The sequence below is a fragment of the Lactuca saligna genome, chromosome 3 (assembly GCF_052625555.1).
Source record: "Lactuca saligna cultivar CGN05327 chromosome 3, ASM5262555v1, whole genome shotgun sequence".
NCBI lineage: Eukaryota > Viridiplantae > Streptophyta > Magnoliopsida > Asterales > Asteraceae > Lactuca > Lactuca saligna.
In genome coordinates this window covers 189919873-189991961 of record NC_136419.1, presented here as the reverse complement: position 1 = coordinate 189991961, position 72089 = coordinate 189919873, and the positions used below count along the sequence as shown (strand labels likewise).

Here is a 72089-nt window from a genome sequence, read left to right as displayed (position 1 = left end):
CCATATCGACATTATTATGAATAGAAAAGATTCTATTAATTATGAGTTGTCATATGGAAATTATGGAAATGTTTCCATATTGGATGGACCATATCGACATCATTACGAATAGATAAGATTCTATTAAGAATGAGTTATCATATGGAAAATATGGAAGCGTGTCCATATTGGGAATTGAATATTGAAAATCTATGTCTAGATTAGAAACTTTTATGCAAAAGCATGTTCAAAGGAATGTACTTTGAGTGAGAGACATCATATCTAAGGAATTGTCTTGTAACAATCTCCGATAGAAGATTTTGTAATATCATTGGCAATAGTCTTTGTGACTTTGGTGCAGTGACATTACGAAAGAATCATTGCATAGAATGTTAGAATCTAGCATATTCTATAAGTAGCAAGAATTTGATATTCTTTCACTTATGAAAAAGGATTTGGAGTTGTGAAATGAGAATGATTGGAAATGTGTTCAATTTGATCTATTTCACAAAGTAAGAACCACATGTAAACATTGTGTGCATGCTAGGAGCATGGGACAAGTGTAATAATTCAAGTAAGAAGTTGATTACCCGAAACGACAAATAATGAGTAATCGATATGGTGATAAATAAAAGGAGTTTTATTTATACTCAAAGGTTTGAGGCCATATGGGATTAGTATTATTCTTGTGTTTCACTTTGCATGTTTTGACTTCCTGAATAATTTAATTGGTTAAGAACAGTCAAATTATTCGAACGGGCCACAGTCGTTCATATGTTGGAAGTAGGTATGAATGAAGACTGTCGTGAATTGGTGTGTGGATTGTCTAAAAGAGTATTAGACATAAGAAAATGTTTGCTGCAACGTTCATGAGTGCTTATGAATATGAATTTGAGCATTGGATTAAACCCACGCTCACTTGGATCACTCCAAGAATTGTATCACGAGTGATTGGTGAGATGATAACATCTTATATTCTTGAAACCGAGATGTGTGAGTTGTATCTTGCTAATCGGTTGCACATTGATAATATGTAAATGCACTAGTAACTTGGTGTTATAAAACATATTGTTGTGTGTGATTCGATGAGTGAGTGCAAGCAAGCATTGTATCAAAGTTTATCCGTTCCTTTTATCCAAACAAGGATAAAAGCGATATCTTTGGGCCCCTCAATGGTTTAGTGACGACAAACGTAAATGCTCGGCCGGGCTAGGGCTAATTTGATTTGTTCAATTAGTCAGTCGTCATAAATCGGAGATCGAGAAATAGTACAAAGAGAATGATTAGAAATCATGTCTTACGATATCTAGAATGGCGGAATATATGATCCCTTATCTAAAGGACACGCGTATCTGATAGGATCAGAGTTGACAGCGGCTTTGGAAAGCTACAATTGCAGATCAGGATCTGAAGTCATACACAGAATAGTTATTAGACTTATCCAAGTTGGAGACTGTTGGATTAGTGTCTAAGTCCATAACTATTTTGGTATGTACTTGACCCGATGGTGCATGGTCCTTTTGGGTTGCCTTCACCAAAACAACTTGATAGGATAAATTATGGAGAGAAAGGATTAAATATGATTTATTAATATATTGTGAGAATAATATATTAAAGGAGAAATCATATTGTTTAATTAATATTAGTCAAGAATTAATTAGTAAGTAGTTTTGTGACTAAAAGAGATTAATTAAACTTAAGGGAATGGAATTGTAATTATAAGATAATTGCAATTTGGGCTATGGATTGTCTTAAATTAAGGAGTGGACGAATTCTATGGGGAAGCCATAAGGAAATCATCCAAGGCCTTAATTAAAGGAGTCTATGGGTTTCTTAGGGCTTAAGCATCCAAATTAGGGTTTCCTTGTTAGATAACCCCAATAGCCTCACTATATATAGAACCCTTAAGGCTCAAAAACATTGGGGAACTTCTCTTCTAGGGTTAGAACACGTTTTGGGAAGACTCCATCCTCTCTCCTCTTCATCCTCTTGCTTATGGTGTTTGTGAACCATTAGAGGAGTGACATTTGTGACTCTAAGCTTTCTAAAATCAATACAAGGAGGAATTGGATTGTTATTGCTACATAACAATCAAGATAATGTCTTAAACCTATTCTCATGTTAATATGATTACTTGAATTCTAGAATTAGGTTTTATATTCTTGGATAAGTTGCATGTACAATAGAGAAACCTAGATCCAAGCATTAGGGTTTGTATGAGCACATAGGATGTTCTTATGACCAAAACCCATCACCGCTGAGATGCAGGAATTATCCGGTCAACTTAACGAACTACTCAGCAAGGGCTTTATTAGAACAATTTTATCACCTTGGGGAGCACCGGTCTTGTTCGTAAAGAAGAAAGACGGATCGTTCCGAATGTGCATCGATTACAGAGAACTGAACAAGCTTACTGTCAAGAATCACTACCCTCTACCTCGCATAGACGACTTGTTCGATCAACTCCAAGGAGCGAGCTACTTTTCAAAAATTGATTTAAGATTCGGGTATCACTAGTTGCGAGTGCTAGATGAAGATGTTCCCAAAACAGTCTTCCGAACTCGCTATGGTCACTACGAGTTCGTAGTAATGACATTCTAATTGAGAAACGCGCCCGCAGTGTTCATGGATTTAATGAATTGAGCATGCCGCCCTTACTTAGATAAATTTCTGATCTTATTCATCGATGACATACTTGTCTATTCACGCAGTAAAGAGGAACATAGTCAACATCTACGACAAGTCTTGAAAACACTACGAACAGAGAAAATTTACATGAAGTTCTCTAAATGTGAATTTTTAATCCGAAGAGTTGAATTCTTAGGTAATGTGGTTAGTGAGGAAGGAATTCACGTGGACCATTCCAAAATTAAAAACATTTAGAACTGGTTAGCAACAAAGACACCTACAGAAATTCGTCAATTTCTAGGCCTCGTTGGCTACTATCGCAGGTTCATTCAGAACTTTTCTAGGATCGTGAAACCCCTTACTACATTGACCCAAAAAGTTGTGCCCTTTGACTGGGAAGATAAATAATAAAAAGCATTCCAAACGCTGAAGCGAGCCTTCTGCAGCACACCGACAATATCCCTCCCAGAAGGGATAGAAGACTCTGTGGTTTATTGCGATGCATCCAACCAAGGTCTTGGTTGTGTTCTTATGCAACAAGGAAAGGTCATTGCCTATGCCTTAAGACAACTAAATACACATGAAGTCAATTACACCACGCATGATCTAGAGTTAGGAGTACTGGTAATTGCTCTGAAGATCTGGAGACACTACATGTATGGTACAAAAAGCACTATCTTTAGAGATCACAAGAGCCTTCAACATATATTCGACCAAAAGGAGCTTAATATGAGACAACGAAGATGGGTAGAGCTACTCAATGACTATGAATGCGAAATTCGTTATCATCTCGGTAAAGCCAACGTAGTAGCTGATGTTCTAAGTTGGAAGGAATACTCTGGTCGTAGAGTCAAATCATTCACTATGACGATCCATTCACATCTGTCCACACAAATTAAAGAGGCTCAACTGAAAGCTTTGAAGCCTGAATATGTGGCGGGCGAATCCCTAAGAGGGATAGATAAAAACATGGAAGTCAAGGGTGGCGGAGCCTTATATGTCATGGACCGGATCTGGACACCGATGCACGGTGGTTTCATAGACTTAGTCATGACTGAAGCACACAATACTCGATATTCCATCAACCCAGGTTCAGCTAAGATGTATCTAGATCTTACAAAGCTATACTGGTGGTCTAACATGAAAGCAGAGATTGCTACCTTCATGAGTAAGTGTCTTACTTGCACCAAAGTTAAGTTCAAATACTAGAAACCCTCAGGTTAACAATCGGAGATACCAGAATGGAAGTTGGAGAAAATCATGATGGACTTCATAACCAAGTTTTCCAAGACAACGGGTGGTCTCGATACCATTTGGGTGATCGTAGATAGGTTAACAAAGTCCGCACACTTCCTGCCTATCAAAGAAACTGACAAGACGGAGAAACTAACGGGAACCTACATTAGGGAGATCGTACGACTGCATGGTGTTCCCATATCCATTATCCCCGATAGAGATAGTAGATTCACTTCAAGGTGCTGGCAGTCGCTACAAAGTTCCCTAGGAACTAGGCTAGGCATGAGTACAGCCTACCATCCACAAACCGACGGACAGAGTAAGAGGACTTTTCAAACTTTGGAAGATATGTTCCGACCCTGTGTGATAGACTTAGGACTATTCAAACTTTGGAAGATATGCGGCAGTAGCGGCCTCTGTGACAGAAGCATATCGCTCATCAAAAGTCTCGATCAGTGTGGTCTTAATAGACCCGGACATCTCTAGTATGGCTTCCCTGATATCTGAGACCACCTCCTCATCAATGATCATGCGGATCTCCTCGTCACTAGTAGCACTGCCCCCGGGGTTGTTGCGGGTAATCACCATAGTCCCTCTAAAACACAAACACAAAAATCATCAAGGACTGGCTCAAACGCACACTCAATTACCCACCCCTACATGCTCCTTAGCATTCTAAGGTTCTTACTTCGGTCGCATACATATCCGATGCTTTCAGTAGTACAGGCCCAATACTACCTTCCATACCAACCCATAGTCGACCCAAGTCCTCTTCCTAGGATCATAATTCACAAGTACTCTACCCCTCACAGATATCAAACTACTCTCTTGGTAGACTCCTCAATGAACTTCTAAGTATCTCTCCTAGATCACTCCTCGACTCAAAAATCTCTATCCAAGGATTCCTGCTATGTAACCCTACTCAACACACACAACGCAATTAGCATATAATATCAATCAGGAAAATCCCCCTAAGATAAGGCATCTTGAATCAGTAAACTCTAGCTCTAATTTCCTGAAATACCTAGCCTATCACCTAGCATGCAGCTCTAATATCTCATAAGTATCTCATAATATAAACAAGTAATGGCATTTTGGAAAATCATTGTTCGGGCTCTAGCTGATAGTACACACTACTCCATCTCATTTTCTCTTAAAGGCTCTTACTTGTTATAGAAAAATCATTTCTTTTTAGAAATTTTTTTCTAATCCTCGATTTGAGTCCAGACATACCTGAGGGTACATCCGAATCCCTCAAACCAAGGCTCTGACACCAACTTGTAACACTCTAAATTTTCTGTTCGAATAATATTCCTTAATGATCAATAGATTCAAGTAGAAAAACAATAAATGAAACAATAAAGAACACAAGAATGGTTTGAAAGATGTCGAATGATTAAACTTGAACACCCCAGAAGAGCTCGATGAAGAACTTAGACAGTAGAGGTGCTTAGGGTTACAATGCAAAAGATAATAAATGACTAGCATACTAAGGCATACATGCACGCACTATATATAATACGTAAGCCTAATCTATAATCACGGTTGGATAGACCCAATACTGAATATACAAAAGAATAGCCCATGACGCAACACATAATACCCAACAATCTCCCCCTTTGCGTTAATGGAGCCGAGAGCTCACTTCAGTTGATCTGCAGCAGACTTCTTGATAGTCTTGAACACGCCTGGTATGGTGGCCAAAAGAGTTTTTCGAAAAGTGATGTACCACCGGAGCATGTCTGTGAAGTTCTTCTTATCAGACTCGGAATTTGCCTTGCACCGATGAATGATATTGATGATGTGTTCTAGAACGTCAGTAGAGAACAAATGTTTGTCCACCAGAGCAAACAAGAACCTTTCACCTTTGGCTCTTGTAAACATCACTGTGAGGTGAGCATAATCAATTTGACCGAGAGTCATTTTGTTGACATCTCCTGGCTTTGTAGTTGGCTTCACCGTTGGTTTCTTCCTCATGACATTCGCCACCTCTTGATCCATCTTTTCAACTTCGTGGATATAAGAGACCAACATCCTTTTCAGATGTCCTAAGATTGGTTCATACTCTGTTGCATTAGTGAGCAAAATATTGAAGAGCAGAATCCAATCATGAGGATTCAAGTTAGGATGATCTTCCAAGGAGATAATAAAAACTGAGTTACTTGATCCTCGGTTTATCCTGAAAGAGACATTAACAAACTTCCCTACAGATGATGGTTTCAGCACCTTGACCGTAGTAATTTTCTGAGCACTCCAGGTCAGGTACTGATGCTGACTGAACTCAAGATAAAAATCAATAAGTTCACGGTCGACCTGAGGATGGGGTGAAGGAACTTCAACGGTTGGCTCAAAGCAATGAAAAACGAATGCCTTTCGAGTAATAGGCATGTTGAACTGTGAATCCCTTGTATTCTCACAGTCAAAGGAGGTTACAGGCTCCAGCCAGTAGGTGCTTGGAAAGTCTATTGCCTCCCTGATGAGTGTTTCTCTTGTCCAGGAAGGGAATAACATCTTCTTGCAACTTAATGCATCATCGTCTTCTTTCTTCTTCTTTCCTCTTACCTCAGCTTCCTTAGAAGTTCGAAGAGTTTCATCTATCTCCTCATCCCTTTTCTTTCGGTTCAGGATCTTAGAAATAGCTTCTTGATCTTCGGTATCTTCATCATCTTCTCCAATAACACGCTTTTTCTTTTCTTTGACACCAGAACCCGAAGATAAATTATCCTTCGGTTTGGTTTTGACCTTCCGTATAATTGGAATAGGTTGTGGCTTCTCTTCTCCTCCTTGTTGCGGAGGAACAATTCTCTCCGAAACACCCTTCATTTCTCGTAAGAGTTCAAGTGAGGGAAGGAGTTTGGAGGTCAAATGATTGCGAATGGTTAGAGTGAGAATGGGATCATGAGCCTGAAGCACATTACGTAACTGAGACAGAACATCCTCAGAACAACTGCGAAAAACCGCTCGTTTAGTTTTTAACAAAGAAATCTCGTGTTCGGACTTGGCAAGTGCTGCTTGCTGCATTGCATTTATTTCAGTCTGTTGAGCAAGATCATCTTTGAGTTGCCTTTACATGAGAAGATCTGTAGTGAGCTTTTCAAAACGAGAGTCAATAGAAGACAAAAAGGTGTTGTTGTCAGTAGAGATGTCAGAACGAACAGTCTCAAACTTGGTCTGCTCAGCTTGAAGGGATTGAGAAAGCGAATCGATTGACTATGTGATCTTGGCAGCATTTGAATCAGCATGACCCTTGAAAGAGTCAAGAAAAACCTTGGAGTCATGGATGAGATCTTTAACATCAGATGTGGCTCGTTTACATAGAGAAGTAGAATCATCCATAGCAGCAGTACATTTGTCGATGGATTTTGTATATTGGTTCAGGGCTGTATCCATGAAGGCTTTGAGAACAACATCATTATACTTTGTTGTCGAATCGAGCAGTGAATTAAGCTTTTCGTGAATACTGTCGATCTGCTGCTTGGTTTCCGGAGCAGATTCATCTTCCTCACTGGGGATTTGGTAGGGACTGTAGTAAGTAGAATCAAATTCAAATTTAGCTTCTCCAAGAACTGGATTAGATCACTAGAAGGAGTTGGGGAAATGGGCTCTGTTGTGACTTTTGGAGGTTCTTCAGTCTTCGCCCCCACATCAGATGTGTTGACGTTTACAGAAGAATCTATGGTTCAAGTGATGATAGGTGTAGTGGTGAAGGTTGGTTTGGAGAAAATAGGAAGTGGTAATGGGGCAGTGTGATGGGAGTAGAACTGACAAGCGGTGGTGGAGGAATAGTAGAAACAGGTGGTGATGAAGATGGGCGTGGAGGAGCAATGGTAACCTGAGATGTTGTCTTGGGTGGAGATGGAGGGGGTGTTGGAACAGAATCATCAACAATTTCCACCGGAGTTGGAGACCAAGGAGGTGTATTACCCCCAGGTGAACCTTCATGTTGCTCTTCCTCAGCGTCACCTGCAGACTTCTCATCCTTCGGTTCTAAAGGTGAAGGTGAAGGAGTGAGTTTTCTGAGAGCCATTTTCTTGACTTCTTTTGAGCAGAGGAATCACCCTTGTCAGTTATCCTTTTCTTTGACTTAGTTGATTTGGAAGAGGGCTCTTCGGTTGCTTCTTTCTTATCAACAACTTTCTTCCCTCGTTTAGCAGGTTTTTCAACCTCGTCTAATGCAGCTTGCATCTCTAGAGTTAATTGTCGTGGAGTATTTGGAGGAAGAAATTTGTAATCAGAGATGAGTTTACTTTCCAGAGAGACAGACTGGTACATAGTTTCCAAAATAAAGCCCTTGTGCAAAAACTTGGTTGGATCAGTCACAATGATCTTTTTGGTATGAAAGGAGGAAATAAAGGAGAGCAGAGAGTCCTTCATGACCGGAACATTGAGGGAGGTTATTTCCCTTTGAGCAACAATGGTCCAAAAACGACCACAGGAAATTTTAGAATGCTTGGTCGAGGAGGACAGACTTTGTACCAGTTGGGACCAGATCAATGACGTGTAGTCCAGGTTGGTTCCATTGTAGATACCGTACAGGATCGTCATGAAGCCTTTGTTTGATCCATCAGATCCACCAACACACTCAGCCAGCCCTTTGTGAAGAAGGGTGAGCAAGCTTTCTTGAACGTAGTGAAGGTGGTAAGGACCTCAGTGTACCCCATCTCATAGAACATCGAGAACAATTGAGTTGTGGTGGTGAAGTCTGGGGAGATGACGGAGGCATCTACTGCAAGCCCTAGAAGAGCAAAATCATCCATTGGAAATCAAAGCTTTGTGAGAATGAATCTGAAAGTAGATGCGCTCTTTGATTTTGTCGTAATGTGTTGTGTACTATACTTGAGACAGGAGTGACATGGGAACGGATTCCACTTTAGTTAGAGCGATTATTAGAGGGGAATACTTGAGACATTCTACTACTTGAAGCATGTAATGATCATACAAGAATGGAGTCATCTGAATGATCATATTTTGGTTGGGCTTGATCGAAAGCAGGGATGACGATGCAGTTTGATCCTAAATAGATGAGGAATCTGCCATTATCGAGCTTTGTGAAGATGAACAGTTGTTAAAACAAAACGCCGGTGTGTTTTAGAGAAGTGGAGTGTGGTAAAAGTTACAGGAATGTGAGAACTCCTTTATGTACGATTTCCATGAGAGAGAAAGAATTTGCCACAATGATGAAATGATCTCTGAAAAGGCGCCTATAAAAGCGGGATTTGATTGCATGGTTTTCGCCAGATACACGTCATACAGCGAAGGTTTAGGAGCCATTTCAACTTCACGCGCCCATTTTTGAGCTTATCCAAAGACACGTTGTAACATCGTATCCATTCGACCTCTTTGATCTAGTACTCATTCAGGATACAAAATACCGTATACTTCCAAGTGTTTATTTAATTTTCGAATCCGAAAATGAAAACCACCCACAATTGTCACGAACCAGAGTTTTTAGAAAATCAAAAATATTTCCGTGCATAAGTGTGCTAACAGATAAGAAATAAAGCAAATAAATGTATCGGATATGAGTGATGTCAAATATGACATAAAGCTGAGGATCTCGGGCATGTATCTCTTCCTTCAAAGTCAAGAGAGACTTGAAGTGCTTGTGTGGTTTCTCATGAGAATACGACCAAATGTTTGTTAAGAAACATTGAAAGGCTTCTTTTTAATCATAGGCTTTAGAGTGTGGCTCAGCTTCAATCGAACCTCGATGCTTAACAGAAGACCAAACGTTGGAAGAAGTACTTGTGAGACCGATGTGGTCTGTTGAACAAGTTGGTAGGATAGGTGGGAAGTAACAGAATTTAGAATAGAAATCTCAAAAACTAAAACTAACCTGGATTTTTTGGGAAGAAATGTCTTGGTGTTAGACAATTTCATAAAGATCATGCAAGAAAATAAAATGAGACTTATTTAGGTAACAAGTTAAAGCTTGAATATTAAAATTCACCGTCAATTCTATAGAGGTGTTGGATTTTGGGTTTCACTTAGCACGTGGTGTACGCATCCAAGATCATAAACATAGAGTTTGTGTAACCATAAACGCCAATGGTTATGTCTGAGAGTCTCAAGGGTTACTTTTATGAAATGATATATGATGGAGAAATTTTAAGAGGAGGGGGGTTGAAATAACCGAAAGTACCTCTGCTATATAACAGTCACAAAGTAGAACTGTGCTTACTCATTTGAGAGGAGAAAGGTAGCTCAGGAGTAAAGTGAATTCAGCAGCCTGTTTGGGAAGAACCGATAGGTAGAATCAGTTCATTAAGGCTACACTCATAGTCATTGAGGCTTCAGTCTACATGCAGTAGCATGCTTCTAGGGATGCTTAACTAGTTCAAGAAAAGAAAATCATACCTTCCTCACCCCAAATTTTGTAGCTATGAAATGCACGAATCCTAGAGAATGGACAGAAAGAAGCAAACCATACACACAAACAAAATAAACAAAATAAACAAAAAAACATTAATAAAATAAAAGAAATATTTTTGGATTTTTGATTGTTCTAAAAAGAAATTAAGACAAAAAAGAAAAAATAATAAGAAAGTCTTAAAAATAAAGCATAGAAAATAAATAAGAAAAAGATTATGAAATATACAGCCGAAAACAAACCTTAAAGAAATGAAGTGAAATAAGTCGAGAGTTCGGTTCATTTCTGTTCCTTAAAATTCTATAGCCGAAATAGACCGAGCGATCAGTTCATTTCTGTTTCCAAAAAATTTGGAGCAGAAATAAACCGAGCGTTCGATTCATTTCGGTTCCTGGAAATTCGGAACTGAAATAGACCGAGCGTTCGCTCCATTTCGTTTATCTTAATTTTTAGAAAGAGGTTTGAGGATTCGGTACTGATTCTGCTTCCATCATTCGCAAGCCTTGTAAAAAAATTTGAAGCTTGCTTCAGGTAAGGCTTTAGTGAATATGTCAGCAAGTTCATCTGAGGATCGAACAAAATGAACTTCTTCGTTTCCCTCTTCAACATGGTCCTTGATGAAATGATATCGTAGTGCAATGTGCTTGGTCTTTGAGTGTTGCACTGGATTGTGAAATATTCTTATTGCACTTTCTGAGTCACAATAAAGAGGTATCTTCTTCATACTTAGTCCATAGTCTCTTTATTGGCTTTGTATCCAGATCACTTGTGAGGTGCATGAAGCAGCAACAATATACTCAACTTCGGCTGTTGAAAGAGACACACAAGTTTGCTTTCTGGACTATAGCTAACAAGTTTTCCATCAAGAAATTGGCATCCACCAGTTGTGCTCTTTCGGTCCATACCACATCCACCTAGAGCAGCGTCAGAAAAGGCTTGAACAAAGAAACCTGATTTTACTGGATACCAGAGACCGAGCGATGAGGTTCGCTTCAAATAGCAAAAAATATTCTTCACTGCCACCATGTGAGGTTCTCTTAGATTAGCTTGAAACCTGGCACAATAACAGACAGAGAACATAATATCTGGTCTACAAGCAGTTAGATACATGAGCAATCCAATCATCTGTCGATAGAGAGTTATGTCGACTGCAGGCTTTTCCAGAGACGATGTTAACTTAGTGCCAAACGCCATACGAACCTTCACCTTCAAGTCACCCTTCATTCCAAAATTTTCTAATATATTCTTCGTGTAAGCCTTTTGGTTAATAAAAGTGCCTTCCAGTCCCTGTCATATATTTAATCCAAGAAAAAAGATAATAGGACCCATTGCGCTCATTTCAAATTTAGTCTCCATCAGCTTCCGGAATTCAGCTTTTAAGCTTGGATTCGTGGAGCCGAAGATGATATCATCGACATAAATTTGAACAATCATAAGAAGCCCGCCTTCTTTCTTGAGAAAGAAGGTTGGGTCAACAGAACCTTGCTTAAACTTAGACATTTTTAGAAAGCGAGTTAGTGTTTCATACCAGGCCCTTGGTGCTTGCTTCAGTCCATACACAACTTTATCTAATACATAGCAATGATCAGGGTATTTCTCATTCATGAACCCGGGTGGTTGCTCAACAAATACTATTTCTTCTACTTCTCCATTGAGGAATGCACATTTCACATCCATTTGAAAAACTTCGAAGTTTTTATGAGCAGCATATGCTAGAAAGATTCAAACCGATTCTAATCTAGCTATAGGAGCGAAGGTCTCCTCATAGTCTATTCCTTCTTCTTGGCAATATCCTTTTACCACTAGCCTAGCGTTATTCCTAATAATATTGCCTTCTTTATCCATCTTGTTCCTAAAGACCCACTTCAATCCTACCACAGACGCACCCTTAGGAGTGGGTATTAGTCTCCAGACTCGATTGCGTTCAAACTCATGGAGTTCATCTTGCATTTCCTGTACCCAATCAGCATGATAAAGTGTAGTATGTACCGTATTTGGTTTGATTTTAGAGACAAACGAATCAAACATGTAGAATTCAACGTGAGAGAATAACACAATTTGTTTCGCTTTTTGTTGAGAATGTGTGAGAACGCGCTCAGATGATTCTCCTATTATTTGTGTTTTGGGTTGATCTTTAATCCACTTTGTTAGAGGAGGGTAGTTCGGGTCATAGATAGGATCCAACTCTTCATTTACATCTTCTTCAAATTTTGATCGAGCATCTTCATCATTTGAATTTTCATTCTCCCCCTCAAATGGCGAAGTGTGTTCCTTGTCAAGTTCAAGATCCTCCCCCTCGGTTGGAGTTGGATTCTCTTGCTCGGTTGGAGTTGGAATCTCTTGCTCGGTTGGATGAGACAAAGATGAGCTCTCCCCCTCGAATATTGCGCTGTTATTTGAAGGTTCATTTGAGGGTTGATCATTAGCTTGGTTTGAAGGATCCTTTTCCATGTCTTTCGCAGTATCTTCGATAATCTTTTTTAGATGGTCGATTTTTTTGTCTGCTGCATTCGCCTCTGAGTGTATAGCTTTTTCTAGTTCATCAAATAATCTCATATATTCTTCAAACAAAATTGAAATATGAACCGAGACTTCTCTTGATTCAGGAAATTTTTTACCCATGACACTTTCTTTTGCTTGAGCTTTCTTTATGTAGAAGTCATCAAAGGTTATGAAATAGGTTTCTTCAATATGTTTGGAATGTTTATTCAAAACCCTATAATCCTTTTAAGTGAGTGAATAGACCAGAAAGATTCCCTAATCTACTTTAACATCGAACTTGTTGCGGTTCTCTTTAGAGTTAAAAATGAAACACCTAGAACCGAACACGTGAAAGAACAGGACGTTAGGCTTTCAGTTGTTCATAATCTCATACGGAGTGACTGAGAATCGCTTGTTAAGTAAGGATATGTTTTGAGTATAACAAGCAATAGCAACAGCATCAACACAGAAGTATAATGGGAGAGAAGCGAAGCTCATCATGGTTTTGGTTGCTTCACACAAGGAACGGTTCCGTCTTTCAACGATTCCATCATGTTGTGGAGTATACGGAGCAGAGAAGTTATGAGATACTCCCTTGTCGGCCAGAAAGTCTTCAAACTCTTTATTCTTGAATTCAAGCCCATTTTCGCTTCTGATGTTCCTTACCATTTTTCGTAGTTATAGTTCCACTTGTTTGATAAACATCTTTAACTTGGGATTTGCATCTGATTTTTTTTTAAGAAAGTAACCCCAGGTGAAACGAGAAAAATCATCGACACTGAAAAGTATGAACTTACTACCACCAATGCTTTCCATGCCGAAGGTCCACATAAATCAATATGCAGAAGTTCAAGAGATCCAATGATCTTGTTGTTGATACGTGTAGGATGGCTCTTTTGGCTTTGTTTGCCATTCTCACAAGCTGCACATAGGTGTTCTGAAAACCCCAGCTTTCGTATTTCTGAAAGACCCAAACTTTCATACTTCACAATATTATTACTCTAAAACATGCTACTTGCATATTCATAAAAACAATATTTTACATTGATAAATAGGTTACAAACAATTGGATACAAACCAACTATTACAAAGTGTCATATATTACATAAGTACCCAGGATATTGTAATTTATACAAACATAAGTTAAAGTACAAAAGTATTAATACAAAATATTCTAAATCTTCGAACAATATATGATCATACTGATTACTTTTCTCCGGCAATTGTTAAACATTGATAGGGTAAGCGGTGACGCTTAGTGAGTTCAATAATAGATACAATATAACGTTATGCCACATATATATATATATATATATATATATATATATATATATACACACACACACATCAATATGGCAGAAGCAAAGAGGAACAACAAAAATGTATGTGAATCATGTGATAGGCGTTCATATCAATCCAAGACATTGAATAGGCATTCTTATCAATCAAAGACTTTATTCAAAGATATACATTCAAGAGACTTAACAATTTTAATATTTGATAAACATCAATAACGCTTCGGCCCAAATGGCATAGAACACATACAATTTCTGATAATTATTTGGTTACAGATTTCAGGTATTCACCCCCTGATTAACCATCAGTCAATGCAATAGAATAGAAATCATTCTCTTATGAAGACCTGTTCTACATGGCCAGAGGCTCGTACCAGTACTAATGTGAATCTAAGTGCTTTCACTGATCATATGGTCAAAGGTATTACAATTTCTAGCAAAATAGCGAATAAAATTTAACACGGGAAAATAACCCGGAATAATAATACTGAAAAGCACATACCACATATAACACATAACATACAGTTTTTCCTACGTATTGAACTCACCTTGGAATAACCGGGGGTGAAAATAGTAATTTGAGCAGCACTTCGGCTCTAATTACGACTTTCTAGAGCGAAACCGGGGTTTTTAGTTGAAAACCGGACTTTACTCGGGCAGAGTTTCAACTTGAAAATAAGATTTTCTCTGGAACTTCGGGGCGTCGGGAATGATAACGGGACTTCTGGGGGTTAAAAGTGGCTAAAAATGGGAGTAGAGGGTGAAAGATTGGAAAATTTTCCAAACAAAACCGGGCAGCCTCGCACCCTATTTATAGGAGTCTGAAGCTGTTGACTACGTTGGGCGTAGTCTTCATGTACACAGGGCGTACGAGTCATGGAAGCAGCTCGGATCTCGGGCTTCTACGTGGCGATCATGCGAAGACAGGTAGACGTGGCTGACTCCGGATCATCTGTGTGCGAAGTACGTTGGGCGTAACTCTTGCGTACGCGGGGCATACAGCTCCGGATAATACTTCGATATTTCATTTATTTTTATTTAATAACTTCAAAAATTCATAGCTTTCACATATGAACTCCGTTTTTGATGTTCTTTATATGCAGGCGTATGTGAGAATATACTCTACAACTTTCGTTAAGATTTAATCGGCTAATTTTGATTTCATTTTTATTATTATATTTTTAACAGACCGGGACAGAAAAAGTCCGTTAAAAAATTCATAACTTCTTCATCTGATGTCTGTTTTCGTCAATCTTTTTACCGTTGTACTACTATTTACGAGACATCCGATTCTCGTTTAGGTTGTTTCGGCTAAATATCGTTTGATCTTTATTTCAAGTTTTTAGTTGTCTATCGGTATTCCGAAACTTAGAAAAATCATAACTTCCTCATACGAAGTCAGATTTAAAAGTTCTTTATGTGAAACTTTATTATTTTTACGAGTTATAAAACTTTCATTTCGATCACTAAGGCTAAAAAGTAGTTTATCGAAAACCCACTTTTTACGCAAAATAGCGTTTGCCGGATTTCTTACGGATATTCAATTGGTCATAACTTCTTCGTTATAACTCGGATTTCGACGAGGTTTTCGCCTAAATGTTTCTAACGAGATTTTCTACAACATCAAATAATAAAATTTTACTTATTTGAAAATTTATATTTTAGCTAAATTTCACTATTTAGCTATTAACTGGAATCTCATAAGACTTCAAATATTTTATGAGTGATTCTAAACATAGTTTTACTTCATTTCTAGTAAAACACATTTGTTAGAATTCAATACTCACATTCACATAGTATTTCACAATTTTGTTCATTACAAAACACGATTTCAAAACGTGTATGTTACAAATACGTCCTCCTTTTGAGGATTTCATCCCCGAAATTACATCGATTAAAATAAATCAGGATATTTTGCTTTTATCTCATTCTTATTCTCCCAAGTATAGTTTGGACGTCGATGGTGTTTCCACTTGACAAGCACCAATTCTACTTCTTTATTACGTAGCATAGTTGTTCTTTCATTCACGATCTCTTCAGGCTCTTCGACATATCTTAACTTATTATCCAATTTCATCTCGGATAATGGAACTATCTCATCGTAGATGCTCAAGCATTTGCGCATATAACTCACATGAAACACATCATGAATACCTGCCAAATCTTCAGGCAATTCAAAGCGGTATGCTTGCTTTCTCATTCTCTGGATGATTTTGAAAGGTGCAACAAATTTGGGACTCAACTTTCCTTTCTTCCTAAATCTCATAAGGCCTTTCCATGGGGATACCTTTGTTGGATTAGTGTCTAAGTCCATAACTATTTTGGTATATACTTGACCCGATAGTGCATGGTCCTTTTGGGTTGCCTTCACTAAAGCAACTTGATTGGAGAAATAAATAAAGAGAGAGAGGATATTATGATTTATTAATATGTTATAAGAATAATATATTAAAGGAGAAATCATATTTGTTTAATTAATATTGGTCAATAATTAATTAGGAATTAATTTTGTGATCAAGTGTAATTAATTAAACTAGAGGGGCTGATTTGTAATTATGTGATAGTTACAAAATAAGGTAAGGATTATCTTATTATTAGGTTGGACGAATTTAAGGTGATAAGGCCTTAGAATTCAACTATGATAAGAATTCAAGGATTATCTTATGGGTTGCTTTGTGGATAAGCAACTAGATAAGGATAATGACTGAAACACTATCTCTACACCTATATAAAGACCATAAGGCTCATGAATTCGTGTATCCCTTCCCAAGAAGTCCTAAGGACGAATTCTAACCTCTCTCCTCTCTCTTTATACCTTCTCCATTTGCTCTTGGTGTTTGTAAGCCATTAGAGGAGTGACACTTGTGACTCTAAGCATTCCAAAGTCAATTCAAGGAGGAATTGGGATTGTTATTACTACATAACAATCAAGGTAATATCTTAAACCTAATTATATGTTAATATTGATTTCCATATGCTGCAATTAGGGTTTATAGTCTTGGATTCAAAACATGTACAATAGAGAAACCTAGATCCAAGCATTAGGGTTTGTATGAGCACATAGGATGTCTTATGACCAAAACCCATCAGTGGTATCAGAGACTAGGATGGTTTCAATTGTATTGATGCATTGTATATCTTAAAAATTTGATTTTTTGGTGTTTTAGAGGCTGGAATCGCCGAGTCCATAGTTGAACTCGCCGAGTCCAGGGTGACTCGACGAGTCCAAGCCTGACTCGACGAGTCAACTCGTCAGATAGTGCTTATCTCGGGACTTCTTGCTATTTTTGCATATGGATAGTTACCTTATCATGTTAGATCAATATTAATCTGATTATATGATATATTTGACTGTATTTTTGATCTAAATGAAGATATTTATCAATTAATAAGATAATTGTTTCCTTATAAGATAATTGATTAATTATTTTGAGTAAATTGATAAATTGTTTTGCAAGAAATTATTAAATAAATCAAATATGGATAATTATGTGATTAAATGTTAATTTAAAATTATTTGTTATTTGATCCTTGTTGTTATGAAAAGTTTCATATTTTAGCCTTTAGGTTTTATAGTTTAAATTTGAACCCAAAAGTTTTGTTGTTTTGAAATTTAAATAGTTAAAACCCTAATGTTTTGAAAAAGGTTTCAAAACTTGCCCTCAAGTTTTGGAATTTTAATTTTGATTAAAAGGTTTAATTTTGATGTATATTTAAATTCTAACCCTAATGTTTTGAAATGTTTCAAAACATGCCCTCAAGTTTTGGAATTTAAAAGTTGATTAAAAGTTAATTAGGAATGTTAAATTCTAAAACCCTATAAATGTTTTGAAAAGTTCAAATACACCCTTATGGTTTTATTAATTAATTAAGGAGTATAATTAAAAGAGATTTAATAAATCCATAAAAGTTTAGGTTAACCATTTAATTGAATTAAAAGTGTAATTGTTAAAGTTAACCACATAGTATTTTAAAAGTATAAAATGCACCCTATACTATATATATATAACATTAAAAGTCTAAGATTATGTATATGTATGAGTAAAAGTCAGTCTTACCGTTAGTAGGCCTCATTCACGAAGCTGGTCTATAAGGGGTGTTTAAGGAAATTGCCTATAAAATGGCGATTGAATGGGTATCCACTCTTACCCACCGTACTCTTGACTGGTGGAGGGTCGTTAGCCGAATGCGTAGGATAGGATGAAACCTTCCATTATAAGTATGATGAAGTACAAAAGTAAATAAATGTTTTTCAAATTCCCAATCTTAGTTACTTAGGCAAAGTGAATTGATGAAATTCCATGAAATTACACTTTGTTCCCTTGAGAAGACGTTAGTGGAGCGCGTGTCGTTAACCGGCACACTAAATGGTTCTAAGCAAAGGTAGCAAAGGGTGAATCAATGTTTGTCATGGTTCGGTGGAGCGTGTGTGGTTTACCGGCATATCAAATAGATGACTGTAACATGTGAGGGCACCATGTAAATTTGCATGGTTATTCACACCCGCTTTGTGATCCTCGGCATCCCAGTCACAAACAAGAGGGGCATATCGAGATTTAAACATGCCATTGAAAGTTCAATGAATCTCAAAGGATCTAGGAGTTTTCATAGATCTAAAACTTAAATTTCTTTTTCGTTTTTCATGGTGGAAATTAGTGAATCGTCATTCACTTACCTTCAAATATTCTGCAACTAGATTACGACATCCCTCTTCTAGGTTGTAGCGTATTGTGTTGGGTCCTAGCCTTAGTGTAACGCCCGTGTTTCTAGGCTTGCCATTTTTAGAAATGTAATAGTCTAGGTTAACCTTTGTAACTAAATTTGAAATAATAAAAATGTATTATTTGTGAATTATGTGAATTATGTGATTTATGTGTTTATTTTCTTGATTTTTATAATTTAATGAATTAAGAATAAAATAAGTGTCAAAATTAAAGTGTGAGATACGCCTGATATCTTTGCATAAAGTTGTAGTGGTCGAAACAAGGATTCCGGAGATATAAGGAATGCCAAAATCCGAGTTATAACGAAGAAGCTATGACCTGTCGAAGTTTCGAGACAGAACCGACATGACGCCGAGTGACGTAAAATATGAATTTAAGATAGAGCGATATTTAGCCTTAGCGATCTAAACGAAAGTCGTATATTTCGTTAAACCAAGAGTGTGCATAAAAGGAACGCCCAAATCTGACTTCGTATGAGGAAGTTATGATTTTTCTAAGTTTCGACTTAGCAGTATGCAGCCCGAATACTCGATTTGAGATCGAACAGTTTTAGCCAAAACAATCTAAATGAGAAACGAAGATCTCGTTGTTAGTAGTGAAACGATGACAAGTTAGGCGAGAACGGACGTCAGACGAAGAAGTTATGAATTTATAACGAAGTTTTTCTGTCCCGGCCTTCTAAAAATAAATAATAAAAATAAAAGTCAAAATTAGCCGACGGAGTCTAAATGAAAGTTGTAGAGTATGGTCTGACCTTCGCGTGGATATAAAGAACGTCGAAAACGGAGCTCGTATGCGAAAGTTACGCAATTTAGAAGTTTGACAAGTCAATTACGCCCCGCGTAATTTGAGTACGCCCCACGTACTCAGTCGGATGCAACTTGTCTGACCAATACTCGAGTGCCACCAGTCGACGCACGCAGTGACGTCAAAGTACGTCCCGCGTACTGATTACGCCCTGCGTAAGTTGAGATTACGCCCCGCGTAATCCCAGACCCAACAGCCTATAAATAGAACTCGAATTCAGCCATTTTCTCTTGTTCAAACTCTTCCCTCTCTCTAAGTTTTGCCTCGTTTTGCATGTCGTTTATGCCCCAAAGCCCTAGTATCATTCCCGAGCCCCGAAGCAAGATCCGAAGCTCCGAGGATCCCGAAGAGCGTTATTCTCGAGCCGAAACGCTGCCCGCGAGGAGCCCGGTTTTGTGAAGATCTTCCAGATCTACGGAGAAACACCTCTTTTGCAAGCGGTAGTGCTGCCCGATCATCTTCTGATCTAGTGAGTGTGTAGTTATTTTCATTCCAACGCAATATTATGAAGTATTTCTTATAAAATACGTGTTATGTGTATATATTTGGTTGTTATACGTGTGAGTGTATATTCACTCTCTTCTATCTTATAGATCTGATGTATTCTCTATGAAATATGTGTTATGTGTGTATGCCTCATCTGTTATGTGGAATATGTATTGCTTAAAGCATGTTATACAGGTTTTTAAACAATGTATAAAAATGTATATTTTTATCTACTAATATGTTGGGTAGAACATGGGTAGGTAATTGGTGTGTAATAAACAGATGAGAAGCCTCGGTGTTATTGGTGTTATTCTAGTCATTCAGCAGAGTATGGATGACGACCACGGACTATTCTAGACTGTCCTGTGGAACACTAGCAAGCTCATTACCTGTAGGTGTTGTGAACGACGTGTTCACCGGTGTACTCTATCCCCCACATGGTTGCCTATAGGATACTTATTGTTGAGGAAGCCCCTCTGCAGTAATGTCCATCCCGATGAAAAATCCTGAAATAGGTTCCTTATAATAGACGTTATTTTTAGGAACGTAAGGTGAGGATAATGGGAATGGGTAATCGGGTTTATTGTTGATTGTTGAAATTAAATATAATTATTGTGGGTTGAAAACCCTATATGCTCACCAGGCTCCCAAGCCTGACCCACTCAGTTGATTTATTTTACAGGAAGTGGCGCAAGAGCTTAAGATGGGCGAACATCAAGTTGTTTTGTTTACAAGTCTGTATATGTATATATTTGTTGAATGACTTGTAATGCTATCGTTTATGCTTTATGATCTGTATCGGAACATGACATCCCGACTTTTGATTATGAAATGAAATTATATTTCTTTATGAAATGTTTTGATAAATATCTATTTTACCATGTTTTGTTTTTGGGAACAAATTCCGCATCTCTTTTAAAATTAAAAGGATTTACTCTGAAAATTATTTTAAAAAGCATAAATGAAATTGGTCTTGTCTGGCCGAGATTTTGGGGATGTCACACTTAGTATCTCATTTGGGTGATTTACTAAGGACTCAATCGATCAACTAACTTGAATTTGTTTTCTCCCGTTTTGTAGATGTCAAAGTTTGACAACTATGGTCTTCCCAAATCCCATGGAACAAGCATTCCACATGAAGATGATATTCCACGATTCAATCGAGGAACAAGAGATCATGCTTCACTTCCTCCTCCTCCTCCAATTATTCTCCCTAACCCACAAGTTCAAAGGCTTGAAAAGTTCAAGATCACTCAAGCCCTTTTGGCAAGTGAACATAAAGAAGGAAAGTCGGTGTGTACACACGTCCTAGGGATGAAGTCACACATTGATAGGTTAACAATGTTGGGATCCATTGTCTGTGAGGAAATGGCTGTTGATTGGGTTCTTCAGTCACTTCCTAACTCATATAGTGAGTTCGTAAGAGAGTACTATATGATAAATCGCGACGTGACCCTTATAGATCTCACCTATATGCTTATTGCTGCTGAATCAACAATGGTTTGGCGCAATAGAAAAGCAAAGTTGATTGGTGAATCTGCCTTCGAGACCTCTACGGATATAGACAATGGCAACGAAAGACATGCTATGATTGAAAAGATTGATCATAAGAGAAAGGCGATGTCTGAAGTAGTTCCATGTGTTGTTCCAAAAGAGTCAATTTGCTTTTATTGCCAAGAGAAGGGGCATTGGAGACGAAGTTACCCTATTTACCTAAGAGATCTAAGAAATGGGAGAGTCAAAAGTATGACTACACTTCAGGTAAAATCCACTATCTAACTCCGTTAAGTTCCTATTCATTGATTCTTAATACATGATGTGATAAGATTGCATTTGAATGTTTTGAAGGATCGGTGAAAAGAAAGGAAGCTTGATAAGAGAGCAAGATGAATCTAATCACAAGAGATGGATCTTGATCGCATGGACTTGAAGATTGGATTTTGAGCTTAGATAGTTATGATAGAGTTGTTAGAAATTTTCCTTTTACATAGTTTTCAATAGATTTTGCATTGTAAGGACAAATGTTTTTCCGCTGCTTTTATAAATAAAATAAATTTTGTTTGACTTATTTATTTATTTGTTTACTTCCTTGCAATGAAATCGTTATGAAAATTGATGTTTGCATATTTCTACAACGAATGGATATGATTCTTAGTTATGTTATTTATGGGAATGTCGAGAATTTACCAAATAGGGAGAGTTTCTCATCGCCCAAAGTTTCAATTGGACTGAAATTTGGAATCACGCAACTTGGTTGCATGATGAATGAGAAATTTCATATTTGGAAATTAGACAAATTCGTTGACAAAGTGTCAAGTGAAGGACTAGGAGATCGAGTACACAAAGTTGTGTGTTGATCAAGTTCGCCATAAGAGTAACAAAGATATTCGTCATTATTTACTAAAGGCTTAGTAAATATGATTACACTTACAAGATTAAGTGTAATTCTGAATTGATTGAAAATGTTTAAATCAATAGCAGAACGAATAAGAAGAGTCAAGAAGGCAGAAAGATAAAAGTTTCTCCATTCTAAGAAAAAGGGAGAGTACCTTTTATGCTTTATGATAGGTCTTAATGATTAAGAACCATATCTCAATTGATCCTCTAAGTGAGTCTTAGTACAATTGTATGTTTAAGAAGAGGAATCAAGGATTGAAGAAATGGTTAAATCAAGAAGTCTATCATACTTCGTTCCAATAACAAGTCTTAAAGTTAAGATTGTGACAATGAGTGAAAAGTATTAAAGGTTTATAACATTCATCAAATGTGGAAAGTTGTGATGTCTTGAATAAGACAAAGATCTACTAGGACCAATTTATGAAGTGTTTTGATAAAAACTACACTAACTCTTGAATATTTGTTTGTCAAGAAATGTTTATTGACAAAAGAGTCTTATATGTCAAGGAGTGAGTGGGAGTCTTAATGGTCTGGAAAGGTTTCAAGAACAAATCAAATAAACCTTATCGATCATCACTAGCACACGAGTTGAGGTTTACAACCAATCGTGTTGACAATATTTTGATTCTGTGCTGTTCCAATTGAGTTAATTATGCATGTGAGTCCTATGAATTCTCATCTTGAACGCATAAAAGGCAAGGCACCTTAATCAATGAAAGGTACATTGATAGGAAAAGGTGAGCTGCTTAACTACTTGGAAGACGTGGTGGGCAGCTGTGCTACCATAAGGCAAGAAATCAAGATTAAGAAAGTTCGATCCATATGAGTTTGAATTTGTCGTAAACTCTGTTTTTAACAAATTCACATGGATAGGAACGAATACACCGCTTTAAATCTAAGTGTCATAAGATTTCCTCCTTCATGAAAATGATTGTGAGGAAATGCTTCCACTAAGAAAGATTTTAAGAAGATAGTGATTGGTTGCATTCTCGAATTCAATTATGGTTACGGTATCCCTTTCCATGATTTGAATTGTGAGGTTTGGCAATTAGTCTTAATAGTTTAAACACACATATGAACTATCTAAAGCAAAGGTGTATAAGCTTAAGAGGCCTTCATAAAGATTATCAAAGCATTAAGTATTAGAAACATGGACTTAAGAAATTCAATAGGTATTGTTTTCTGAAAGTTAAGATGTTTATGAATACATGTCGAAGCTAGTGGGAGCATAAGTGTTATGTTTTATAGTAATCATCATGATAGTGGGAGCATAAAAGTTATGATTGTATGATTATTAAGGCACGTATTGCAAAGTTGGCAATATTAATTATAGAAAACAAGAGTTAAACCTTGCAAAGTAGTAAGGGTTATAAAGTTGTTTTGCTATAATTAAGGGAGAGAATATTATGCTTCCTTTCAAATCTAAAGGATTAGGTTGTGGAATGTTAATAAATTTAGTCAAACGTACATTGTGTGTTCTTAAAATTTCGATTATGATTACGGCATTCCTCTTCACAATTTGAATTTTGAGAAAATAGCAAATAAAACATTATGCGTCGTGTCCCATATGCTTCGGGTATAGGATCGATTGCAAATGCTTTAATGTTTGACCATTCTTAAATTTTCCAAATGTCTAGCGCATTTAGAGGGAAAAGGGACTAGAATCGGTTTTGACTAAAATAATTAAACAACTATCAAAGAACAATCCAAAGTTCGATGAGGATTGGTTGCTTGTGAGTAGTTGGAAGCATGGTATTGGATGGACCATATTGACATTATTCTGATTAGATAAGATTCTATTAAGAATAAGTTGGCATATGGAAAATATGGAAGCGTGTCCATACTGGGAAGTAAATATTGAAACTTTATGACTAGATTAGAAACTTTTATGCAAAAGGATGAATGTACTTTGAGTGAGAGACATAATATCTAAGGAATTGTCTTGTAACAATCTACGATAGAAGATTTTGTAACATCATTAGCAATAGTCTTTGTGACTTTGGTGCAGTGACATTACGAAAGGATCGTTGCATAAAGTGTTAGAATCTAGTATATTCTATAAGTAGCAAGAATTTGATATTCTTACACTTATGAAAAACGATTTGGAGTTGTAAAATGAGAATGATTGGAAATGTGTTCAATTTGTCTATTTCACAAAAGTAAGAACCATAGGTAAACATTGTGTGCATGCTAGGAGCATGGGACAAGTGTTGGAATTCAAGTAAGAAGTTGATTACCCGAAACGACAAATAATGAGTAATCAATATGGTGATAAATAAAAGGCGTTTTACTTATACTCAAAGGTTTGAGGCCATATGGGATTAGTATTATTCTTGTGTTTCACATTTGCATGTTTTGACTTCCAGAATAATTGAGTTTATTAAGAATAATCGAATTATTCGAACGGGCCACAGTCATTCATATGTTGGAAGTAGATATGAATGAAGACTGTCGTGAATTGGTGTGTGGATTGTCTAAAAGAGTATTAGACATAAGCAAATGTTTGCTGCAACGTTCATGAGTGCTTATGAATATGAATTTGAGCATTGGATTAAACCCACGCTCACTTGGATCACTCCATGAATTATATCACGAGTGATTGGTGACACGATAACATCTTATATTCTTGAAACCGAGATGTGTGAGTTGTATCTTGCAAATCGGTTGCACATTGATAATATGTAAACGCACTAGTAACTTGGTGTTATAAAACATATTGTTGTGTGTGATTTGGTTAGTGAGTGTAAGAAAGCATTGTATCAAAGTTTATCCATTCCTTTTATTCAAGTAGGATGAAAGCGATATCTTTTGGGCCCCTCGATGGTTTAGTGATGACAAACGTAAATGCTCGGCTGGGCTAGGGCTAATTTGATTTGTTCAATCAGTCTGGCGTCATAAATCAGAAATCGAGATATAGTACAAAGAGAATGATTTGAAATCATATCTCATACGATATCTAGAATGGAAGAATATATGATCCCTTATCTAAGGACACGCATATCTGATATGATCAGAGTTGACAGCGGCTTTGGAAAGCTACGATTGCAGATCAGGATCTGAAGTCATACGCAGAATAGTTATTAGACTTATCTAAGTGGGAGACTGTTGGATTAGTGTCTAAGTCCATAACTATTTTGGTATGTACTTGACCCGATGGTGCATGGTCCTTTTGGGTTGCCTTCTCCAAAGCAACTTGATTGGAGAAATAAATAAAGAGAGAGAGGATATTATGATTTATTAATATGTTATAAGAATAATATATTATAGGAGAAATCATATTTGTTTAATTAATATTGGTCAATAATTAATTAGGAATTAATTTTGTGATCAAGTGTAATTAATTAAACTAGAGGGGCTGATTTGTAATTATGTGATAGTTACAAAATAAGGTAAGGATTATCTTATTATTAGGTTGGACGAATTTAAGGTGATAAGGCCTTAGAATTCAACTATGATAAGGATTCAAGGATTATCTTAAGGGTTGCTTTGTGGATAAGCAACTAGATAAGGATAATGACTGAAACCCTATCTCTACACCTATATAAAGACCCTAAGGCTCATGAATTCGTGTATCCCTTCCCAAGAAGTCCTAAGGTTGAATTATAACCTCCCTCCTCTCTCTTTATACCTTCTCCATTTGCTCTTGGTGTTTGTAAACCATTAGAGGAATGACACTTGTGACTCTAAGCATTCCAAAGTCAATTCAAGGAGGAATTGGGATTGTTATTACTACATAACAATCAAGGTAATATCTTAAACCTAATTATATGTTAATATTGATTTCCATATGCTGCAATTAGGGTTTATAGTCTTGGATTCAAAGAATGTACAATAGAGAAACCTAGATCCAAGCATTAGGGTTTGTATGAGCACATAGGATGTTTTATGACCAAAACCCATCAACCTTTAGCATTACGAAATCACCCACTTGGAACTCTATGGGTCGTCTTCTCATTTACGTATAGGACTTCTGTCGATCTTGGCCTGCTTTCATTCTTTCTCGTACGATTTGAATCTTGTCGGTGGTGTCTTGAATCATTTCAAGGCCTCCAATGATCTTTTGTCCTACATCACACCAACATAATAGTGTATGACATTTGCGACCATATAATGCTTCATATGGTGGCATTTTGATTAAAGTGTGGTAACTTTTATTATATGAAAATTCAACAAGAGGCAAGTATTTGTCCCATTTACCACCGAACGCCAAGACATATGCATGAAGCATATCTTCTACTATTTGAATTGTTCTCTCTGTCTGACCGTCTGTCTGGGGATGATAAGTTGTACTGGGGGCAACTCGAGATCCCAATTCACGTTGCATAGTTGCCCAAAAATGAGAAGGGAAGCGAGTATCATGATCGGAAATGATCTTTAGCGGTACACCATGTCTTGTAACAATTTCATCCAAGTATACTTGTGTGTATTTCTCCATTGGAGCCGTTTCACGCATAGCAAGAAAATGTGTGCTTTTAGTTAGCCGATCCATAATTACCCAAATTGTAACGCCCGGGTTTTCAGGGCTAAGCATTTTTGTCAATGTAATAGTCTAGGTCAACTATTGTAACTCTTTTTGAAGTAATAAATATAAAATATTTGAGTATTATGTGAATTATGTGTGTTTATGTGTTTATTATTTAATTATAAATGTATAATTAATAAAGAATAAAAATGAGCGTCAAAATTAAAGTATGAGATAATCCCGATATCTCTACATAAAGTTTTAGAATACGTCTCAAGGTTTCCGTACATATAAAGAATGCCGAAATCCGAGCTATAACGAAGAAGTTATGGCCCGCCGAAGTTTTACGGCAAAACCGGCACGGCACCGGGAGACGTAAATAGTGAATTTACGATAGAAGACTTTTTAGCCTTATCAATCTAAACAAAAGTCGTAGAATATGTTAAACTAAGAACATCGATAAAAAGAACGCCCAAATCTGACTTCGTATGAAGAAGTTATGATTTTTCTAAGATTCGGCTTAGCAGTGCACGGCCTGAAACTCGAATTTTAGTTCGAGCGGTTTTTGGCTTACGCAACGTAAATGAGAGTTGAAGATCTCATTAATAGGAAATCAACGGTAAAAAGACAGACAAAAACAGAGTCCGTATGTAGAAGTTATTAATTTTACGCAGACGTTTAACAGTATAATCTCCTTGTACTGTTAAATTTAAGATCGGTCGAGAATTAGCTGACGGTGTCAAAATGAAAGTTGTAGATCTTATTATTACCTACGCGTGGATATAAAGAACGTCAAAAACGGAGGTCGTATGTGAAAGTTACGGATTTTAGAAGTCGGAAGTGTGCTGTGCGAAAATGGGTGATGTGGCACAATCTTGGCCATTGCTTTCTCCCCAAGGCTTGCCACCAGATGGTGACATGTGGCACCAAGTTCAGCCACATTTCACCCTATAAATACCACCTCTCCCACCCTCATTTTCTTCACACCTTTCCCATTCTTTCTTCTCTTTACTCTCTCTCTCTCTCTAGAACCTCTCTCTAGCCCCGAAATCCCCCGAAAAGCCTAGGGAACCTCCCTAGCACAAGGCGGAAGCCCCGGAGTGCTCGAAGGCTCCGAGAAGAAGAGATTTTCGGCTCGGGAACGCTGCTCCAAGCAAAGCCCAGTTTTCTATAAAACCCGCTGTAAGTGAGCTACGCCTACGCTATTTTTAATATAGCTTTTATTTAATTATAGTAACGTTATTAGGAACTTATAATAAATACTTGGGCTATTATTATGGGTTATATAAGTATTTTTTTTGACGCTTATATAATAATAATAATAATAGCTAGACTATTAATTAGTCTCGACGAATAATAAACTAAACTCTAGTGGTAATAATACTAGGTTTCGTCGAAGAAAATTCTTTTTAAGAAGCGAAGCGCTGTCTGAGTTCGGAATCACCACCTTTTCAGGTGAGTGCATATTTACTTTCAACTTACACATAGATATGAAGTATTTAATATAAATTACGTGCTATTTGTGCATATTATCTGAATACTTGCTATCTATGCTGGATGAACGTTTTATACATGTTTTCAAAGATTTAAACTTTATATGTATTTTATATCTACAAAATGTGTTGGGTAAAACATGGGTAGATGTAATAGTTGCTGTGTGACAAAATAAAATAATGAGAGGCCTCGTTATAGATGTTATTGATGATCCAGTCATCTAGCGGAGTATAGATGACGACCACGGACTATTCTAGACAGTCCAGTGGAACACTAGCAGGCTCGCAACCTATAGGTGTTTATTTGAACTGTGTGTTTATTTGAACTGTGTGCTCACCAGATGTACTCCATCCCCCACATGGTTGCCTATTAGGACATTTATTGCTGAGGAATCCCCTTAGTAGCAGTGTCCATCCCGATGATGATCCTTAGGCTAGGTCCCTTATGATAGGTGTTTAGGGACGTAAAGTGAGGATAACGGGAACGGGTAATCGGGTTATTGTTGATTGATGAAATTAATAAACTATTTATTGTGGGTTGAAAACCCTATGTGCTCACCAGGCTCCCAAGCCTGGCCCACTCAGTTTTATGTATTACAGGTAGTGGCGCTTGAGCATATATATGATGTTTGGATGAGGGATTATGGATATAGGCCTGTAGATATGAAATAATGTAGTAAGGCTTATATTGTACTGTTTATGCTTTTGATCTGTACGAACATGACATCCCGAGGCTTTTAATGAAATACATTTCTATGGAAATGCTTTTGATAAATCTTTATCATATTATTGTTTTGGGACAAATTCCGCAACACTTTTATTTAAAATGTTACTCTGATTTTTAAACGAAGCATAAACAAACCGGTCTTTTATGGCCGTGATTTTGGGGATGTCACACAAATGCTTTCATGTTGTCTAGTCGTCTTTGGAAATTTGGTAATAAAATCCATGGACAACTCTTCCCATTTCCACACGGGAACACTAACACTTTCTGGAATTCCGTAAGGCTTTTGATGTTCTGCTTTGACTTGTAGGCATACCAAACATTCCTGTACATATCTTTCAATGTCTTTCTTTAATCCTGGCCACCAATAGTCAGCCTGTACATCATAGTACATTTTACTTGTACCGGGATGTATTGACATCTTTGATTTATGAGCTTCGTCTAAGATCTTATGTCTTAATTTACCAATCTTTGGAATAGATTAGAATATTGTCAGACCGAATAGCATGACAAGGAATTCAAAATTCCCATAACGTGTACGGAAAGCAGTCTTCGGTACATTCTTCTCTTGTACTTTCAACTGATGATAGCCAGACCTCAAATCAATATTTGAGAAATAGCTAACACCCTGAAGTTGATCGAACAAATCATCGATGCGAGGTAGTGGGTACTTGTTCTTGATAGTCACCTTGTTCAGCTCACGATAATCAATGCACATCCGCATTGATCCATCCTTCTTCTTGACAAACAATATCGGAGCACCCCAGGGAGAGGTACTCGGTCAGATAAAGCCTTTGTCAAGTAATTTCTGTAGTTGGATCATCATTTCTTTCATCTCGGCTGATGCAAGATGATTAGGGGTCTTTCCAATTGGAGCAGCACCAGGCACAAGGTCAATTTGGAATTCTACTTGCCTGCCTGGAGGAAGTCCAGGCAGATCATCGGGGAAAACATCAGGATATTCATTAACAATGGGAACATCATTTACAGTTTTATTCTCGTTTCTTGAGATGTTAACTGTATAGGCCAGATAGATAGCGCAACCCGTCAATATAAATTTACAAGTTTTGAGGAAAGAGATTATTTTTAAGATCCTTTGCTCACCGTAGACATGAATAGGATCTTCCCCTTCAATATGAATGTGTACCATCTTTTCATAACACAAGAGTTGTGCATGGTTCTTTGACAACCAATCCATGCCGAGAATAATATCGAATTTGGGCAAGGAGATAGGGATTAGGTTTGCAATAAAATTATAGCCTTCAATTTCTATGACACAATCCCTATAGATTTTATCAGCAAGTAATGATATACTTCCTGCAGTATCTATGTGAAATGGTTGCGCGAGTGCATAGAAAGTAGTTTGAAAAGAATGCGCAAATTCATAAGATACAAAAGAATTTGAGGCATCAGAATCAAATAAGATGTGAGCAGGTCAAGAATTGACAAGAAATGTACCTGTCACAACATTTGGGTCCTCGCGTGCTTCCTCTAAGGTAATCTAGAATGTATGACCCTTAGCTTTTGGCACCTCCTCCTTTTTAGTTGGAGTACCCTTTGATTGTCGAACGGGGACTTGACTTCTTGTCGGTAGTTGAACAGAAGCTTGACTTCCCGTCACTTGGCTGGTAAGAGTAGGAAAAAAAATGCTTCTTGTGGCTAGTAATACCACATTCATAGCAAGTCACATCCTTCCTTGGGCAAGCTGGCTTTATATGACAGTTTCTCCACATCCACAACAGACAACGGATTCCTTGTCTATTTTGCATTGACCCGGATGATTCCTTCCACAAACGCGACATGAAGGCGATTGAATAGAAAAAGATTGTGACCTGCCACGGCCACGAAAAGCACTCTGAGATTGTGCTTGCTTGCTAGGATCAGTTCGAACAGATTGAGCTGGTGGAGTAGTGGAAACAAGAGTAGTTCTTTCAGTACGTGGATGCTTTGGAATAGTAAGAATGGCTCCACGTATCTCTAATTCATGCTCACACCTTCGAGCATACTCAGCAGCTTTATCAAATGACAGAACATCTCGATTGGCTACAAAATCATGGATTAATTTCATGTCGTAGTCCCTCCATGAATAACTGAATTTTCTCGTCTTCAGTTGGAATATACTTTGTAGAAAACCTTGATCTTTGATTAAACTGAGTTTCATACTCATTCACAGTCATTCCTCCTTGTGTAAGCTCGAGGAATTCCTTCACCAATCTTCTCCTCATATCTAGAGGATAATACTTTTCTAGCACACGAGTTTTAAACAACTTCCAGGATAAATTCTCCTGGTCATACCCATTGAGAGCTTCATATGTTGCTTCCCACCAGACCAAGGCTTATCCGATGAGCATTGCAGAAGCATAGATAGCCATGTCTTCATCATCCACATGAGAGACACGAAATACCTTCTTGGTGTTCTGAATCCAAGTTAGAACAACTATGGGATTAAGGACACCAGAAAACTCCGTAGCACCACTACTCTTGAAAGTCTTGAATGAGGGATGTCCTGCCTTCACTCCTGAAGATTCTCCAGTGACTTTCTCTTTTCCTTTATCACCATTCTTTTTGTGTTCTTCAAGATTCTATTGAATAACACCGGTAAGTTTACCCAAGATTCGCTCCTCACGAGGAGATACTAGAGTATTTACTTCCTCGGGTTGAGGGCCTCCACCAACCTCAGGGGTATGACTACTTACTTGTTCAGCTATCGCTCTGTAATATGGAGTAACATTGTATTTTAGAATATTAGGATTTATTATAACCTAATACTTTACTTAAGTCTTTCTTATGGTTTGTATCCATATACTTATAATGATTCAGTTCATATATTGAACTTCCAATTGTTTAAGTCTAAATACCAATTTGTGGCATTTATTTCGCTTAAACTACTGCCCTGATACAATGATTGAAAGACCCCAACTTTCGTATTTCTAAAAGACCCAAACCTTCATATTTCACAATACTATTACTCCAAAACATGCTACTTGCATAAAGAGGTTACAAACTACTGGATACAAACCGACTATTACAAAGTGCTATATATTACATAACTACCCACGATATTGTAATTTATACAAACATAACCTGAAGTACAAAAGTATTAATACAAACTATTCTAAATCATCGAACAGTATACGATCATACTGATTACTTATCTCCTGCAATTGTTAAACATTGATAGGGTAAGCGGTGATGCTTAGTGAGTTCAATAATAGATACAATATAACGTTATGCCATATATATATATATATATATATATATATATATATATATATATATATATATATATATATATAGACACACACACACATCAATATGGTAGAAGCAAAGAGGAACAACAAAGATGTATGTGAATCATGTAATAGGCGTTCATATCAATCCAAGACTTTGAATAGGCATGCTTATCAATCAAAGACTTTATTCAAATGGCACAGATGACATACAATTTCTGATAAATATTTGGTTATAGATTTCAGGTATTCACGCCCTGATTAACCATCAGCCAATGCCATAGAATAGAAATCATTATCTTATGGAGACCTGTTCTACATGGACAGAGGCTTATACAAGTACCAATGTGTATGTAAGTCCTTTCACTGATCACATGTTCAAAGGTATTACAATTGCTAGCAAAATAGCGAATAAAATTTAACACGGGAAAATAACCCGGAATAATAATAGTGAAAAGCACATAGCACACATAACACATAACATACAATTGTTCCTATGTATTGAACTCACCTTGGAATAACCGGAGGTTAAAATAGTAATTTGAGCAGCACTTCGGCTCTAAATACAACTTTCTGGGGGCGAAACCGGGGTTTATAGTTGAAAACCGGACATTACTCGGCCAGAGTTTCGACTTGAAAATAAGATTTACTCGGGAACATCGGGGCGTCGGGGCTTGCTTCAGATGTCGGGAGTGATAACGGGACTTCTGGGGGTTAAAGGTGGCTAAAAATGGGAGTAGAGGGTGAAAGATTGTAAAATTTTCCAAACAAAACCAGGCAGCCTCGCATCATATTTATAGGAGTCCGAAGCTGCTGACTACGTTGGGCGTAATCTTCATGTACGCGGGGCGTACGAGTCGTGGCAGCAGCACGGATCTAGGGCTTCTACGTGGCGAGCATGCGAAGGCAGGTAGACATGGCTGACTCTGGATCATCTATGTGCGAAGTACGTTGGGCGTAACTCTCGCGTATGCGGGGTGTACGGCTCCTGATAATACTTCGATTTTTCATTTATTTTAATTTAATAACTTCAAAAATTCATATCTTTCACATATGAACTCCATTTTTGAGGTTCTTTATATGCATGCGTAGGTGAGAATATACTCTACAACTTTCGTTTAGACTTCATTGGCTAATTTTTACTTGATTTTTATTATTATATTTTTAACAGACCGGGACAGGAAAAGTCCGTTAAAAATTCATAACTTCTTCATCTGATGTCTGTTTTCGTCAGTCTTTTTACCATTGTAGTACTATTTACGAGACATTCGATTCTCGTTTAGGTTGTTTCGGCTAAATATCACTTGATTTTTATTTTGAGTTTTTAGCTGTCTATCGGTATTCCGAAACTTAGAAAAATCATAACTTTCTCATACGAAGTCAAATTTAAAAGTTCTTTATGTGAAACTTTATTATTTTTACGAGTTATAAAACTTTCATTTAGATCACTAAGGCTAAAAAGTAGTTTATCGGAAACCCACTTTTTACGCGAAATAGCGTTTGCCGGATTTGTTACGGATATTCAATTGGTCATAACTTCTTCGTTATAACTCGGATTTCGACGGGGTTTTCGCCTAAATGTTTCTAACGAGATTTTCTACAACATCAAATAATAAAATTTTACTTATTTGAAAATTTATATTTTAGCTAAATTTCACTATTTAACTATGAACTGGAATCTCATAAGACTTCCAATATTTTATGAGTGATTCTAAACATAGTTTTACTTTATTTCTAGTAAAACACATTTGTTAGAATTCAATACTCACATTCACATAGTATTTCACAATTTTATTCATTAAAAAACACGATTTCAAAACGTGTATGTTACATGTTCCTTGTCAAATTTGAGCAGAGGGAGGCCTCGAACATGATCTCTAAGCACTAACTTATTAATGTCTTTGATGTTTACGTGTGATAACCATCGGTGCCATAACTAGCTTTCATCGGAATTAGCTTTGGACAGTAGGCATATGGCTGGTTTCCCTTTAATTGGACTGATATTAAGGGGGTACATTTCACCCTTTCGTTCAGATTTTAATAAGACTCTTTCAGTACTATTCCCACAACCAATTGAGATACACTTATGAGGTTGTGTTGCAATCCTTCAACATATGCCACTTTTCGAATTGTGAAATCTCCATTGGTTATCATCCCATAACCTTTGATTGTACCATAAGAGTTGTTGCCATACTTTACACATCCACCATCCTTAAGGGACCGAAACTCCCTCAATTCTTCCTTTCTCCCTGTCATGTGATGCGAGCAGCCACTGTCTATATACCATTCATCATCGAACTGCTCGTCACCGATAACATGCAAATTCAAGCAGATTTAGGAACCCAAAGTTTCTTGGGCCTAGGTAAGTCTTTTACAGAGAAGGGAATAACAACAGAATGATCAACTAAATAATTTTTTTTATTAAATTTTATTCATCTTTTCTTTTGATGGTGTACACTTTAATTTTATTTTTGTTTTGTTTAAATTTTAGAGTTTCAGATGATGTAATGTTAGATGGTTTTGAAATGTTCTTTTGAGTTGTGGGTTTGTCAGACTTTTTCGTATTATTTATGTTAGTGTTCGTGTCAAGCTTTCCATTTCCTTTAACGTCCTTCGTTGAATGAGTCTGTTGACGACTTGGATTATAACCGAAACCTAACTTTCGGTTCTCATTCTTGGTAGAGGAACCGAAACCTGAAGTTCGGTTCTGATTTGAATGGGTACCGAAGTTGGGCTTATTGTTTCGTGAATAGTAAGAGTTTGGACCGAAACTAGACTGTTGTTTGTTTTTGAACCTGTCACTTCCTTTCACATTTGTTTCTTTCTGAGTAGGGATGTGGTTAGGGTTCTAAGACTGCCAAAACCTTTTTCGCTCACTCAGACTTTTCATGTATCTCCGGTTTCTTTCCCGTTTCTGTTCAGCTAATTGTTGTTGAGATTTATGAATGTTGAAGCTTCACTTCTGCTTCTCCTTTTGAGCTTCGGTTGAATTAGGAGATAAATTCAAAGTTTTCTTTGATTCTTCCGGTTTCTTTCTCGGTTCTTCCGGTATCTCTTTGGTTCCACTTGTGCTTGGTTTGTCAAAGCTTGAGGGTTTGTTGATTGGTTCGGCTACATATCTGCCCTTTACCCTCCATGAGGTTTGCTCTGACAGACCGACAGTCTCGTTTGCATTATCAATAGGAGCGGACCAAAAATAGTTATCACACCCTTCAACATTGTCTTTGTCAACCAGGATTTTTAGTTCTACTGTTTGTTTTCCAGTGACTCCTGTGACTGCATAAACCTGATTTAGCTCGGTTTGAACTTTCTGGTAAACCACTACTTTCTCTTTGATTTTCTTGGACTTGTCATTCGACAAGCGAGCATACTCAAAAAAGTTTTCAGATATATGGGGTTCTTCTTTCTCGGTTTCGCTCTTTAAGAACTCAGAACAATCAAGTACATCTTCCACTAATATTTTACATATCTCACTGTCCTCATTGAATTCTGATGTGTTTTCGACATTTATTTTATGATCTGAACAAAGTTTGGCATTTGACGAGTCAAATGTTCGTATGGCTCCAGACTTAATTTTCGGCCTATCATTTTCATCCAACAGATTTTTAAGCATACTTTTGTGTTCTTTGGAGTCGATAAAGGTCTCAATTTTGTCCAGTCCATATTTGTAAGTGACTGAAATTTCGTCAGAGAAAATTATTGATTCACATTCAGCAATAACTTCATCCTCTTTAAATTCAAGGAAGGGTAAAATCATCTTATGAATCTTTTTCCTTATTTAACAATCTAGATGAAGTTGAGTTATGTTAGTGTATAAGCGTTTTGCAATTAAACAAAAAACATTTTGTTGTTTCAAAAACTTTAAATTGTCTCTTTGCAAATAAATAATCTCATCGCTAGTCGGGTTTGCATCAAACTATCACTTAAGTTAGAAAATTTAAATTTTAGTTCATTTAGTTCTTCTTCATAATTAGTGATAGGAACTTTCAATGATTCTAGGATGAATTGTACCTTTTTGATCAATCGATCGCAGTCATTGATCGTTTCGCTCACGGGCTTGGCTGCAAAACACTTGTCTCTTTACAGATTCGACTCCTTATCCTCACCTTCGGTTGGTGTTTTTGCAGATACCATCAGGCACTTCCCAGCCGAACTACAGACTCCCTCTCTAGCCACAATGCTCTACCATGCGAAGGCTTTCTTACTTCTTCATCTTCAGAGTCGGTTGACCAGACTTCACCACCACCAAACTTATCATCGTCCAGATTCTCATGCACAATTAAAGCATTCATTGAACTATTTGTTGCTTTCTTTTTCTTTATTTCATCCAACTTTCGCAGGTAATAGGCTTCATCATCTTCACCATCCTTTTTCTCAGCCATATTTCTCAGCATACAGTCCTTGGCAAAGTGGTTCTTGTCATGACAACAATTGCAATCGTATCCAAAATCTCATGCTAGCTTGCTTTCTTTCTTATCATCATTCTTTTGAGAGACGTTCTTCAGTTCTTCTTTCACCTTCTCTGAGTTGTAACTCCCTTGCCAATTTCGGTTCTTATTGGCAGGGAATTTCCTTCTTGCAAACTTCTTAGGATTGGAGACCATCATCGCATATTCTTCACTTGTAAGGTCACACTCAGACAAATCTGAGTCATCTTCTTCTTCTGTCACATTCTTCCCTTTCGAGATAAGGGCTAAAGAGCCCATGCCAGACACAACCTTCGCTTATTTTGTTACTGTCCTTTCATGGGATTTTAGGATGCCCATCCGTTTTTCTAGCGAGTAAGACTTGAACTGTTCACGAGCCTTTATAGTTGATACCACTACCATCCACTCAGGCCTCAGGCCATTCATAAACGTGACTTTCTGTTCAATCTCCTTTCTTTCAATACCATGCTTCATCATCTTGTTGAGCATATGATTGTAACGATCAAATGTCTGAAGAAGAGTCTCCTCGGGTTTTTGGGCAAAGGCACCGAACTCAGAGAGCAACAAGGTTTGTATTGAGTGCTCAAGATCTTCATCGGTTGAATACAGTTCTTTCAGTCTATCCCATATCTCTTTTGCAGTAGAGCATGAACTACCCAGATGGAAGGTGTTTGCTTGTAAGGCAAACCGGATCATACTTAAAGCTTTGAGATTACATATCAGCTTATATTTTTCGTCTTATGGTATCTTTTCGACTTCCAATTAAAGCTGATTATATTCCTTTTGAGTCTTCACTATCCTGTTTGTTCCAGAATGGATGAATGGACCAATCATAATGGCTTCCCAGATGAGATAGCCATTATCTTCAGATCCAATGACGTAATCTTCAAAGTTATGTGCCCATACTTCGTAGTCTTGAGTGTAGAGAATAGGAACCCTTGTAGTGGATCTAATGTTGTTTGAGATGTTAATAGGATTAGCTTGAGAGTCGTCGTGTGACATGATGAGCTTGCTTTTCGGATCTGCTAGCCAATAGCTTGATAAAGCTTGAATCTTTTTGCCTAAGGGACCTCATATTATCCAAATCTAAAGTCTCATCTTCAAGGCAAGCTCAAACAACTAAAGGACTCAAGGAGAATATGGAAATGGTCATAAACTCCCTAGTAAACAAATCTGACAAACTAATGATCAAGGTAACAGCTTTTTACCTCCATATGGACGCTAACACTGAAACAATGTTGGATCCAAGGGCTCCTTCTCGTTCCAAGCCTTTTTCTCCTCAAACTCCTTCCAAAAATGAACTAAAACATACAATCTTAGCCTCTCTCTCTCTCTCTCACACACACACACACACAAATGGTAATAGCTTGATTAGGGTTTCTCGTAGAGTGTTAGGGTGATGAGGGAGGCGGGGTAAAGGACTTAAGGTCCTTTAAATAGGGTGCAAACCCTAAAAATTAGGGTTTTCACACTTAGCTCCTACTCGTCGAGTCGGGTCCCACCAACTCGTCGAGTAGACTCTAAAAATCAAGTGACCATCTTAAACTCTACTCGGCGAGTTGGGGCCTCCAACTCGTCGAGTTGTCCTGTCAAAATGAATATAAATTAATAAAGTATCATACCTGGGAGTGGGGATGTTACAATTTTACTTTTGGTCAAAATTCTACTTTTAGAAGGTAGACTTAGGTTTTACATTGTGTGGATTGATAGGAGGTGTCGATCACCCATCTTTTGGCAGAAGGGTAGTTAGTTGAGGTCAGCTTTGTGATTCACGCGGGTTTCCTCCACTTTACTCATGGATCGAAGGCACCAATCTCGGCCCACTAGAATATGTTAGTAGAATGATAACTGTCTTTGTGAAAATTTCATGTTATGTCTGTTTATGCCCGTTGTCTTTGTGACTTTCGTTGATATGATTGTATGCTTAGCTGTAGGGGAGTGAAATAGACCCAATAACGGTTGAAAGATACCGAAGCGGTGAAATAGAGTCAGTACCGCTTGGAAGATACCGAAGGGGGGTGAAATAGACCCAATTATGTTTTGACTATTATGTTTATATGATATGTGGTATTTTGGGGTAGCTCACTAAATTGTGTGCTTATAGTTTTCAGTTCATGTTTCATATATGTACGACTCGAAAGGAAAAGACCCGAATTGATCGCACCGCATCCCTCCATGTTTTTCCGTATTATGTGATTTTCGAATTTATACTCTGATAACTATTTTACTCTCATATACTTTTGAATAATTGAAATGATTAAATAGTGTTTATGGTTGAACTAAAAATGAAATTTTTACATTCATTGCTATAATAATAAAATAAACCATTTTAATGATATATTGCACTAACAGTTTCTTAATTATAACAATAAATGAAACCATTTTAATATTCTTTGGTTGATGATATTTTTGTTGATGTATTATAAAAAAAAACAAATATTCGTCAAAAATTATCTACCCGGCCTATATAAAACAAGGATCTATGGAGAATAAGAAACATGTAATGTCCGCCGTTTTAAAAAATAATTATAACTTTTGTCTTTCCTTTTTAACTAACTAATATGCGATAAAAAAGGATAAAACTGTAAAAATGGTTTCTATTGTAGTATTTCTTTTTAGGTTTAATTAAAATCTTGATTTTTGTGGCTTTTTAGTTCTTTTAAGATTGTTTCATTGCAGATTTAATCACTCATTAAACTGAAATGACTAATATCATTGGAAATTTATTTTTTATTTTTATATAATTAAAAAAAAGGTTCTCTCTTTCTCTAAAAAAAAAAAAAAAAAAAAAAAAAAAAACTTGTGTACCATTTTTACACTTTTGTCGATAAAAAACCTTTTGTTATATTTGGCATGTATAACACCAACTTGATTAATGATAATTTTACACATGCAAGTATAGTCAAGGTCACAAGCCATTGTCATTCTTTGAGTGTATAATGTTAGAACTTACATAAATGTTTTGTAATTCAGCATATAATGCATATCCATATTTTTTTTGATAATATAAAAAAAATAGAACTAAAATCCACATTAAAAAGTTGTCATAATTTAACAAAGATGTAGATGATGTATTTCCATAAATAAATATTTTTTTTATTCTTTACATAAATCGTGTATTATGATAATCTAGATAAATTCTAAGAATGATGATCTAATCACCATTTACTTGGAAAATTTTGTCAACGTCGCAACCGACCAAACAATGCTATTCTTACATTATTTACCAACCTAAATTACCTAAAAACCGAATACTCGGAACCCAAAGAGAACAAACCGTAGAGAGAAAGCTAATCGTCTATTTTTATTTCTTTTTTATATTTATAGTAGAAAAAAATAAAGTACAATGTTATTATATATAATTGAATAACTTAATTATTTAAAGTAATATGTAAACGAGATAAAAGTACATCGATTCATCTTGTAGCTTAACCATCGTATCCTCGTACACTAGTGTAAGTCTGCAGTAATAAGCCTTGTATCCTCGTGCCAAAACTCTCTGAATGTTACAAACATGAAATATTTATATTTCGTAACCGTTGCGCCGTGAAAAGCATGTGGTAGCGCTGCAGACACGCGTTACTTTGAGGATTTGCTGTGTGTCGTAGACATTGCCATGTTTCATTGTTAGAGCTTATGATCCTCAAATCAACGATTGGTACAAAAGTATTAAAGATCAAATGGGTACAAAAATATTAAGGACCAAATGTGTACAAAGTAAAAAATATATTACCTTATTAAGTCTTTTTTACCGGATAACCTAGAGTAGCCGATCATAAGGATTGAATGTGTACAGCTTAACAAGTTGAAGTGGTAAATATAGACGAAAAAAATCAGTGACCAAATGTATAGAAATAAAAAAATATATTATATTTTTAAGTCATTATCACCAAAGTCTAAGTGGTTGCTCTTTTGGACACTTAGGTGTTGTTTGTTTTGAAAGTGGATAAATATCATTTGTCTTTTTTCATTTCTGTAGAAGAAGACGTACACTTGAGAAACGTCTACTCATCAAAAGGAAAAAGTGCTCAAAAATTATTTTTGTAGAAAAACAAAGGAGCCTTAGATTATAACCGAAAATGACATTGTTTTCATGTATTTCTATGGTTCTACGAGAGCATTTTAAACAAATGAGTAATTCTAGAATCAATACACATGAAACCTAAATTTTATTAAGGAACGGTTTCTTTTAACATGAGAATTAAAAAAAAAATTATTTTGATTAACAACCCACTCTCGGATCTCACAACTCTCCAAAAGAAAGTTTTGCTATACGCTTCCAGAAGATGAATAAAAATGAACCTAGCATTACATAAATACTAGGTCCAACCGTCAATACAGTCACTAATTAAGATTATAATATAACAAAGCATCATTTGTCTATGTATAATGAAAATCACACGGACATTTTATGATTATTGTATAAGCCTAGAAAGGAGAGCTTCATCATGGATCCATTTTTCCCAAACAATGTATAATTTAGCTATATCTTGAAATACGTAAGAGCAGGTGTGGCATCAAGTCCTTTTTTGTAGAAGTAGTCCACAAATTCTTTTCCTGTCGTGCTTCTATACTTAGCTCGATTATCCTCCGAAAGCAACTCTTTAATCGGTTCTAATACCTTAGGGTTTTGTGTCATCAAGTCTGTCAAAAAAAATGATGCCACCGATATTCGTGGACTGACCTTGTTTGCCACTACTTTATGTTGTGCGCTCACAAACTTGTCGTTTGTAATTAGCTGAAACGTTACATCGAATTCTATATGTTAGTAAACTATACGACTATGACAATACATCGAAGCATGAGAGGTAGAGAGATGCCTGTAAAAGATCTCCCGCATTTACGACAAGAGCTCCTTGTATAGGATGAACATGGGTCCATTGATCCTTGTAAAGGACCTTGAGACCACCAATCTGATCTTGTTGAAGAATGGTAATGAAACCAGCATCAGTATGTGGGGTTATGCCCATTGTTAACTCAGGTTGTGGACAAGGAGGATAGTAATGGCATGTTACTTGAAGTTGTGTCGCACATCCCATGTCGCGAAGGTGATTAGGTTGGAGCCCTAGAGCCTCAGACATCAGTTCCAATAAAGAACATCCGAGTTTCATTACTTGGCTCGAGTACTCCAACAAAATATCTCTGCGATTGTATCCCAATTAAGTTAACAAGATAGTAAGAGCCTACGTACATTTGGATTCTATTATGTATCGAAGATACTGCATGCAATCAATGACGTGTGAAATTATTTTTAATAGAATTGGGTTTAGAATGAAAACCTGCAAGGCGATGGCAACTCTTCTGGTTGAGGAGGATTAGGATACATGCTGCAGACGAAAGAGTCTCGCCAGTTAGTCACCGGAGCAGAATACAAGTCAAAGTTGCTGTTGTACACCACCCTATTCGCAGAGCGATCCCTTGTGTACCACTGCTTCCTCACCTCACTATCCTGTTCAAAAAACCCTAAAACTCCTTGTTTCATCTCCTCCAACACGTCAACTGGAATTCCATGATTCACCATCTGAAAGAACCCCCAACTCCCCAACGCATCCTTCACTTCTTCCATCGCCTGCTTTCTCCGAATAGGATCTTCGTGGATTCCTTCGAGGTCGATGGTCGGAAGACTAAGCTCTTCGTCGGAGTTTAAGTTTTCAGGGGAAGGTAGGAGGAATATCCGAGGGACCTCTGTTATTCCGGCGTCTACAAGTCCTTTCACCCCGGTTTTGGTTTCATCGAACGCTGTGAGCTCAGCTTTTCTGTCATAACTCAAAATACCCATCGTCTCACAACAAGTATAGGTTTATTGTTGATGGAAATTTTGACGGACCTTGCATTATATATAAACATGCCGTTGTGTCACAAAATTGTTATAAATGTGCAACATCCTTAAATTTCTAAAATTATTTTCCACAATGTTTTCGTTTGAAAATTATCATTGAATAGGAAATTATGCAAAAAAGGCGACATTCTGAGTTCAAATAACTAAAAGTTCGATGTGGTTGGTATTTCAAAAAAGGATTGCTACTGGTGCTCTTAAAACTTAGTATAAAAAGTATTAACTGATGCAGTTAAAATAAATAATTGATAAGGGTATTGAACCACACCAAAATATATATAGCATCAAAAAATACCCTATTTAATAATGTGGTTATATAACAGCACCATAACGAAGACCACATCAAAAAATACCGGCATTTAATGATGAAAACCGCACAAAAATATTATAACCACACCAATTAATACACATCAATTCATGAAGTCTTATTTCTTCCTTGTTTCTGATATATAGTACCAACATTAGACATTATGGTATGGCCTCTATATTATTATATGAGGGCGTCAATATTAGTTTATGATTGTAATGAGTCATGTCCACCAGTTTTTTTATTACTACTACCTAATATAATTGGTTTCCTGAGCTGACGTGGCCTACAACACTCTCCTTTATGACTTTACTATTATGTTGCCAACCGATTCATTATTCTTCCCCGATCATTGAAACATAGAAACAACATTGTGTCTTGTTAATACTATTGTGAATAGGAGACTCAACACCAAGAGAATTAGCCAATTTTCATTCCATGCACATACTACCTTAAACCATATCGTCAATTCCAATTTATCAACGGATTATTTTTGTCTGGAACAAACTCTAGCCAGCGTCTTTCAAATATGCTTGAATGGTTTTGGAAACAAGGGATTTTTCCCTTTGTTGTGCATGATGGCAGTTAAATATGTGAAGTAATTGATGCCTGGTTGGATAGAAGTATCCGCTGCATCGACAACTACAACATCAATGACTACAGAACACGTTGCTTTCAATGGCTATATTACATATGGTGGTTAGTCAGTTCAAGATCAATCTCTTCGGTCATGGTCAAAGGTGAGGGATTTGTTAGCGTGTGGTAAAAAGGACTGTGCAGTGCTCTGTATAATTTTGCTTAACAATTGTTGTTTTCCCCCTGTTGAATAGGGGTTTGTTTGTGTTCTAGAATTGGAGATTGTGATCTTACAATTTTCAGTTTTTAGGGGGATTTACTCCTGATTACATTTTTTTTGTTAGTAAAATTAAACCATTTTAGGGTTTATCTTAAAATCATAGTGAGGGTAACACAAATTTATATGATCGAGAAGAGAAGTGTTGAATAAGTATATATAAATTCAATCATGTTGTTTACACAATATACCTTGATTGATTTCTAGACTAATGATAATCGATCGTTCCATATTCTAGGTTTACACAACAACTTCCCGCTTAGAAACCAATCTTAATCCCAGGATGGGTGATCACATCGCTTTCTAGCAATCTCCATGCTTTTCATCCCCAAGATAGATTAATTTTACTTATATAATCTTGAGGAACACATTTTTTCCAAGCGCATATTTTTTTTTCTAAAAATTTATGCACTACTAGAAAACTAGGCATGAGAGACAGAATCAGCGATGGAATAAATCCCTAGCTAATTAGAGACGGATTTACAAGGGATCTGCGACGGAATTCATTTTTTGTAGATAAGGTGTAAATTTTAGTATGTTAGCAAGGGATTAGAAAGGGATTACTGACGGAATCAAAAACTCACAAATATTTCGGTCGCTAATTTTTGATAAGCCCCTCTCAAATATTTCATTTCCCCCGCACCTCATCCCAATTATTTTCATTTTCCCCCATTCTCCCTCCAAAATCGACATTCACCAGTTATCTCTCATGCTTGTTTCTGAAATCCAAAGCCCAAATCGACACTCATCTTGCAAATCGGCACTTATCCCAAATGGATACTAATAGTCGTCTTCTTTATGTTCCTAAAACTCGATTCCAACAGAAAGAAACCCTAGCCAAGACCCTCGATATCACGATGACCCTTCCTATCGATGAAATTTAACCCTAGTAAGTTACTATGTCTTTGGCTTCTTTCCTGCAGCTAATATGTTGATTTAATGGCTCGTCTTCTTCAATTTGTATGTGTCTTCTTTTCTTCTATTTTGACTTTTAGATATGGGTAGAAGCAAAGGACATAGAGAAACATGAAGACGAGAGTAGGACCACTGCATCTGATTCCTTTTGACCACTTCATCACCGTCGAGACTGAAATCCCATGAACCACCGTCTCAACCTTTCTCACGAAAATCTTAATTCCTCACCAAGGTTTTCCTCTCTATCTATATAACTGTGTGTTTTTATTTCATAGAAACAAAAGTTGTTCTGTTTTTTCTTTCTAAATTGGTCTGATTACACAAAATAAATATTTATGATATTTGTTATTTAGATAGTTTTTTCAGTTTTTTGGTTCGTTTTGGTTGGTGCATGTTTTGTTTGATGTTTGTGAGGAAGGTTCAAGAATGGGAGTGGAAGGTTCTTAACTAAATTAGTTTATTTATATATCTCTATGTGTGTATACTCTAATGCAGGAATTTGTGTGTGTACAAACTCCACTGTTACAGATCTTTCTAGTGGTGAATTAGTGTTTGAATCTTTAGCTGAGGTAATTAAATTTCATGTTCACAAATACTTGATACTTTCTAGGAAAAGGTTGGATGTAGTAAGGTACGTGGTAATTCTTACCTTTATAGAGTAATTAAGATTTACACTTATTGTAAGTTTGCTTTACTTTTTGTAAAATTATATTGTAGTTAGTTTTATTCCTGTGTTGTACATAAAAAAACATGACAAAATATGTGGTTGTAGATGACATATATTTCATATATGAAAGCATAATGTATAATCCATTCCATTCCATTTGCAGGCATGTTCTTTGCAAATAGTGAAACAACTAAAACAAACCTTTCTGTGAAGTTAATGTAGTTAATGCATGTAGAGAGTTGCATACTTTTTAACTTTTTTAATGGAAATTAATTAATTTCAGTAATGTTGTATAAATGAGAAAAAGCAAAAATAACCATAAGTATTATAGAATTATGCTTCCATTTATTTATTTATGGATTGGGTTTCATATTTGTACATAGGTTATCTCAATCACGCTTGTAATGAAGTGAGAGAAACTATTTGAGGAATGCGAGGTCCCAGTTTCTAGTAGTGAAATTGCCAGGATGTGTAACTTACTCCTAAAGATCAAGGAAACAACTTACCCACTTAACTAGACTTCGGAAATTTTGATTTTTGTTAATAGGTTTAGAAAATAAGAAATTGAATATGAATGATTATTTTGTAAGTTGAATTTAATCTTTATTTTGGTAGTTGGATGTCAATGTAATGTTTTGGGGTATAAACTTGAATTTCATTTGTGAATTTTGGTTATAGACTATCGACCTATTCAGTAGTAATATTAGAAACATAAAAACTACTCATTTACCCATCACTGGCAACGGATTTGCGATAGAATTCACAAAATTTTGGATCATTTTGCGACAACCGAATTCGTTAGTGATCCGTCGCTAAATCCGTCGTTAACCATTAGCGAGCAAGGTTTTTTTGGCGGCTAGTTTTCATCGCTCATGGCCTTTAGCGACGGATTTCCGTTGAAAATGTCCGTCACTGATACCTAGTTTTCTAGTAGTGATGGGGACCTCTTGATTCATGCATGTCTTTGTAATTTGTGGAAGAATGATGAATCAGTTGGCAACATAATAGTAATGTCATAAAGGAGAGTGTTGTAGGCCACGTCATCTCAAAGTGCTTATGTGGCTAGGAAGCCTGTTATATTAGGTAGTAGTGACCAATAGAGCAGGTGGACATCGACTTTATGCACCCATAAAGCAACCAAATAACTTTAAAGACTGAATTGATTAACCCTAGAAACGTTATAGGGCATTTATGTAATGTCCCCATTATATATTATCTACCCAACCCATCTAATACCCTATTGATCCCTAAGACACAACCTCCTCTTTTTTTATATTTCCTTTCGGTTCGATGGTGGTGCAAGTATAATGTAGCGATGGTTGTCGAAAATGGTAGTTGGGTGTAGTTTGTTCGAAGATGGAACAAGTAAGAGGGTGGAGGTTTCGATTGTTAGAGGTTGTTTATAGTGGTGGGTTTGATTTTAGAAGGTGCGAGGCTTAAACAAATGGTGTATGAGGATGTGATGGGTGGCTTGAAGGTTAATCGGTTCAGCTAGTTTTGGGGCGGAGGTTGGTGGTTGGTGGAGGCTGCAATGGGTGATATCGGTGGTTGGATATATTTGGTTGTAACAGGTGGCGATGAAGGGTGATGGTAGGTAGCTTGTGGTGGGGAACGTCTCTGGTTCTGGCGGTGATAGTTAAGAGTAGCCTCTGTGGTATCGGTGGTTGACTGGTAGTTCGAGATGAAGATGATGTAGGGAAGGTTTACAGATAAAAAAAATACTATATACTACTATACTAAAAAAAATAAAAAAGCGAAGGAGTTATGGTTTCCATGGGTGTGTGCCTAGATTTATATTAAAACCGAGAGGGGAGATTTAAGAGGGATATCTGTAAATTTGAAGAATCCAACGCAAAATTAAAATTTTGAATCAAAGGAAAATTTTAAACGAAATTTTCAGAAGGAAGATTAAATGGGGGTTCCACATGATTAAATGGTGTGGTTTCTGTTAGATATTAAAATGTTTGATAGGTGAATTTTTCTTTTTTGACCTATTAGTTTTAGGGTTTTCAGATTTTAAACCTTAGGACTATAAATAGTTCAGGTCTTTTTTTCATTTTAGAGAGCCTCCTTTTTCATTTTTTTTTATTTTCGTTTTTGTCATTGACAGAGAAAGTGAGAGTTCGTCTTTTTCATGTGAGGTTTTCCATTGTAATTAGATCTGATGATCATATGAATGAAGCAATGTTTCACTGATTCTTTGTTTATCTAAGATTGATTATGTTGGACTAGGTGTCTAAGCCCATAACTATAATTGGTATATACTTGAATTGAGAGAAACATAAGTCCTTTTGGGTTGTCTTGACTCTTGCAACTTGAAAGGATGACTTTTGGAGAGATGCTAAATTGAGATAAATGATTTATTAATATGTTATGAAACTAATATATTAATTAGAAATCTTGTTATTTAATTAATATTTAATCAGAAATTAATTTGGAATTAATTTTGAGATTAATGGAATTAATTAAAAGTGTACAGGCTAGTTTGGAAATCATTGATAGTTATGAAATTGGGCTCTTGGACTCCTTAAATAGGAGTGGACAAAAATTATAGGGAGGCTATAAGTTTTCGTCCAAGGCTTCATTAGGGAATCCATGAGCTGCTTAATCCTTAAGTAGCAAATTATGGTTTCCACCTAAAAACCCTAGCTTTGGGACAAAGCAACCACAAGTATATAAGGAGGGTAACTCCTTCGATTTTCGGCCACTTCACCCTAACCCTAGAAGAGCCGAAATTTTGGTGTGTCTCCTTCCCTCTTATCCTCTTGCAAAGAGTGTTTGTAAGCCATTAAAGGCGTCCCATTTGAGGCACTTGCTTTCAAGAGCTAAAGATCTACAAGGTTTTCTGGTTATTACTAAATAACAAGTGAGGTATACATCTAAACTCTATTTTGTATACATTTTGAATTATATACTAACTTCCTAGGGTTTTCTCTTTTGTATTCATGTTTGCATGCTCAACTATTGAAAACCTAGATCCTTAATTATAGGGTTGCTTGAACACATATCATTTGTAGTTATGCTCATAACCCATCAGTGGTATCAGAGCCTATATGTTTTTCATGTGAGTTTTACCAATGATTACAACAGATATGGATATATCTACTTAATCAAGCATAAGTCAGAAACCTTTGAAAAGTTCAAAGAGTTTAAACATGATGTCGAATATCAATTGGGCAGGAAGATCAAAATTCTCAGATCTGAATCAAAATTCTCAGATCTAATAGGGGTGGTGAGTGCCTTAGTATCAAGTTCCACGACTACCTCAACGAATGTGGAATTGTCGCCCATATTCTTAATCTAGTCTTGAAAAAGAAGGTTGCCAAAACACCTCATGAGATTTGAATAGGGAAGGTTCCCTCGTTGGCACATGTCAAGGTTTGGTGTTATGAAACTTTCGTTAGATGAGAGACTCACGAAAAGCTTAAACCTCAAAGTGAGCGATGTATTTTCATTGGTTACCCAAAGAAGTCCCTTGGATACTTTTTCTACGAGACATAGTGAGAACGTGGTCTTCGTAGCATGAAGGGGAGTCTTTCGCAAGAGAGAGCACATATGCAAAGAGGACAGTGGGATCATAATTGATCTTGAATAAATTCAAAAGTCAAGCGATGAAAGAACCTCTAGCACTAGCGCTCAACCCGAGGAAGAAATTCCTATTGAACCAATTGATGAGTCATTACCTCTTAGGTGTTCTAGTAGAGTTAGCATTCCGCCTGTGTTGCATGGTTTCCATATAACTACAGAACGTGATACGTTTATCAGTGATAGCACACTGGTAAATTTGGATGAACCTGTTAACTACAAAGAAGCCATAGCGGACCCTGAGTCTGCCAAGTGGAAAGAGGCAATGGACAGCGAGGTCTAGTCCATGTATGACAACCAAGTTTGGAATTTGGTTGACAACGTACCTGGTCGTAAGACAGTTGGGTGTAAATGGATCTTCTAGAAGAAGACCGACATGGATGGAAAGGTACACATGTTCAAGGCTTGACTGGTTACGAAGGGCTTTACTCAAACCCCAAGGGTTGACTACGATGAGTGTAACGCCCGTAGATCCGGGCTAGTCAATTTAGAGGCAATATGGGTCGAAAACGAATTTTCGGCAAAAGATTATTTAGAATAAATAATTTTAACCAAGTTATAGTATATGTCACAAGGTTTCCGTACATATAAAGAACGCCGAAATCTGAGTTATAACGAAGAAGTTATGGCCCGTCGAAGTTTTACGGCAAAACCAACACGGCACCGGGAAGCGTAAAAAGTGAATTTACGATAGAGCGAGATTTAGCCTTAGCGCTCTAAACGAAAGTCGTAGAATATGTTAAACTAAGAACATCGATAAAAAGAACGCCCAAATCTGACTTCGTATGAGGAAGTTATGATTTTTCTAAGATTTAGCATAGCAGTGCACAACCCGAAATCTGAATTTTAGATCGGTCGATTTTTAGCCGACGGGATCTAAATGAATGTTGTAGTACTCATAAATACCAACGCGTAGATATAAGGAACGTCGATAATAGAGCTCGTATGCGAAAGATATGGACGAAGCTTAGTCCCTACTTTTCGAGCGCGGCGAATTCGATACAGTTTTGTAAATCCGAGATAGAATGAGAATTAGCCAACGAGGTCTAAATGAGAGTTGAAGATCTCATTAATAGGAACTCAACGGTAAAAAGACAGACAAAAACGGAACTCGTATGCGAAAGTTATGGACGAAGCTTAGTCCCTACTTTTCGAGCGCGACAAATTCGATACAGTTTTGTAAATCCGAGATAGAATGAGAATTAGCTAACGAGGTCTAAATGAAAGTTGAAGATCTCATTAATAGGATCTCAACGGTAAAAAGACAAACAAAAACGGAGCTCGTATGCAAAAGTTACGGACGAAGCTTAGAGACTATTTTACTATAAAACTCTTATAAATACAAGGGTGAACTCCTCATATTTTCTTCACACCATAAGCCTCTCTTTCTCTCTCTAACTTCTCTCTAGCCTCCCTAAACCCCTCCCAAGTCTACGGAACCTCCCTAGCACGAGTAGAAAGCCCCGGAGCGCCCGACGGCTCCGAGAAGAAAAGCTTTCGGCTTGGAAACGCTGCTCCAGCGAAGCCCGGTTTTTAATAAAAACTCGCTGTAAGTGAGCTACGCCCATACTATATTTAATATAGATTTTATTTAATTATAGTAACATTATTAGGACCTTAAAATAATTATTTGGGCTATGAGTTATATTGAGTGTTATTTAACGCTTATATAATAGTAATAATAGCTAGACTATTAATTAGTCGTGGTTAACGTTAAAAACTAAACCTTAGTGGTATTGATACTAGGTTTTGTCGAGGAAAATTGTTTTGAGATAACGAAGTGCTGTCTGAGTTCAGAATCACCACCTAATCAGGTGAGTGCATAGTCCCTTTCATCTTACACATAGATATGAAGTATTTTATATAAACTACGTGCTATGTGTGCATATTATCTGAATACTTGTTGTCTATGCTGGATGAACGTTTTATACATGTTTTAAAGGATTTAAACTGTATACGTATTTTATATATACGAATATGTTGGGTATGATGATGGGTAGATAAATGATGAGAGATAGAAGATGACGTGAGTATACATTGGCAACTATAGACTTAGTGCCTATGGGACAAACACCGGTAGCTATGGACTTAGTACCTGTTAGACGTTGGTAGCTATGGATTTAGTACCTGTTGGGAATTGGTAGCTATGGACTTAGTACCTATTAGTTAGACGCTGGTAGCTAAGGATTTAGTACCTGTTGAACATTGGTAGCTATGGACTTAGTACCTATTAGATAAAGACTGGTAGCTATGGATTTAGTACCCGATGAATAGACTATAGCAGCTATGGAATTAGTGCTTTATGAACGAACATTGGCAGCTATGGATTTAGTGCCAGTCCTAGAACCCTGGAAGTAAGGGACTTCGGAATAAACGAATGAAGGATAGATGACTCTTAGGTTAAATCCTTAAAGAGTAAAGAAGATAATGGGGATGGGTAATTGGGTTGATTGTTTGATTAAACATAATAATTATATTATTGTGGGTTGAAAACCCTATGTACTCACCAGGTTTCCCAACCTGACCCACTCAGTTTATGTATACCACAGGTGACAAAATGAAGTGACATTACACTGAGAGATTTAAAGAGATGTAGATCACTAGTGTAAATAATTGTAAGTTCTGTTTATGCTTATGTTTCTGTATTAACGATGACATCCCAAACGTTTTAAGATGAATAAAAATACGTTTCTTCGAAAATGTTTTAATAACGTATTTATCGTGTTTTTCTGGGAACAAATTCTACAACCTTTTTATAATATGAAGTACTCTGATTTTCATAAAGCATAAACAAAATCGGTCTTTTCTGGCCGTGAAAATGGGGATGTCACAATGAGGCCTTCTTACCATTGTTAAGATTAAATCTATTAGGGTTATGTTATCCATAGTTGCGTTTCATGATTATGAAATATGGTAGATGGATGTCAAAACCGCTTTCCTCAATGGAAAGTTGGCTGAGGATGTTTACATGAGTCATCCATAGGATTTTATGGATTCTAAGTACCCCAATAGAGTGTGTAAACTTGAGAAATCAATCTATAGATTGAAACAAGCTTCTCGCAGATGGAATCTTTGATTTGATGAGAAGGTTAAGGAGTTTGGCTTCTCTAGGAGTGAGGATGAGTCGTGTGTATATATCAAGGCTAGTGGGAGTATAGTCACCTTCCTGGTATCGTATGTTGATGACATACTACTTATAGGAAACGACCTTCCAACCTTGCAGGAAGTTAAGTCCTGGCTTTGAAAGTGTTTCGCTATGAAGGATCTAGGAGAGGCTACATATATTCAGGGAATAAGGATTTTGAGAAATAAGAGTAGAAGACTTATTGGACGTAGTCAAAGTACGTATTTTTATAAGGTGCTAAATCATTTTAGCATGGAGAATTCCAAGAAAGGATAGTTGCCTATCCAAAGTAATATCAAGCTAAGTAGGACTCAGAGTCCGAGTACGGATGTTGAGATAGCGGAAATGAGTCGAGTTATATATGCTTCTATTGTTGGCTCAATCATGTACAATATGACATGTACTTGCCTAGACGTGGCTTTTGCTTTAAGCATGGTTAGTCAATATTAGGCAAATTTGGGTAAAACTTATTGGATAGCAGTTAAGAACATTTTTAAGTATCTACGAAGGATGAAGGATTGGGTCCTTGTACTTGGTGGCAGTGATGAATTTAGAGTTATTGGGTATAGAGATCTTCGTCCTGATTATGGTAGCCCTGCATGAAGCGGGATGTTGCCTGATAAGTCGAGAGGTGCCTGACCTACAGAAAGGTCAAGGACTAGCACCAAAGGCATTACGTCAAGACACAGCTGTTGGATATCCCTATGTAGAAATGGGAAGATGTTACCATGAATTTCATCACGAAGCTTCCCAGTACCGCACGAAGAGTGAATTCAATTTGGGTCATCGTGGATCAATCGACCAAGAGTGCCTATTTCATTCCGATCCAAGAGAGCATTTCGGCCGAGAAGCTGGCCGACATCTACATTAGAGAGGTAGTAGCACAACACAGAGTGCCAGTCTCCGTGATTTCTGATAGAGACATGCGGTTCACTTCCAAATTCTGGAAGAAGTTTCACGAAGAGTTGGGTACTCTCCTGCTCTTCAGCATTGTTTTTCATCCGCAAATGGATGGTTAGAGCGAGTAAACCATCCACAACTTGGAGGATATGCTGCAAGCATGCGTTTTAAACTTCGGTGGTAGCTGGGATACCTACCTTCCCTTGGCAGAGTTTTCCTACAATAATAGCTATCACGCGAGTATTGACCGCCCTCCCTTCGAGATGTTATATGGGAGGAATTGCAGGACCCTGATATGTTGAGGTGAGGTTGGAAAGAGGGTCATGGGGAGTACTGAAGTGGTACTCAAGACAACGGAGAGGATCCAACAGGTTCGGAGCAGGCTTCAGAGTATTCAGAGTTGGCAGAAAAGTTATGCCAACAAGCGTCGTTCGGACCTGGAGTTCCAGGTCGGGATATGATCCTACTGAAAGTGTCACCTTGGAAAGGTGTCATCTGATTCAAGAAGCAGGTGAAGTTGGGCCCCAGGTACATTGGGTCATTCACGATTGCAGCCTAGGTGGGTAATGTGGCGTATAGGTTGGATCTGCCAGCTGATCTTAGCCAGATCCACAACACTTTCCATATCTCCCAGCTGAGGAAGTAATTGGTAAACAACTCAGCGGTGGTACCTCTAGAGGATATTCACGTGGATGATAGTAACTACATCGAGCATCCAGTAGTTATCCTCGACAGGAAGTCGAAGGATCTGAGGAACAAGAGGGTTGAGTTGGTGAAGGTGCAATGACAACACTTCAAGGGCTCATAATGGACTTGGGAGCCAGAGGACGAGATGAGAGAGCAGTACCCCGAGTTATTCCAAGATGCAACAGACTTCCAGGACGAAGTCTAGAATAAATAGGGGAGATTTGTAACACCCGATCCTGGTATGTATTTTTATATTAAGTTGTTCATTTTGTTTATGGTCTCGACGAGTTAGAGGCCCAAACTCGTCGAATAGAGTGGGAATGGGACGCGGGACTTAAGTTATCTACTCGAAGAGTCAGAAGCCTCGACTTGACCAGTAGAGCTGCCATGGTGAAACCATAATTTTAAGGGTTTTCACCCTATTTAAACACCTTAACTGGCTTCCTTTACAGCCTCCATCACCCTCAAACCATCCTCATGAAACCCTAATCGATTTTGAGTGTTCTTAAGCTCTTTATGCCATTTTGTGTGTGTTTGAATATTAGGAAGAAAGAAGAGGTTTGGGAAATCGAGAGAAGGCAAGTAAATCCAAAAGCTTTGGCACATTTCCAGCTTGTTTAAGGTAAAAAATTTATACCTTGATCATTTATCTCTTAGATATCTAGTTAGGGCAAGTTTCTACCTTTTCTAAGCTTTAGTAGAGCCATCTTCGGGATGTTGTGGTTCTAAGGGGGTATAAATTCAGATCTTGAACCATTGAGGGTTCCCATGACATAAAGGTGCCAACTTTATGGCCATAGGAGTCCCATGCACCTTGTGGACCTCATTTTTTTTGGGTCTTTTGAGCTTGAAGATCCATGCATGGATGTCAAGTTTGTAACTTTACGTGTAATATGGACCCTAGGAGGTTAGATCTATGTTCTAGATGCATTAAGGCTGACTGAAATTAATTGAATAGTTATGGACATGGAGGGAATCGACGAGTTTCTCATACGACTTGGCGAGTCGGGTAATAATTTCCCCGAAACCTTTTCTGATAATGAGAAATGTGTTGAGTTGGAAGAAGACTCAACCAGTTGGGTTCATTCATGGACCTGAAGATCATGGGACTCGGCGAGTTCAAGAACAAACTCGGAAAGTTCAAGACTAAGTCTCAGGTGCATGAAGAAGAACTCGATGAGTTCATGGAGAACTTGGCGAGTCCAAGGCTAGACGTGCCAACTTACATGAAGCAGGACTCAACGAGTTCAAGGATGAACTCGACGAGTTACTTGTAGAAGGTCCCGATTCTAAATGAAGGGGAACTCGGCAAGTTCTTGAAAGACTCGACGAGTAGGATTGAGACTGGTAACATTTTGTGGATTATGGAACTCGACGTGTTGGTGGATCAACTTGGCGAGTTGGGACAATCAGATGTTGTCTTTGACCAAGGTGTTGAACTTGAATTTGACTTTTACCTGAGTTAACCATGAAAGGGAAATTAAGGAAGGTTGTTATGTGTAGGAACTCGAGGGAATTTATTACATCATTGAGGATGGTTTGGTTACAACACGACTTTGAGGTGAGTTACCTTCCAGTAGAAGTGGATCGAAGGTGCCAATGTCGACCCACTAGTAGTTGATTATAGTTGAGACGATTGTCTTTGTGATAAGTGTTTGGTTTGCCACTATGTTCTATGATTCCATGCTAGTATGATATGACATTATGTGATAGTGGAAGTAGGGGGAATAGTCCCCATATCCAATCGTTAGGGACAAAGGGTAGGTTGGGCACCCCGGAATGCCTGAGAGTATGATTATGCTATGCTTTTATGTGGTAGTAATAGAGGTGAAATACTCCCCGTAACCAGTTGAGATAAACCGGAGGGGTAGGTCAGACACCCTGGTATGTCTGACAGGGGTAGGTTAGGCACTCCGGTATGCCTAGCAGGGGTAGGTTGAGCACCCCGATATGCTCAACAGGGTAGGTTGGGCACCCAGATATGCCTGACAATATGTGTTATGTATGGTATGTGGTATGATGGGGGAACTCACTAAGCTTCATGCTTACAGTTTTCAGTTTTGTTTCAGTTACCTCTTCAACGAAGGCGAAGGAGCTGGCTTGGTAGCTACGCATCACACACACATGATTTCCGCACTATGTCATTCTTAGGATTGTACTCTGATATTTTTACTATTTTTATGATCTGGTTTTGAGACATGTAATTGTGGTTTGATGAAATGATATGGCTTGATGACGTTTGCTTATAAATGTTTTCTAAATCGTTGTATCAAAAATGAAATTTTTGGTCTTGAAAATTGGGATGTTACACTAGATCACGACGTGGTGATAAGCTTGCCACGACATGGTGAATGCCTTGTCACTAGGACATGGTGTTTATTGTGATCACAGTGTGGCGTCGCCATGAGTTAAAAACCTTATAGATTGGATCTTGAGTGTTATTTAATGAATGTTGGGGTTAGGGTTTTCTCCCAAGCCTAGCCTCTATCTCTTCAAACATTTCATTAAAACCCTAGCCATTTTTCTGGAACTTTATAAGTGCACAAGTTCTCAACTGTATGGTTTTAAATTCATGGATCTAGCATTTTGAGTCATTCTTGTGCATTTTGGTTGGAGTTCATGGAAGAAGTCCAGCTAAAGGTTGCAACTTTACCAATCTAAAGTGTCCCGTGAGTGTTTTATCTTATAGATCTTGAAGTAAGGAGTGATTTGGGATCATGCAAGGATTAAAGGTGTCATTTTCACTATGTTGACCTAGAATGGTGTAAGACATGCATGAGGTGTGCATGTCCATAAAGTTATGATTTTTATGACTCTTTTAAGTGCTACGAAGCCTTCTAGAAAGTATGAGTGGTTGGATTAATGGATTAAGGGCTTAATCCCTTAAGTTGTTTTAGGATAGTTTCCATGGGGGAGAGGATGGCTTGGCACGACGTGGGGGCAGGTTTCATCCGCTAGTGTTTTATCGGGTGGTTGCCACATCGTAGTCATTGGTTGGCGACGATGCGGTGGTTGACTGCTGACTTAGACCGTTGACTTTTTGACTATTTTGACTTTTTGGTCAAACTTGGAGAGGTTTTGAGTTATAGTCTATGATTGGTTTAGGAGGTTCCTATAGTTGATTTTATAGGATTCGAGTAGTGGATTACATCCCTTTGATTAGATGAGTTTTCTAATATACTTAATACTTTGTAGGGTGCTAGTTATCTTTGTGACTCTTACATGAAAGACCATGGGGGACCATGTCAATTGTATGAAAGACCATGTGAGAACCATGACAATTGTATGAAAGACCATGGTGGAACCATGGTTGGAAAGACTGTAGCAGAGATGTAGCAACATAAGTGATTGTAAGACTATGGTGAAACGAGGGGTTGGGGGGGAGAGGACCATAATGTTTAGGATGAGGTCTAACATTCAAGGCGGGGCCCATTATATTATATGATATGTAGTATTTTTGGGAACTTGGTAAACTTTGTGCTTATGGTTTGAGTCTAAATGTTTCATATAGTTTCGGTAGCATAGGAAAGAAGCCAGCTTGGTTGCGTTGCATCTACCGATGATTTCCACATTATGCCATTTTTGGATTACTATGATGTTTTTATGAAAACAATATATTCATGTTTTGGATCATTTGATCTGTGATGGTTATGATTGATTTTTTTACTTTAAATTTTTTAAAAACATGCCTAATATTTTGAGATTGTTACACCACATTTATTTATGTAAGTTTATCTGATAACAATAATATTAACAATTAACTAGAAAAGATTCCCCGGCATTGCCAGGGTCGGAATGTATTGCTTTGTAAAGTAAAGTAGCATATTGAATTGTATTGAGATAATCTAGTACAGGAAGATAAACAATATAATCTAATTACATAAGTAAAGAAATCTAAATCATTATTTCTTGCAATAAATGAGGAAAATAAAGAAATGGTCTCACAAATTGAACTTTATTGCCATGTATGGCAACGGCCAGAAAACCAATCCGAAAAATATAGACCGTTGTTTTTTGTCCGTTATTGTAAGGGTAATTTGGTCTTTTAAGTTAGTAGGGTAAACCATATGGACCGTTAATGTGAAAATAAAGAAATGGTCTCACAAATTGAACTTTATTGCCATGTATGATGACGGGTAAACCATATGGACCATTTATGTAACTTTGGCAGTGGTGGTCATGGCAGCTGGTTGGTGACTTTATGGTATTGGGTGTGTATTTTATAATAAATAAAACATTAAATTAAAACAAAAAAGAGAAATATAAATTAATAAAAAATCGGATTAGGAGTAAAAGAGTGATTTCGGTTTCCATCGTTGTCATTAATATGTTAAATCTGGTAAACCACATGGACCAATCGTGTAATTTTGTCTAACAATAATGATAATAATAATAATAATAATAATAATAATAATAATAATTGTAATTATAATAATAATAAGGGACCATTTCTGCCAAAAGACTAAATACTAATAATATATAATAAAAGGTGAGGGTTATGAAAAATTCAAATAAAAGTAAAAGGGTTGTTTGTGAACAAAAGCATAAATGTAAAGGGTTAATGTTGTAAGTAATTTTATAAACATAAGTTGAGCAGACAAAAAAAGATGAGATGATTAATGTTGCCAAACATTTAGGAAGTTTTCTATTCCTCTTTCATATCTTTAATATATATATATATATATATATATATATATATATATATATATATATATATATATATATATATATATATATATCAAATAATAATAATAATTAATAACAATAAAAAAAATGAAAATAAAAATTGTTTTCGGTTTTGACTTAGACCGTTGACTTTTTGACTATTTTGACTTTTTGGTCAAACTTGGAGATGTTTTGAGCAATGTTTTAAAACCCGGGTCGATCCGGCCGGTTCAACTGGTTGGACCGTGACCCGGGATAGAAGGCGGGTCAATTGAGACCGTTTTTTTGTAAAAATACAAACCGGATCGAACCGGCCGGGTTTTCCTTAAACCGCGGTCTAACATCCAAAGCGGGGCCTATTATATTATATGGTATGTAGTATTTTTAAGAACTCACTACACATTATGTTTAGGGTTTGAGTTTAAATGTTTCTTTCAGTAGCATAGGAAATAAGCCAGGGTTGCGTTTGCGTTGCATCTACTGATGACTTCCACATTATGCCATTTTTGGATTACTATAATGTTTTTATGAAAACAATATACTCATGTTTTGGATCATTTGATTTGTGATGTTTATGATTGATTTTTTTACTTCAAATTTTTTAAAAATATGCCTAATATTTTGAGATTGTTACACAACATTCATTTATGTAAGTTTATCTGATAACAATAATATTAATAATTAATAATCAAATAATAATAATAATTAATAACAATTAAAAAAATAAAAATAAAAATTGTTTTCCGTTTTTGACGTTAGTTGAAAAAAATAATTTCCTTATCTAACGAGTATTTCTAAAGATTTGGGCAAGTCAAAGGTATTTCTGCCACAGCCATTGTTGCTACCTTCTTCACAGGAACAATCAAACAAGCGTTTCCGCTGTTTCTGCTCCAAATTTACAGTTTTCAGAGAACATGAAGATCACCGCGTTGCTTGTTCTCAAATGCAATCCCGACGGATCGTCGGATCCGGTGATCCTAGCAAATGCCACGGACGTCAGCCATTTCGGTTACTTCCAGAGGTCTAGCGTCAAGGAATTCATAGTCTTTGTTGGTCGTACAGTCGCTAAACGTACGCCTCCATCGCAACGTCAGTCCGTTCAACACGAAGGTAGCTTTTTCGTTCTTCCCTTTCTTCAACTTTACTTTCTGTTTTTTAAGTTTACTTGTTCGATTGCCATACGAGCTCTGTGAATATATTAGTCGAATCGGATCTGCTTTCCCTCTAACGGCCTGAAATCTAAGAAACAATTGAGTTGAATTCCCTTTATTTGTTTGATTAAGACGAATCAGTTTTAAGAAATTTAGTTTACTTTTAGGAAATTTCGAATCAATCCATTCAACATAAGTCGGTTTTCCCTTGTTCGTCTTCAATTTTGGTTTATTTCGCAATTTGTTTGTATGATTACAAATGGAATCGGATCTGCGTTTCTCTAATAGAACTTGATACAGAATCAATTTAATCAAGATTCAAGAGTCCACCATTTTGGAAGAAGCTTTGAAACCTAAAAATCAGAAGAACCCTAATCTTTCCCAGGAGACATTTCTCTTCTTAATTGCTAGATGTGAACTCTCAATCATAATTTCTATACATATACGTATTACCTCAATAATTAAATTCATATTTATTTTGTTAATCAGAATACAAGGTGCATTCCTACAATAGAAATGGTCTTTGTGCTTTGGGGTTTATGGATGATCACTATCCAGTTCGAAGTGCATTTTCTCTTTTAAACCAAGTAAGCCTATTAATCTTATACAACCTTCATGTTATTTTATTATATTAATTCATTTTAAATGATGAAATTACTAATTATTAAGTTTTATGTGTTGTTTAGGTTTTAGATGAATACCAAAAGAATTTTGGTGACTCATGGAAATCTGTACAAACAGATCAAAGTCAACCATGGCCTTATTTAGATGAAGCTTTGACAAGATTTCAGGTTTTTTAATTTAATTCCACAAGTGATTTTGAAAAATAAACTGAAGTAATTTTGTTTTGTTTTGTTTTTTTTTTTTTTTTTTCCTTTGCTTACTTTTTAATTTTTCAGGATCCTGCTCAAGCAGATAAGCTGCTGAAAATTCAGAGGGAATTGGATGAAACAAAAATTATACTTGTAAGTGTGTTGACTTTTGTTGACCCAATTGCCAATTTCTATCTTATACATCTCTAATGGAGTTTTTTTTTTTTTTTTTTTTTTTTTTTTTGTCCATAAGTTATTATTATTAATAATGTAGAATTAGTCTTTTTGAAAGAGAACTTTTTTTTTTTTTTTTTTTTGTGATTTTTATCAACCACATATAGTTTTATAAGTGGTTATTTTGGTTTTGTGATTTTTTCCTTTAACCCACTGTATTAAATAATATTACAGTTTACTCCCCTAATTATGTTTAGATTTTAAATCTTTATTATTTTTTCCACTAATTAATCTGTTTTATTAACAACCAATATACTCTCCATATAAAATATTAAATTGATAGCGATTATATTATTTTATTTTAATAAATATCACTGTGTTTAAAAAACAAGTTAAATAAGGGAACTATAAAAAATTTAGATAGATTATGATAAATTAGTTAATTAAAAAAAAAAAAAAAAACTTTTGAAAAGGTTGATGTATTGGAGTAGGTTTTTTATAAACTTATAATATGTTTTTTGTTAAATAAAAGGTTATTGTAAAGCAGATGTGGCAAAAAAAAAAAAAAAAAACTTTTAAGAGGTTAACCATTGTGGATGTTCTTATAGCATTATAGTTTTTATTTAATAGTCTTGTGGAAAAGACGTAAATACCCTCTAATTTCTCATCATAAAAAATAACCCTAGAAAGCCTGTCGATTCTCCTCATATCCCTTTTTAACAAATGTAGCCTAAAACATCACAAGTAATATAGGATATATATATATATATATATATATATATATATATATATATATATATATATATATATATATATATATATTCGCTATGATATATTTTAAATTTTAATAAAATTTATTTTGATGCTAAAAATATGGTTTTTAATTTTATTACAGCACAAGACTATCGATAGTGTCCTTGAAAGAGGTGAAAAGTTAGACAGTTTGGTGGAGAAAAGCTCAGACCTCAGTACAGCTTCACAGGTGTCAATTATTCTTCTTTCAATAATTTATAATTGTGTTTTTCATTTTTTTTTTTTTTTTCTATTTAAACATTGTACTTTACAAAATCCACTTAATAATTATAATTGTTATAATGAAGAGTAAATTACAAGAATGGTCCCTATGGTTTGGGGTAATTTGCGTGCTTGGTCCCTAACTAATTTTTTTAACTCGGAAGATAGTCTTTTTAGGTGAGGGAGTGGGATTGGGTGTGTGTTTATTTAACTAAATCAAAAAATCAAGAGCAAAATAGTTTTTTTAGGTAGGACAGGGACCAAGCGTGTAACAAAAACAAACAGTAGGGACCTTCTGTGTTAAAAAAGTAAGTTAGGGACCAAACACGCAAATTACCCTAAACCATAGGGACTATTTGTGTAATTTACTCTATTTTGAATATGTCATTGAAAGTACGTTGCTATTTCTTGCATTTAACCCTACTTTATATGATCAACAGATGTTCTACAAACAGGCGAAGAAAACAAACCAATGTTGTACAATATTGTAGGGAAGAAAGGCGGATTTGGTTGTGTTGAATTGTTTTGCATTTACGTATTTTTCTATTTGGTTGCTTGTTGGATTGAATAGGGCGTTACACTTTCCACTCTTGGGATATATATTTTGTAATATATGTTGGATTTATATGTGATTGTATTATTGTATAAAAGTAAAAGAAAACCTGATAAATTTATTAAAAATGTCACCGAAGGTATGAAAGGTTTTATTAAATCTAAGGTAAGGTAAATTTATAAAAGAAAAGATGTGATATTGTACAACTATATAATGCATAAATTGTTGTATATGATAAAAAACTGTTGTGTACGAATCACTTCTTTAAATAATATGGGATGATGTTATTTATTGCCAACTAATTATTTTTAACATATCTAGAATACCATTTTATATATTTTTAATATATTTCGAGAGGTAAGCGAGTATAAAACTTGTTACAAATTGATTATTATGACTTGGTATAGCAAATTTACGTAGTTACCCTACTTCATTTTCTTTTAATATTATGACTTAATTTTTAATTTTTTTTTAATGAATTTGATTCTAATTTTTTTTTTGTTTTTTTGTTTTTTTTTTTGCAAAATTGCTCTAACTATCAAGTTTTATGAGAGTTATTCTTTACAAATTAGTTTTTCTTATAAATTAAAAAAAAAATTAAAAATGAAATTTGAAAAATGAATTTACCGAAGAAGAAGTTTAGAAAAAAATATGTATCAGCAACGGTTTAAAAAAAAAAAATAAATAAATAAATAAGATGGAGAATTTGTAAAAGACTAAAGTACTAAATTCGTATAAAGGAGTAAAACGTTGTCCAAGATTGTATAATAGAAAATGGATATCTAAAAAATAAAATGTCAAATACATCAATTTGGATCAACTTTCATATTCAGTTACCTCTCGTGATAGTAAAGTCTGTAACATGATATTTTGGTCAACCTCATAAATGTCATGTGGTTTACGCCCTTAAGTTTAAAAATCCAAATACATATTTCTTTAATTTCAAAAAAAAACTTTTAACAAATAGTCTTCTCATCCATATAAAAAACTTATTTATATTTTTAATATATTTTTGTTTTTTATTTAAATCTATTTTAAAACAAAAAAGAAAAAGAAAATAAATAACTTGAGTCTCTCTCTCTCTCTCTCTCTCTCTCTCTATATATATATATATATATATATATATATATATATATATATATATATGAAAAAAAAATTAAAACTTTATTACCTCAAAGTCGTTCCGTAACATTGAAGGGAGTGAGAACAGAAAACAAAAATGTGTTTGTGTGCTCGTGTGTTTCATCTACAATTAGAAGAATAACAAAGAGGAAGGGGAGCGAGACACGGCCTCCTCGGCGGTAGTGCAGGTTAGCTAGTAAATTCAGAACGGATGGGTTGTCATCGGTAATCGGAGCTCCAAGAAATCGATAGAAGAAAAATCCAACTCCACTACTTTCTTCATTCACATGATGAGCTTCGGTTTTGGGATTCTCGATTTTAGGCCATATGTGGACCTTAGGAGTTTAGGTCTTTGTTGGACCATCAACTTTCTAGTTTGGACTCTTTTGGTTGAAGTCCCAGAAAGGGATTTGGGACCAATTTGTAAAATTGGGCCATATTTGGTCCTTGGGAGATCATTTTGGAGTTTGGGCCTTTGGACAGTTGGATTGGTACTTGGCCTTGGGCCAAGTTAGGAAAGGGTAAAAAGGTATTTTACCCTAGTTTGGACTCTTAGTATGAGTCGGAATCCAATTATTAATTGGATGTTATTTTATATTGATAGCACGGGGATTTTAGCGGGCCAGCAGTCAGAGGTTTATCTATGAGATTCAGCAGTCTAAGGTGAGTCTTCCTCACTGTGTTTAATAGGTCGAAGGTACCAATGCCGACCATGGTTTATGATGTTAGGGTGACTCTTGCATGTGTATGTATGCTTAGTGGGTGGGGCCCAATAGGTAATCTGTATGTCATTACTTGTTATACTTGTATGTTTTTATGTTGGGCGGGGTCCATTGTGAGAGTTAGGGCGAGGCCCCTTATACTCAGTAGGAGGGTCTCGTTCCGCAAGTTAGGGCGAGGACCGTTCCACTTAGTGGGCGGAACCCATTATACGAGTTAGGGTAGGGCCCGTTACACTTATCGGGCGAGGCCCATTATATGTTTGATATGTATGGTACGTGGTATTTTGGGGAAACTCTCTATGCTTCGTTCTTATGATTTTCAGTTTATATTTCAGGTACTTCCGGTGCAAAATAGAAGAGCTCGGAGTGATTACAGTGCACACATGATATAGTTTCGCATTTTCATGATGACTCCGATAATTTGTGGTGTTTTGCTACATTTGATCCTTTGAGACTTATGATGATGTTTTGGGATATTGTTTTATTATTTGAAAAATTAAATTTTTGGGCCTTATTTTTGGGATGTTACAAGTTGATATCAGAACCTTAGTTTGAGGGATTCAGACATACTCTCGGGTGTGTCTAAACTCAAACTGAGGAATTGGTAAATAATATTTCAAAAAGAAATTTTTTTTAAAGAAAAGGGTTTTCTAATATAAGAAAGGGGTGTGGTGCATGCAATCGACCGATCTTAAGTAAGTTTTCCCAAAATACCCATACATGTTATCTTATATGATTTGATTTCTGAATCTTAAATTGCATGCTAGTTAGGCTAAGGATCTGCTCAATAAATGCCTGATAGAATGCTAGGGAGATGTCTTTGTATGCCTATTGCATGAGCTTGTAGACTTGCATGCTAGTCCTGATCAATCAATGATAGGATGGCCTGATTAGGTTATGTTTGGTTTTGATTACTCGATGCTCGAACGTTGCTTGCTTTGTGCTTTTGTAGGAGTTCTCACTAGTTTCAACTAACTAGTAAGAAAATATGTTAAGTTACATATTACTGAGACTAGATAATTTTAGAAGGTTAGGTTTTAACTCTATTGCGTAGCTCTTGTTTGAGTCTAACCATTGTATTGTGATTCCTCCCAATTGAAGAATTATTTGGTTTCGGTGATATGTAATTGTATCCATGACCTAGTTAGAGGAAGTTAGTAGGAGTTTCTTCTGAGACTAATGGTGGACATTGGTGTGGAGTTTGCCCTAGGAAAACATAGGAAGCGATTTAGTGTTGGGAGCCTTATCTTGATGAAGGTTAATTGTATGAATATAAGTGACTTAGCGAGTTTAGGGCAATCCTTAAGGAAAGTAAGGATAGATGTGGAAGGTAGTATGTGATGGGTTTTATACAAACAATCCTATGTGTGCATGCAACCCTAGTATTGGATCTATGTTTTCACTATTAGTTATACAACTTTATGAACACAAAAAGAAACCTGGCATGCTACTATAATTTTCGAAATTCATATATAAAGCTAGAATACATACCTTTTGTTGTTATATAGCAATAACAACTAGTTCCTTGAATTTCCTTAGCTCTTGAAAGCAAGTACCACAAATGTAGTACCTCTAATGGAGTCACAAACACCATATGCAACTTGGATGAAGAGGAGAAGAAAAGGAGGCACCAAAAACGGCTGGAAACCCTAATGGAAGTGTTGTCCACGTTTTGGGGCTTAAGGGTCCCTTTTATACATGTAGGCTATTAGGGTTTACAACTAGGAAACCCTAATCTGACTGCTTAGGCCCTAAGCAGCCCATGGACTCCTTAAACATATCCCTTGGACGATTTCTAATGGGCTTCCCATAGAATTCGTTCAACCTATATATTATTAGGTGATCCATAGCCCAATTATAATTATCTTATAATTACAACTTTAGTCCCCTAAGTTTAATTAATCTCTTTTAACCACAAAATTAATTCTTAATTAATTCTTGACCAATATTAATTAAACAATATGATTTCTCCTTTAATATATTATTCTCATAATATATTAATAAATCATATTTAAACCTTTCTCTCCTTAAATCATCCTACATATTGCTATGGTGAAGGCAACCCAAAAGGACCATGCTCATAATCGGGTCAAGTACATACCAAAACAGTTATGGACTTAGACACTAATCCAACAGTCTCCCACTTGGATAAGTCTAATAACTATTTTCCGTATGACTTCAGAACCTGATCAGCAATCGTAGCTTTCAAAAGCCGCTATCAACTCTGATCTTATCAGATAGCGTGTCCTCTAGATAAGGGATTATATATTCCTCCATTCTCAAGATATCGTATAGACAAAAGACATGAATTTCAATCATTCTCTCTATACTATTTCCCGACTTCCGATTCATGACGACTGATAACAGACTACAATTGAACACATCAACTTAGTCCCGGCTTGGCCAAGCGCTTAGGTGTCATCACTAAATCATCGAGAGGCCCACATATATCGCTTTTATCCCACTTTGGGTAAAAGGAATGGATAAACTTCGACTCAAATGCTCGTTTGCATTTACTGATCGAATCACACACAACAATAAGTTTTATAACACCAAGTTACTGGTGCGTTTACTTATTATCAATGTGTAACTGACCAACAAATAACAACTCACACATCTCGGTTTCAAGAATATACAATATTATCGTCTCACTAATCACTCGTGATAAAACCGTGAAGTGATCCAAGTGAGCGTGGGTTTAATCCAATACTTTAATCTTATCAAAGCACTCACGAACTCTGCAGAAAACTTGTGCCATGTCTAAACACTTCAGACAATCTATAGACAGATTCATGACAGTCTTTATTCATACCTACTCCCAACGTATGACCAACTGTGGATGTTTGAATAACCTAGTTATTCTGGAAGTCAAAACATGCAAATTGAAACATAACAACAATACTTAATCCTATATGGCCCCAAACTTGTGAGAGTAAATAAAACCCTTCTATTTATCCACCATATTGATTACTCATTATTTATCATTTAATATTTTGGATAATCAACTCATTACTTGAATTATACCAACAATTGTCCCATGCTCTAAACATGCACACTTTGTTTCCTATGGTCCATGCTTTGTGAAATAGATCACCTGAAAACTTTTCCAATGATGCTCATTTTACAATTCCTTAATCCTAATTATTAGTGTAAGAACACAAGGTTCTTGCCACTACTAGAATATGCTAGATTCTAACATTTTATGCAACGATCCCTTTGCAAAATCATAGCACAAAAGTCACCAAGACGTAGCTAATGAAATTACAAAGTACTTTCTTAGAAATTGTTACAAGACAATTCCATAGATGTGAAGTTTCACATTCAAAGTACATTCCTTTGAACATCCTTCTTGCATAAAAGTTTCTAATCTAGGCATAGACTCTCAATATCCAACTCCCAATATGGAAACATTTCCACATTTGCCATATGACAACTCATTCTTAATAGAATCTTATCTATTCATAATAATGTCGATATGGTCCATCCAATGCCATACTTCCAACTACTTACAAGCGATCAATCCTCAGCGAACTTTGGATCGTCCTTTGATAGTTGTTAAATTCTTTCAGTCAAAACCAATTCTATTCCTTTTTCCCTCTTAATGCGCTAGACATTTGGAAAATTTTAGAATGGTAAAATACTATAGCATTTACAATCGATCCTATACCCGAAGCGTATGGGACACGATGCATAATGTCTTACATAAAGATATGATACTTTACCAATCTTTTGCCATAATATTTTATGTGTCATGTTCTCACAATTCGAACTATGAAGAGGGATGCCGTAATCATAATCGAATTTTAAGAACACACAATGTATCCTTTGACTGAAAATATTAAAATTTCTTAATCTAAGCTTTAGATTTTGAAACGGAGTACAATATTCTCTCCCTTAATTATAGCAAAACAACTTTTCAACCCATGCAACTTTGCAAATGGAATCTTTGTTTTTCTATAATTAATATTGCTAACTTGCAATACTCGCCATAACAATCATACAAGCATAACACTTATGCTCCCACTATCATGATGATTATCATATAAGCATAACATTTATGCTCCCACTAGCTTTGACATGTATTCAGAAAACAAATGAACTTCCAGAAAACAATGCCTATTGAATTTCTGAAATTCATATTTCTAATACCAGATGCTTCGATAAGCCTTTATCTAAGCTTCTTAACCTTATACACCTTTGCCTTAGATAGCTCATATGTGTGTTTAAACAATTCATAACTTATGTTACTAAGTTCCAAATGTTGAAACTAATTGCCAAATCTCACAATTCGAACTATGGAAAGGGATGCCGTAACCATAATCGAATTTGAGAATACAATTTTCACAATCGCTATCTTCTTAAAATCTCTCTTAGTGAAAGCATTTCTTCACAGTCATTTTCATGAAGGAGGGAATCTTATAACACTTAGATTTTATGGTGTATGAGTTCCTATCCATGTTAATTTGCCAAAACCAAGGTTCGTGACAAATCCAAACTTATATGGATTGAACTTTCTTAATCTTGATTTCATGCCCTATGGTAACACGAGTGCCCACCATGTCTTCCAAGTAACTTGTCCTTACATATCAATGTACTTTCCATCGACTAAGGCTTTAGTATGTATTCAAATGAGAACTCATAGAACTCATATACACAATTAACTCAATTGGAATGGCACAGAAACAAAATAATGTCAGCACGATAGATTGTAAACCTCAAGTCGTGTGCTAGTGATGATCGATAAGGTTTATTCTTGATTTGTTCTTGAAACTTTTCAAGACCATTAAGACTCCCACTGACTTCTTGACATATAAGATTCTCTTGTCAAGAAACATTTCTTGACAAACAAATATTCAAGAGTTAGTGAAGCATTTATCAAGACAAAACACTTCACACAATTGGTCCTAGTTGGTCTTTGTCTTATCCAAGACATCACAACTTACCAATCTCAAATGTACAAGAATAAGAAAACTTTTCCCAATTCTACATTTGATGAGTGTTATAAACCTACTTAAGACTTTTCACTCAATGTCACAATCTTGACTCTAAGACTTGATATTGGAACGAAGTATGATTGACTTATTGATATATCCATTTCTACAATACTTGATACCTCTTCTTAGACATGCAAATGCACTAAGACTCACTTAGAGGATCAATTGAGATATGGTTCTTAATCATTAAGACTTATCATAAAACACAATAAAAGGTACTCTCCCTTCTTCTTAGAATAGAGAAACTTTTATCTTTCTGCCTACTTGATTCTTCTTTATTCGTTCTACTATTCATCGAAACTTTTTCAATCAACTCAGAATTATACTTAATCTTATAAGTATAATCATATTTACTAAGCTTTAGTAAATCATGACGAATATCTTTGTCACTCTTGTGGTGGACTTGATCAACACACAACCTTGTGTACTTGATCCCCTTGTCCTTTAATTGACACTTTGCCAAAGAATTAGTCTAAGTTTCCCAAATGTGAAAGTTTTTCATTCATCATACAATACACATTGCATGATTCCAAGTTTCTGTCCAATTGAAACTTGGGTGATGAGAAAGTCTCCCTATTTGGTACACTTTTGACATTTCCATAATTAAGAATCAAATCCATTATTGCTAATAATAGAAACATTCAAACATTAATTTTTCATACATGCCATCGCAAGGATAAATAAATAAGATAAAATCAAATATTCATTTGATTGCGGAAAAAATTTGTCCTTACAATGTAATTCAATTGAAAAACTATGTTATTACATATTTCTTAACAATCTATTCTAACTCCAAGTAGTAGCTCAAGAATCCATTCTTCAAGTAATGCGATCGAAATCCATTTCTTCATGATTAGATTCAGCTCACTTCCTTTCTCAAGTTTCCTCTCTTTTCTTCGATCCTACAAAACATCAAAATGTAATCTTATCACATCATGTATTAAGAATCTAGAATAGGAACTTAAAAGAGTTAGTTAATGGATTTTACCTGAAGCAGAGCCATACGTCTTGACTCTCCCATCTCTTAGATCTCTCAGGTAATTAGGGCAGCTTCGTCTCCAATGCCCCTTCTCTTGGCAATAAAAGCAAATAGACTCCTTTGGCACAACACATCGGACAATCACAGATTTAGTTCTTTCTGGACTTCCAATGTTGCCAGTGTCCATTGAAGTTTGGGAGTTTGATTCACTAGACAAATTTGCTTGACCAGCACGCCAAATCATTGCTGATTCAGCAGCTATAAGCAAATAGGTGAGATCAATTAGGGTCACGTCATGGTCCATCATATAGTACTCTCTAACGAACTCACTATATGATTCAGGAAGTGACTGAAGAACCCAGTCAACAGCCACCTCACTTGAAATCTCGACACCCAACATGTTTAACCTATCAATGTATGACTTCATCTCTAAGACGTGCGCACACACAGGTTTCCCATCTTCGTGTTTACTTGCCAAAAGGGCTTGAGTGAGCTTGAACTTTTCAAGCCTTTGAACTTGTGGGTCAGGGAGAATAATTGGAGGAGGTGGAGGAAGTGAAGCATGACTCTCATTTCCTTGATCGTATCTCGGAACGTCATCTTCATTTGGAAAGCTTGTTCCAAAGGATTTGGGAAGACCATTGTAAGACTCAGACATCTACAAAACGGGAGAAAATTCAAGTTAAGTTGATTAGAATTCTTGATGCAACACCCAAATGAAACATCAAGCTAGGATCCAATACAATACTCTACAACCTAGAAGAGGGATACCGTAATCTAGTTGCAGAATATTTGAAGGTAGGTAAATGACGATTTACCAATTTCCACCATGAAAAACGAAAAAGAAGTTTAAGTTTTAAATGAATTGAAACTCCTAGATCTTTTGAGACTCATTGAACTCTTCAATGGCATGTTTAATCTCGATTATGCCCTACTATTCGTGACTGGGATGCTGAGGATCACAAACAAGGTGTAAATAACCATACGAATCACGTGGTGCACCCAATGCTACTATCACCTAATCAATGTGCCGGTTAGCCACACACGCTCCATTGATCTATGATAAGCATCGAGCCACCCTTTGCCACCAATGTCATCCCCAAATTAGTGTGCCGGTTAACCACACACACTCCACTAACGTTTGACAAGGGTACGAAGTGTAATTCCATGGGTTAGCATACAATTTCACATTTTGCCTAAAGTAACTATGATTTGGGAATTTGAAAAAGCATTTAGTTACTTTGTACTTCATTATACTTATAATGGAAGGTTTCTGTCCTATCCTACCCGTTCGGCTAACGACCCTCCACTAGTCAAGAGTGCGGTGGGTAAGAGTGGATACCCATTCAATTGCCATTTTATAGGCAATTTCCTTAAACACCCCTTATAGACTAGCTTCGTGAATGAGGCCTACTAACGGTAAGACTGAATTTTTAGTTATACATATATAATATTAAACTTTTAATGTTATATATAGTATAAGGGTGTATTTTACACTTTTAAAATACTAGGTGGTTTAAATTATACTTTTAATTAACCAAAATCATTATGGATTTATTAAATCTCTTTTAATTATACACTTAATTAATTTAATAAAACCATAAGGGTTTAATTTGAACTTTTCAAAATCAGGGTTTTGGAATTTAGGCTTTCAAAATTAACTTTTAATCAACAATTTAAATTCCAAAACTTGAGGGCAAGTTTTGAAACTCTTCAAAACAATTAGGTTTTAATCTCACTTAAAATTTTCGAATTTAAGACATTTAAATTAAAATTTTAAATATTAAAACTCTTGATTTAATAATTACCATAAATTAAACAATTAATTTAAATTATTAAATCACAAGGGATTGTCTAGATCATGAGGATAATTACCAATTATACATCTAAGATATCCTAATCCCTTGAATCCCTCTCTAAATCTCGAAAATAAGGGATGGGATAATTCAAGATCTTTAATTACCATATTTAACAATTAAAAGATAATTACAAGATATGGGATTATCCAAATCCCTAAAATTTAGGATCTAACCTTGGGGAAGGAGGTAATTTCGAAATCCAAGGGTTGGATAACCCTAGATTTCAAAATCTTGGAGGCTAAGGAAAGGATTTGGGAAACCCTAGCAAAAATCGCCATCTAGGGTTTTGCAACCCTAATTGCGAAAATTACCTAGCCTTTAGGGTTTATTAGCCATAAACCCTAATATGTCAAGTTCACAAATTTGAATAAAAGCTAATTGAAAACAAAAACCAATGGCTCTGATACCACTGATGGGTTTTATACAAACAA

General features: G+C 36.2%; 3 protein-coding genes across 3 annotated transcripts; 1 reads left to right on the top strand and 2 right to left on the bottom strand.

The window, feature by feature from the left end:
- Nucleotides 1–11935: 11935 nt before the first annotated feature.
- Nucleotides 11936–12835, bottom strand: LOC145036273 (uncharacterized). The gene has a single exon (XM_078984727.1). It carries the CDS (start codon nt 12833–12835, stop codon nt 11936–11938), a length of 900 nt encoding a protein of 299 aa, XP_078840853.1.
- Nucleotides 12836–40889: 28054 nt separating this feature from the next.
- LOC145037651 (1-aminocyclopropane-1-carboxylate oxidase homolog 1-like) lies at nt 40890–42557 on the bottom strand. The gene is made up of 3 exons (XM_078986347.1): nt 42019–42557; nt 41560–41881; nt 40890–41477 (listed from the first exon to the last, which is right to left on the bottom strand). Exons 1-3 carry the CDS (start codon nt 42516–42518, stop codon nt 41223–41225), a joined length of 1077 nt encoding a protein of 358 aa, XP_078842473.1. The 5' UTR covers nt 42519–42557; the 3' UTR covers nt 40890–41222.
- A 16519-nt stretch (nt 42558–59076) lies between these two features.
- Nucleotides 59077–62110, top strand: LOC145037650 (VAMP-like protein YKT61). Its single transcript, XM_078986346.1, has 6 exons — nt 59077–59388; nt 59919–60016; nt 60116–60220; nt 60329–60394; nt 61311–61397; nt 61870–62110. The coding sequence occupies exons 1-6, from the start codon at nt 59193–59195 to the stop codon at nt 61918–61920; spliced, it is 603 nt and encodes a 200-aa protein (XP_078842472.1). The 5' UTR covers nt 59077–59192; the 3' UTR covers nt 61921–62110.
- Nucleotides 62111–72089: the final 9979 nt, after the last annotated feature.

Coding starts and splice junctions, on each gene's coding strand:
- LOC145036273 (XM_078984727.1), bottom strand. CDS start 12,835: ATGGGTAAAAAATTTCCTGAATCAAGAGAAGTCTCGGTTCATATTTCA.
- LOC145037651 (XM_078986347.1), bottom strand. CDS start 42,518: ATGGGTATTTTGAGTTATGACAGAAAAGCTGAGCTCACAGCGTTCGAT. Junction 41,882..42,018: donor GAGTTGCCATCGCCTTGCAG/GTTTTCATTCTA, acceptor ATACAATCGCAG/AGATATTTTGTTGGAGTACT. Junction 41,478..41,559: donor ATGCGGGAGATCTTTTACAG/GCATCTCTCTAC, acceptor GTAACGTTTCAG/CTAATTACAAACGACAAGTT.
- LOC145037650 (XM_078986346.1), top strand. CDS start 59,193: ATGAAGATCACCGCGTTGCTTGTTCTCAAATGCAATCCCGACGGATCG. Junction 60,017..60,115: donor CATTTTCTCTTTTAAACCAA/GTAAGCCTATTA, acceptor TGTGTTGTTTAG/GTTTTAGATGAATACCAAAA. Junction 61,398..61,869: donor ACCTCAGTACAGCTTCACAG/GTGTCAATTATT, acceptor TATGATCAACAG/ATGTTCTACAAACAGGCGAA.